Source organism: Oncorhynchus mykiss, chromosome 24 (assembly GCF_057628025.1).
Source record: "Oncorhynchus mykiss isolate SJ-2025 chromosome 24, ASM5762802v1, whole genome shotgun sequence".
In the NCBI taxonomy this organism is placed as follows: Eukaryota; Metazoa; Chordata; class Actinopteri; order Salmoniformes; family Salmonidae; genus Oncorhynchus; species Oncorhynchus mykiss.
The window spans coordinates 8,087,938-8,160,026 of record NC_143045.1 but is presented as its reverse complement, the minus strand read 5'-3'; the positions used below and the strand labels follow the sequence as shown (position 1 = coordinate 8,160,026).

Sequence of the window (72,089 nt, the reverse complement as noted above, 5' to 3'; positions counted from 1 at the left end):
TCAATGTAGTTTATGTCTGTATTCTCTTGTCTATATCCTGTCTTGAATCATTTAATATCAGCACACTCCATATTCGGTTGGCGGATGATGAACATTTTTCTTTCAAGACGTCTGAAACAGTTGGCAAAGAGTCTGAATAGTCACTCACTCTCCATTACTGAGGTATTTCCTGACACTTGAGCACAGTCACACAGTCTACTTAGCCGAGCACATACTGGTTTCTTTTTGTAATGAACACCACAATACCGATGTCCACAAACATAAACTGTCCGTCCCGTTTTCCTTCGCTCCTGGCTCTTTTACAAGGACCAGTCCAGAAACAAACAGCCTCAAGGAACAAAGGCTTTTTCCATGTCTTTTCCATGTCTTTTTCCATGTCTCTTTACAGAGGGATGGCCTGGTGAGAATGTTACTGCTACTGCTATTGAACCCACTTGTCTTAATAAGAAAATGATGGTGTTAAATATTTACCAGCCTCAACACAACCCTGAAAATAACTTTAAAATAGGAGAAGTTTCAGTTTTGTGGCATGAGGAAATTAATGAAAGAAGCCTTCAGTTCCCTACTGGTCATGTCTTTGTGATTTAAGGGGGGGGGGGGGGGGGGGGCTAACAACCACCAACAGTTTGTGCTGACAGCTGAGAGAACAATGCCAGAAAGCTCTGTGTTTTTCCCCTAACAAACACATTCAAATATACAAAAAAAAAGGCCTGTTCGCTGTGCGTCAGCTAGGGGGTTCACCCAAGAAATAACACACATGGTTGAAATGCAGTGGAGCACGCATCCCATTCCTCCTCCGTGGATCCCTCTTTCATCACTCTCTCCGTACGGCACTCATGCATGGATCCCCGGTGCGAGGTGTAATGGTGTAGAGCTTCGACGTGACAGCCTGTATGGCTGAACTCCTAAGGCGATAAGGCCATTCTGTCCCGCTTCACTAGTCTCAGATACGTCATGGGGCCCAGTGGTGCAGGTGAAATGGCATGAGCACGGAGAAGCAGCATCGACACAAAGCCTCCAAACGCGCGACGTGTCCTCTGGGTCTTAGCAATGGAGGCATGAAGTCAACAGCCTGTAAACAACACATCTCAGTGATATGTTGAGCGTGATAAGATGGTATTTGGACTGCTTGCTTACTGAAAGGCCAGGACAAAGAGTGGACATGTCTGATCCTGAGCTCTCAGCAGTTTCTGTGCTCTTCGTAAAGCTGGCTAACTGGCCCTCTGCATTCTTGATCATAAAAAAAAAAAAATGCGGGGCTGTTGCTGCCACCATAAGCTTTGTCTTTACTCCTCACACAGAGAGACAGGCACAACCTGCTGGTATTAAACATGAAAGCTGATCTCTAGCAGGGCTGACATAGGGGGGGGAACACCATTACTGAGTGCTCACACACTATCCCGACCATTAAGCTCTGGATTAAGTTGAGACTCGCGGAATCAAGTTCTGTGCTTTACAAATATTTAACAGACCTATCATCAGACAATGATTAGTGTACAATAATTATTCAATTAAACCCTTTTTTCTTCTTCTTCCAACATGGGATATTCTAAGCATAATGGAGTACCTTTTCAAGCAACCCCGTAGCGTGGTTTGTGGGCTAATTATACTCTTTCATACCGGAGATGCCATTTAATGAACAAAGGTGGGTAATGGAACAGCACATATTTAATGGCGAGGAAGGCCAGCGTAATAGTGAATAAGGTCCCAACAGCACCACAACACCACCCTACATCAAACATTTCTGTGGGAAATCCTTTTGGCTGGTCCTCCTGCATGGGGATGACCGCATCTCTCAGCCGTGGTCTAGTTGGACCTGGTCTCCTCTATCCCAGTGACATCTTTCTCCCATTGTTTCCAAAGTGTCCAAAAATAGCTCAGACATTGATAGCATCATCCCCGTGGTGAAAATAGTAACATACTGCAGGGATTATGGCGGGAATGATTGTTTACTGGAAGGCAGGCTGACACTGTTTCATCATAGACCTGTGACACATGGAACGCCCAGCTGAACTGAAGTAAACCTTGGCCATAACTATCAACTAACTTTGCGCATAGAGTGCGTCTCTGTCTGTTGTGGTTGACCTGAGTGGTTTTACTCATTGGTTAAAATGTGATTTAGTGATATATTCCAAGGCAAAATAACAGTTGAAATGTTTGGGTTATTATTAGCCACGATCTCCATTAATTTGACCAGTATCTTAACTCCTCAAATGTAATGGTGAGCTAGCATGACCTTACTGTTACCAATCAACAGTCATTGACAGTCATCATGTGACCCCCGTTGGAGTCCTTCGGAGTGGATCCCAGTGCACACTGGCTGACTCTTAGTAACCCAGTGCTCCACTGAGGGCTGTCCTTACCTGAGAGGGGCTCCCTTGGCTTCACCTCCTCCACCACTTCCTCCTCCACCACCTCCTCTTCATGAGATGAGTGGTCGGCCATGGACCCCCTATTCAGCTTGCCCAGGCCCACCATCTTCATGAAGGAGAGCCGTCGGCTGGAAGAGTCGCCCCCCTCGCTCTCTGAGCACAGCTCCCCGTTGGGCAGGCTTTCCTTGCGAAGGCTCTCCCTGCACTTCCCTGCAAATCTGTGCGGAGAAGAGGGGGAGTTAAGGGTTAATTTTTTATTTTATTTAACCTTTATTTATCTTAAGGGGGTTAGGTTATAGGAGACGTGGGCTGAGCTCAACATCCTCTACTAAACCACTCCTCAACAGCTTTCCTCTACACCTCTCGTACCTGAGTAAGCTTCCCTCTACACCTCTCGTACCTGAGTAAGCTTCCCTCTACACCTCTCGTACCTGAGTAAGCTTCCCTCTATACCTCTCGTACCTGAGTAAGCTTCCCTCTACACCTCTCGTACCTGAGTAAGCTTCCCTCTACACCTCTCGTACCTGAGTAAGCTTCCCTCTACACCTCTCGTACCTGAGTAAGCTTACCTCTACACCTCTCGTACCTGAGTAAGCTTTCCTCTACACCTCTCGTACCTGAGTAAGCTTCCCTCTATACCTCTCGTACCTGAGTAAGCTTCCCTCTATACCTCTCGTACCTGAGTAAGCTTCCCTCTGAGCTCCGTCGGCCCTTCTTCTTCTTCTCTGAGGTGGGGGTGCTTGCAACGGACCCCTGAGGGGAAGGGGTGGCAGTGCCCTTACTGCGTCCTGACATGCGGAGCCCCTTGCCCAGCTTGCCCAGAGTCTTTAGTGGGGAGGCGCCTCGGATCCGGTCCAGGGTGCCCTTGAACGAACTCCTCCCTGAGCCGCCACGTCTCTCCTCATTTGCCTCATTCTCATCCTCCTCGTCCTCGAAGGGGTTACGGTCTCGGGGTGTGCCCCCGTCCAGTAGTGAGTGTGCCTGAGCCCATTCCTCATTGTCACTGGGCACCTCAAAGGGGCTCAGCTTCAGGCTCATCTTGCGAAGGATCAGCTCGCCACGCGTGTTCTCCAACTCCCCGTTCACCCTGCTGCCTCCCTTCAGCCGCGCTGGGAGGTTCTTGAGGATGGGCATGCTTCCACTTGGGGGTTCAACTAAGGAACAGAGAGAGAGAGAGAGAGAGATGTAGAATGATTACAGGGGACCTTTTCCAAGAGATGCTTCCATAAAATTTGGCCTGAATGGAACTGATAAATGCAGTGTCACACATCTTTCTTTGTTCATTATACTAGGCTACCTGATAAGATTTCTTCTGACACAGCTAATAAAGACAGTTACTTAAGTAACTCAGATATACAGTTTAAGATAAGTCATCTGTTCACCCAATGTTACTGCTCCACCCTTGTGTCGGGTAACGGGAGAGTTCATATATTGGATGGTTAACAACAATCATTCTCTATAAAGAGTCTATCTGGTAAAACATTAACATGTAACCTTCCGCCTTACCACCCAAACAGGAATCACCATGGAAACTCTAACCCTGCTTCCATTTGGGTGGGAAGGCGGTTATGAATAGATGTGCTACGTTATTATGGTCATGTGGCTAAGATCCCGGATCTGGGGCTATTTTATTAGGTTTCAGATCATTGTTCTACTTGTTTATGCGCTATAGTCTTTGATGCCCTTTGACCCTTTTCAAGAAAACCTATTTGTTCCTCTCTATGGGCTTCCTGCCACACTGAGAGCCCTGTGGTATTTACGGCTGGTGACAAGAGGAAGGGACAACGCTGAATCACTTCCTCTGTGTGTGTGTTCAAAAGCTTTAGGATAATGATGGAGGCCGCTAGTTCCGTGCCCTTATTTGGGGGGAAATGAAAGTGGCATTTGAGAACATTTGAGTGGGAAGTCCTGAATTTATCAATTGAAAATCCTGAGACCTCCTTCGCTCACCAATTTACGATGCTCTCCTACCTACTCCTACCGATACTTGAGACAAACAAAAAAAGGATTGATTTTGTTCTAATCAATGGAAATTCCTTGATGAATTCTGGGTAAAGTAAAAACTAAGTCAAACATGATGAATGATTAGCTTGGATATAACATATTCTAAAACACGTTCCATGTCAGATTTGAAAAAATACTTGATTCATGATGTTTCACAATAACATGAATGGCTTTACACAAATTATTACGGTCAGGGTGTTTTAAATTCCTAAAGAGGACCTATTGTTTTCTGGCTTCCCTAAGTGTTTTAGAATGACAATGCGTCTGGATGCTTTTTCCATGTGGTGGCTAAGCGTTTAAGGTTTCCCTGTGCAATTAGAGAGCCAACCTCCAGGGGAACCACACTGAGAATATTGTGATACCATATAAGAGCGATATACACAGCTGTACTTGTTTAGACCAGGTCGCCAGCTTGGAAAAATACCCACCTGTCTAGGGAGGGGATGTTAACCATGGGGCAAAGGAAACTTCTACGACTGAGACAGACAACTGATGACCGGTTTGTGGAAAGGGATATTATGTAACAGTGAACCATTTAATTTGTCTTTACACAACATGGGCTATATAAGTGATGTGACAGAATAAGCCTGCATATGACTCTGGTTATAAATGTGTTATTACACACCCTTACTAATGAAGTTATATTTTACCCATTTGGTTCAAGGTCATGACATGCAGAAAATGCATATGAGCAAACATCAGGAAGCAAGCCCAACTAGTGGCATGACAACAAGGAAACTAAAAAGATACGGAATAGTTCTGCAAAGCAAATGATAGGCCTATCTTTGACTTCTGGTAGAAAACACAAAGTCTCATGAACAATGGCTTGCTAAATGCACAGATATTCACGGAGGGACGTCAACAGGAAGCATGATGTTGACAAACCGAGTTATGTGAGCATGTGGCACTGGCGACAGTTGGTGACACTAGTAACACAGATGTCTGATAAGCTTTTTTTGAGAGTGGATGTAACAAGTGGTCCCGTGGACAGCCCTCCTTGTTATCCATCCCGCTCTCCCACACCTCCTCATCTATTTAGCTACTAAAGCCACACTGTAATTCCTGCTCTAATTATAACCTAATCAGAGGAGCCATTATGAAAGCAGCAGTTAGATCACTGGGGGAGATACGGGGACCACTTTCCCAGACTAACTCTACTTCCTGTCTCGTCCAGGACCAAGTAGCAGACAAAAGGGACAGGTCCCCCTTGGTCCCCTCCCCTCCACCTCTGCAACGGGCCAACGGCACAACTCACCAGCCAGGCCAGGCATTTCTGTTTTGTTTATCACACACTATCGAGGGTCTCATCTCTCTTGACACAGATAAACTTCAAAAGCTTGTACACCATGTCCTTCTGGATTGGCTGGATATGTATGACGCCAATGTGTTGTTTGTTAGCCAAATCAACAAACAACCCTCTTTACTCTCATGTCTTGAATAGGCCGACACTCAGGCTTGACCTCCAGCTATTTAACATTTTAGAGACGGAGAAAAAGGCTTAGAATAAGTTTGAACTGTCGCACTGAACACGATAGTGTGTAATTAAAGACTTCACTGGGTCCAAAGTCCCCTCTCTGAAGACATCTTGTCTCTTCTCTGAAGGTCAGAAGGGAGAGAGCGGGCATCGAGCTACTGCAGAGAGGCCAGGCCTGCCGTCAAGATGTGTCAGATATGAGGGGCTCCTCTCCGTCTCCATCCTGGCCTAAGGCCACTCAACGAAGACAGTGGTTAGAGGAGAGGCCCAATAATGTTGGAAGGGCCCCAAAAACATACAGTTTTGTGTAACTTTCTTTGAGGACAGAAACTGTCCTGAGAGCGAGGGTGTTATGGAGACTGGCGACATGGGAATGTGAATCCAATAAAACATATTAGCAGCATAGGAAATACCTGTACGAGTAAGTATGATTACTTTGGAAAGGCTGTTTTTTTCCCCCTCAATTATTTCCTAATCTACGAGGAAAAATGAAACAACAGGTGATTTCGCCCTTCGGTGTCCTTGATGGGCCAGGTTTCATCTCAATCAAGGCTTCCAATCTCAGTGTTGGCTTTGAACAATGAGCTCTAATACCTTATCTGTCATCAGGATCATATTAAGGGATGAAGCAAAACAGCTCACTATCACATCAGCATTGCTCAGTAGTTGCAACAGCTAACACAACACTATAAGACTTCGGCAAAGATTGTGTTTTTTCCATGACAGGTCCCTTATTTCAACATATTTAGGACAGTAAATTGTTAACCGTTCTCTGGTAGACCCATGTCTAAATCCACAGTGCTGGCTGTGAGCAGATCTAAAAGAGGGGGGGGGGGGGGGGGGGGTCAAAGAAGTGGACTTTCTGGATTTTCTTCTGCAGGAAGAAAATATGTCACAGTCAGCTCATTTCGAGTTAAAATTCTCCCGAGAGTGCAGAGGAATACATCATGAATCTCTTGAAAATGCTTGAGTTCATAAAGAGAGTCAAGCTCAGCGTTCAGCATTAGAGACTTTTCTGATCAATAGTTATTCTACAAAGGTTGTTATTTATGAACTAATCAGATTAGTCTCTAATGCAGAACCCTGAGCTTGACTCTTTATAAACTCAATAAACTCAATAATTTCAAGAGATTCAGGAATCTCAAACTAGCTACAGATTGTAACACCAGATAATGTGATTTAACATTTGTTGGGGTTAAATTGTATAGTTTTACAAACTGTAGTTTGTCATAGTCTACTGCCACCAAAATATAACACAAAAACTGAAAATCGGAGATGATCTCTGCAAATATCTTTAAATTAAAATATAGCACTTTATGTTTCATCATACACAACACTGAAAAATAATGAATACAATTACAACGTGTAAATGTATCACATTTCCCTAGACACTACTGTTTGTAGGTTTATGCCATTTGTCAATGTCATCAGTGTCAGTCCATTAGTGACCAAATCATAATGAATATCCAATAACAGTCAGAGAAACACACAACAGATCAATCTACTTACATGATTCATGATTGCTCGCTTATTAAAAACATGCACCAAAAATACAACTAAAAGTGAAATCCAAGAACTAGTCACAAACCAAGATAACGTTGTCTCGTCAGGTGAGAGACTGCTGCGCTCAGTGCGCTGCTGAAAGTCCCGTAAAGCGTCCTCCCTTTATTTTCTGTGGGCTGGCTTCTGGACGAGGAGCCTATCGCCGTGACGCGGAGCAGCAACCCATGCATCGCGCAAAGGCATTGACAGCTGTGCGACTGAGGTCTCTAGAGTTGCTGTCAGAATCAAGTTAATAAGTTCTCTCTTACAGACGTGTAATGCCACGCTGTCTTGTCCGCACGTTTCCAGTAAAACAGCATACTTCTGCTAAATGGAAGGGAAAAAAACCAGACGGGATTCCCCTGGAATTTCCAGTCAGGTTTACAGTGCTACGGTAGGCTACCTCACCTGTTACATTATGACCCTGGATCAGCCAATGGCTTGAGCTTCTGGCAGTCATCCTGACTGATGATTTATTAGGAATGTAGACAGTTTAAACACAAAACATCGCATTATTGTGTTATTCGAGCCTACCTTTGTCCGTTCTGTGAGAGTGACACCCTCTGCAGTCTACATAAATAGGATGCTATCATTAATGAGCACTGATGGCAATATTGGGGTAGGTGGTGCTATAGAGTTAAAATTGAATCCTAACAGGCTCCCTACACATATTTTGCCAAAAGAAAATGTCCATTAAGATTGAACTCAAAAGTCCACCTTGTGCCTTGTGAACGAAGGGAGCACATCCCTCAAAAGGTCAATGTCCTGTCTCTGCCCTTCTCTCTGCCCTTCTCTCTGGCCTGTAAGTTGTCCAGAGCAAACCGGCCTCAGCACGCGCGCTGAAAGGAAGTCACTCAAATACATATCAGTTCACTCTCAAAAAAAGACAATAGGAGTTGTGTACGAGTGCGTCACGGCGGGGTACATTTCATTTTTGACAGCCAATAAGGACACCATTGTTTGGAGCCGTGTTGGACGAAGCACCCCAGACTACACAAACTCCCGTTTTCCTCTCAATTCCTCTCAATTCTGGCGCTCAGTAAAAACATTGAGAAATCCGTTTGAGCCTGGGAGGCTGAGAGTACAGTAAACAATTGGGAAAAGCTTAGCCGCGGATGTATTGATGCATAAACAAAGGATGGTCCCGAGAGTGCCCTTTCAGCCTGGCTGACCTCAAAAACCATCTTAAAAAGTTCTACAAGGTTAAGTCATGGGGACAAGTGAAAGAGTCTAATACACATGAATTATAAATATTTACGCTCCATAGTCGGTGGACACTTTAGAATAGCAATGGTTTCTCGTAAGTGTGTTTTATTATTATTTTTTTTGCACAGCACTCACACAGCACGCACAGCACTCACAACAAGCATCAAGCTTTTAGTGATTTTGACTTTGAAAATGGATGGTGATACTGATTAACCTGGGCTGCCGCTGGACACAGACTCTGAACCGGAAGAGCGAGTGGCCACCACCAGTCACCTTGGCTAACGCAGTTGGCCTGCAGTTCTTTAAGGGCAGTTGAGTACTCAGTTACCCCACCTCGCATAGTGCTAAGTCATGCTGGAATGCCAAAACTTATTTGTCAGAGACAACGAGTTGCATGAAGACACAGTACACCAGGGGTGTCAAACTTATTCAATGAAGCCATACACAACCAGGTGAGGGGAGTTCCTTACTAATTAGTGACCTTGATTCTTCAATCAGGTACAAGGGAGGAGCGGAAAAACCTGCAGCCACTCAGACCTCAGTGGAATGAGTTTGACACCTGTGCATTCGAGCAGGGATTTACCCTCGCTGAGATCATTTGAGAATGATTTGCAATCCATCACTAAATGGATACACACCATATACGGCAGGTAGCCTAGCAGTTAAGCGTGTTGGGCTAGTAACCGAAAGATTGCTGGTTCGAATCCCAGAGTCAACTAGGTGAAAAGTCTGCCGATGTGCCCTTGAGCAAGGCACTTAATCCTAATTGCTTAGGTAAGTCGCTCTGGGTAAGAGTGCCTGCTAACTGACTAAAATGTCAAGGTAATACAGTTCTGAATAGCCTACCCTGGCCAGAATCAGGGTGCTCTGTATGCTCCAGTGTCTGGGAGTAGAGACCAAGTACTGCATGGATATGAGAGTTGGAATTAACTTTGCCACCTTTCAGCATCCCGTTGAGTGAGTCCTCCAATGTCCTGTCCCAAACAAATGAATTACAGAGCAGTGATTGGATCTGTCTGAGTGGAAACACTTTGAGCACACCACTAGTTGGGTCTGTTCCTGTTGATTGGCATGTGGGTGATGAGAGGGACAGGAAACACAGCCTCTGGCAGCACATCTAAGGCATGCTGTGAATACAGAGTGGCTATTTGTGTGCCTTGGCTTTTATAAAGAGGAGCCACGCAATTGGAGTGTATTTCAGGCTTTAGGGAACAGGAAATAGCGCTGCATAAGATTGCCTTCTTCATTGTCAAGTACAACATTTTCTCTCTGTCTCTCTATCCTTTTCCCCAAGCTGTCACTACAGTTCATCTTGGCAGTGTTTCGGCGGTTTCGTAACGGCCCCCAAGTGTTATTTTGGTTTTAGACAGTGAGTTATCTTTAGGTCATCTTCATGACTGTGGAATGGATTCCATATCTCTATCATCTCAGCGTCTTTCACTCTAGGATTGAAAAGATAGGCAAAAGAATGAGGGTAGTTCTAGTAGCTCAATATTTCTTGAGGTAGAGGCTCTGCCACTGAGGTTCTGGAATTCCTGAACGAACAAGATTGTATGCTATTAGAAAAGGGTTCTGTCTTCTGCGATAACGTTCGCATTCTCAACCCATGCATATTGTGCAGTGGCATCTGCATTCACATGGGCAGGTGACATTTTTCTTCAGGATAAGCTAAAAGATACTAAAAACAAATCTTTATAGACCACTCTGTCCACACAACCCCTCTCTGTGTGTGTTTCTCCAAAACCACAGACCGCTGGTATGGCCCTGGAACCACTGCCAAACCACTCCAGGCTGGATGACACTAGGCGCAGACGTCAGTTCAATGTCTAGTTTTGATTTACATTTTTGTGAAGTTGTCAACTAACATGAATTTCATGTGAATTCAACAAAAATATTCACTGTGCCACCCTCTCTGGCCAATCAGGACATTTTCCTTGTTTGTCGTCATGGTTATGTAACCTTCCACAATGTAGCACCTGTGTGTGGGAACAGCGGGGGGCGCTCCAATCATAGCCTGCCTGCATCCTGCACTGATCGCCCCACACAGGCCACGGGAAGCCCCCTCGGAGCACCTCTACCAACCCACACTGAGTGAAGGGCCCCTATTGAATGCCCTCTCGGTTCATCAGTCTCAGTGCATCAATCTGTCTCCTGTCCCACTCAAACAAACGCAGCCAACCAGCACATGAGGAATTACGGTTATCCTTTATTCGCGCTGACTGCAGTAGGTAGCATCCGGGTGCCTTCACGATTCACCCATCTGGGGAGCGGATAGACGTCAAACTCGTTCCCTGACCTGAAGAGGTTCAGAGCGTTCTAATTCAATGCTAATTCAGGTGGACGGCAGAGGGATGCAGCTAGCTCATCACTCAGCAGGCGAGTCAATTGTAATGTAGACTGTAGGAAAAAGAGGATACAAAAAGGATCCCACAGAACCATTTTGGTTCTCAAAGGGTGTGTTGTAATGGCTTGGTGACAAATGTAATTATGTACAGTGTACTCCCACACATCCCATGTTTCTCTCTCGGTCTCTGTCTCTGTCTCTCTCTGCCTCAGCTTTTCCTTCCTGAGTTAAACTCTTTTGCAATCATGGCATTGGTACCACTGACCTTGGCAACATGACCACGATGTCCTCAGTTTGGCAGGCAGTTCTGTCCCTGATGTTGAGAATGAAGTTGCTCTTTTGTTTTGTCAAGTTTCGTATTGCTTGCGGTTGTTTACTGGATATATGACACTGTAAAAATAGAACGTCCCAAAACGCTATGATTGTGTAATGAAACCATGAAAAGTAGTGCACCTAAGCTGATATCTGGTGATTGGAGGGTGTTTGAATGTAAACCCAATGGAAGTGTTCTGATACACTGAATGGGTTTTTAAAAATGAATAGAAGCACTCTGAAACAGCCAAAGTGGTTCTTCAATCTGAATATTGGGGTTTTTAAGAGTGTTGTGAAAACCCTTTTTTGTTGTTTCCGTGCTATTTGAATTTTACACACTCAACCACACAGTAAAATATTATTCAGAGGCGAATGTTATTTTACCTAAACAACTAAGAATAAATCCAACTTAACCTGTTGCTCAAAATGTAAGTGTATTTTATGAGGATAACCAAAGATAGAGAAAATGGAACTATTGAACTCATTGGAAGTCTCTGGTTTAATCTCCTTGCACTTCCTATCTTGCAACGTGGCTCTGTTTTTAGAGGATTGTGGGTAATATTTTTTTTGACATTATCATATACACAATGTTGCATGCATGTTTGAAAAAATAAATATGTGTTTCTTTATTAGTATTAATAAGCAGCTTGTTGTGCCATGAGGTGTAATGAATCACGATGAATGGATATCAGAACTGTCAGGAAAGTTGACTTTCAATAATGAGAGAACCCATTCCCACATTTCCAACTTCAAATGGTGGTGGCAAATACAGTATCCTGCAATACTCGCTGTAAAAACTCTAGCCAGTGCTAGTGGTTTGAATACTGTACTTGACAACGCCTGCCAAAAAGGTATATAATGGCAAATTATCAAATATATAAAACAATATTAAACATGAAGACATTTCATATAAAAGTATCCAATTCTGCAATATACAGGATTCAAAACATCATCGGGATTATGGGTTTAAAAACTCCATCAAAGTTAAGGTTTCATCTCCTTCAAGTTGGTGGCAACTCAGTTGTCACTAGTTTTGTTGTTGCAAAGCACACCTTTTTTAACAGTGTACTTATCCACTTAACACACTTTATAGCCTGAAAACATTGTACTATCTCTCATAAGGTACTGTGACTGCTATGACTACTATAGTATGTTATATCACACCATGTAGCATCATTAAGGCCAGACAGAAACTCTTTACGTTATGCGTTTTGAAGTACAGGCCAGATCGTTCAACATTGAAATCCCTAGTGGGAACAGGTCTTGTTCCTTTGAACTGTCCAAACTTGAATTGCCTAGGTGTACCTGTGCCCACAGTTGTATATAGGAGTGAATAATGGGGGCCCTGGTTACATAGCGCCTCACTGTAAGACATCTCACAAGAAGGCTTATACTGGCCACTTGAAAAAGAGCCTCTGAGTCTCAATGGGCTTTTCCTGGTTAAATAAAGGTTAAATAAATACAAAAATAGGACTGAAGGATTATATTAAGCTACTGTTCATATGATTCATCTTTAGACTTTGTCATTGTTGCTCTAATGTTTCTAGAAAAAGTGACTTTGAATTTCCCGTGACCGTGCATGCGTCACAAACACGCAGGAACAAACAGTGCAGACGACAACAGAGATTCCCTGACGGACTCTCAGATAATCATCAATTAATCATCAGACGGCTGCTCCCTCAACACTGGACATGTGGTCAGCGGGTCAGTGTAGTTGAAATGCACTACACCGCAACAAACAAGGCATTCCTACCATTGAAACATTGGTTAAAACGGCACCAACGTTACAGCTTCACCCACGGAATTCAGTTGCGTTGTTTTGCGTAGCCAATGTACTCTTCACTTTTCACCCGGAGAAAACATGATCAAAACATCCAACAGATGAACAGCTGTGGCTAGTCCACTATGTGGGATGTTTCTAGAAGGACTCAAAATTAAGCAAATCTGCTCTTTGTGTATATTCATGTAGTTATCTATGCATGGCTTTTCCTGATCCACAAGGCTTTGGAGCCCTGTATGTATTATACAGTGCTGTGATACATGCTAACAAAATACTGATCTTGGAGGAAGTTATATTTAAATGATGTTATTCCATAGTCTATAGTACAGACACAACAACAGATGCATCAACATACCATACAGACTATACATGAAACAGCAGTGACATACTGAATGACTCTAAAGAAAAAAAAGAAAGCATCCACTGAATACCGCCGCTCACTGGTCTCTCATTGGTCTCCGCTCTGACCAATACGGAGCCCTGCTCTCTATGAGTGGGTGAGGACACTTGCCTCCGAGGAGAGCTCTGACTGGAGCCCAGCCGGACCAGGGGCACCTGGACAACATGAAACTGAGATGAAAAGTGTAATATGGCATCACCCGGGGGCCCAGAGTCCAGCTCTTACCTTGTTATGCTGTTAAGAAGAGGATCCCTGTGGTTCTCACAGCAGTGGCATCCCTGGGCCACACGGACAATGTAACTGGTCGAAGTGGGTGTGTGAGCTGCTGTGTCCTCGTAGGTCCGACAGCTCAGAAGCAATGCCTGCTCCTCTGTTCCAGAGGCTCGTCTGGACTCCAGGGCTGGCGTTGGCCATTTCCTGGCTATAGCGCAAGATGCTTTTTCCTGAGGAAGTGGGCCATCCCATTTTTGCCCCCCCACCCCCACCCCACACACACACCGCCTCCCCCTCCATAGCGAGCTACAGGCCCCTCAGGGAGAGAAGCTGATTATACTAATTGCCGTTTGGTTATTGTGGCTAGACTTTCATTTAGTATATTCATTTGTTTGTTTGTTTTAGACCCATATGCATGTTGAAACACCCCTTTCATAGAGCTGATCTATTTTCAGTCAATAACCTTAGGCCACCCCCTAAGCCCTATCCGCTGGCCATCAGGATGGAAGCGAGCCCACATGGAGCTGAAACGGATCTGTTTTGGAGTATTCTCCCGTTACCGCGTCGTCTTGCACTTTGTTTATGAACGTATTCTGCAATGAACACACCTACACACGGATGTGGTCATCGAGTTCATGTGTAAAAGCTCTTTGTTTGAGGCCCATGTTTGTTTATGTGCTTTGAGCATCTGTGCGACTTTGGGATGTATTGATGCTGTGGAACAATGCACTTGGAGTTCTAACCCTTTACTGTATACTGTTTGTCCAGCCTACATAACAGCCTCAGTCTGTAGGAGCATGAACCGTCAACCAATAACTCATTGATCCTTGGTTCATGATACAGTTGAAGTCGGAAGTTCCACAATTCCTGACATTTAATCCTAGTAAAAAAAATCCCTGTCTTGGGTCAGTTAGGATCACCACTTTATTTTAATAATGTGAAATGTCAGAATAATAGTAGAGAGAATGATTTATTTCAGCTTTTATTTCTTTCATCACATTCCCAGTGGGCCAGAGGTTTACATACACTCAATTAGTGTGTCACGACTTCTGCCGAAGTCGTTGCCTCTCCTTGTTCGGGCGGTGCTCGGCGGTCGACGTCACCGGTCTTCTAGCCATCATTGATCCATTTTTCATTTTCCATTGGTTTTGTCTTGTCTTCCCACACACCTGTTTTCAATCCAATTCATTACCTGTTGTGTATTTAACCCTCTGTTTCCCCTCATGTCTTTGTCAGAGATTGTTTATTGTCAGTGTTGTGTTTGTTGTATAGGTGCGTGACGGGTCCTCGTCATGTTTGTTTATATCTGTTCTTATTAGTGTTATGGAGCATGTTACGTGGACATTCATTAAAAGACTCCATTTTACACTCCGTTTGACTCCTGCGCCTGACTTCCCTGCCACCTATACACAGGACTCTGACATAGTATTTGGTAGCACTGCCTATAAATTGTTTAACTTCGGTCAAACGTTTCGGGCAGCCTTTCACAAGCTCCACAATAAGTTGGGTGAATTTTTTGGCTTTGTAGCTTTTTTTTTTAGTTCTGCCCACAACTTTTCTATAGTATTGAGATCAGGACTTTGTGATGGCCACTCGAATACCTTGACTTTGTTGTCCTTAAGCCATTTTGCCACAAATTTGGAAGTATGCTTGGGGTCATTGTCCATTTGGAAGACTAATTTGTGACCAAACTTTAACTTCCTGACTGATGTCTTGAGATGTTGCTTCAATATATCCACATAATTTTCCTGCCTCATGATGCCATCTATTTTGTGAAGTGTACCAGTCCCTCCCGCAGTAAAGCATCCCACAACATGATGCTGCCACCCCCGTGCTTCACAGTTTGGATGGTGTTCTTCGGCTTGCAAGCACCCCCCTTTTTTCCTCCAAACATAACCATGGTCATTATGGCCAAACGGTTCTGTTTTTGTTTAATCAGACCAGAGGACATTTCTCCAAAAAGTACAATCTTTGTCCCCACGTGCAGTTTCAAACCGTAGTCTGGCTTTTTTTATGGCGGTTTTGGAGCAGTGGCTTCTTCCTTGCTGAGCGGCCTTTCAGGTTATGTCGATATAGGACTCGTTTTACTGTGGATATAGATACTTTTGTACCTGTTTCCTACAGCATCTTCACAAGGTCCTTTGCTGTTGTTCTGGGATTGATTTGCACTTTTCGCACCAAAGTACGTTCATCTCTAGGAGACAGAACGTGTCTCCTTCCTGAGCGGTGTGACGCCTGGGTGGTCCCATGGTGTTTATACATACGTACTATTTTTGTACAGATGAACATGGTACCTTCAGGGGTCTGGAAATTTCTCCCAAGGATGAACCAGACTTGTGGAGGTCTACAATTTTTTTCTGAGGTCTTGACTGATTTCTTTTGATTTTCCCATGATGTCAAGCAAAGAGACACTGAGTTTGAAGGTAGACCTTGAAATACATCCACAGGTACAACTCCAATTGACTCAAATTATGTCAATTAGCCTATCAGAAGCTTCTAAAGCCATGACATCATTTTCTGGAATTTCCCAAGCTGTTTAAAGGCACAGTCAACTTTGTTGTAAACTTCTGACCCACTGGAATTGTGATACAGTGAGTTATAAGTGAAATAATCTGTCTGTAAACTATTGTTGGAAAAATTACTTGTCATGCACAAAGTAGATGTCCTAACCGACTTGCCAAAACTATAGTTTGTTAACAAGAAATGTGTGTAGTGTATGAAAAACGAGTTTTAATGACTCCAACATAAGTGTATGTAAACTTCCGACTTCAACTGTACAATGGTTTATCAGTTGTTCCACCAATTGGGTGCCTTTTGAGTAGTCACCTATTGTTAACATTCTGTCATAAAGAGCACAGACAAAATGTGTTTCCCCATTTCAAGAGGTAAAAAATGTTTAAAAAATGACTATATTAAGTGCCTATTAAGTAACAAGATTGATTATTTAATCTTAAAACAGATGTAAATTCCCTTGTGATGGGGGGAATGGAAGTTTGTTGTGTGCAACAGGACTGACATGTTATGTTACATTTATAGCCTGTCTAACTATGAGTAACAGGGCTGACATATTATGTTACATTTATAGCCTGTCTAACTATGGGTAACAGGGCTGACATATTATGTTACATTTATAGCCTGTCTAACTATAGGTAACAGGGCTGACATGTTATGTTACATTTATAGCCTGTCTAACTATGGGTAACAGGGCTGACATGTTATGTTACATTTATAGCCTGTCTAACTATGGGTAACAGGACTGACATGTTATGTTACATTTATACCCTGTCTAACTATGGGTAACAGGGCTGACATGTTATGTTACATGTATAGCCTGTCTAACTATGGGTAACAGGGCTGACATGTTATGTTACATTTATAGCCTGTCTAACTATGGGTAACAGGGCTGACATATTATGTTACATTTATAGCCTGTCTAACTATGGGTAACAGGGCTGACATGTTATGTTACATTTATACCCTGCCTAACTATGGGTAACAGGGCTGACATATTATGTTACATTTATAGCCTGTCTAACTATGGGTAACAGGGCTGACATATTATGTTACATTTATAGCCTGTCTAACTATGGGTAACAGGGCTGACATATTATGTTACATTTATAGCCTGTCTAACTATGGGTAACAGGGCTGACATATTATGTTACATTTATAGCCTGTCTAACTATGGGTAACAGGGCTGACATGTTATGTTACATTTATAGCCTGTCTAACTATGGGTAACAGGGCTGACATATTATGTTACATTTATAGCCTGTCTAACTATGGGTAACAGGGCTGACATATTATGTTACATTTATAGCCTGTCTAACTATGGGTAACAGGGCTGACATATTATGTTACATTTATAGCCTGTCTAACTATGCGTAACAGGGCTGACATGTTATGTTCGACCCGCTCATTTCCCCACCACAAAACACCAGAAAATGGCCAAAAAGAGTAGAACCAGCTCACCTGTTTTTACACTATGGTTTGACTATTAGATATCCAATGTTTATTTTGAAAAGATATTTGAAAAAGAATAGTTTCACTACATTAAAATTAGAGTTCAGTTCACCTAACAGGGTTGACTTTAAAATTAGAGTTCAGTTCACCTAACAGGGTTGACTTTAAAATTAGAGTTCAGTTCACCTAACAGGGTTGACTTTAAAATTAGAGTTCAGTTCACCTAACAGGGTTGACTTTAAAATTAGAGTTCAGTTCACCTAACAGGGTTGACTTTAAAATGAGGGACAGTCATAAATGAATCGCTAATCACATTAAATAAATAAGAATTTTCAGAATTGACTTTGTCAAAGCACCAAAATAACTAGGGTTTTACAAGGATGGTGAAAACATAAGAGAAATGTGGGGATTAAGCGGGTTCCTAGAAGTCACAGAGGGTGTCAAAATACTGAATTTTGGCACTTTAGTTAGTCTTTATTCGTATTTAAAATCAGATGTATTGAATTATCTATGTGGTCTATATTAAAGGGCACATTTATTCATATAACCGGCTTTTAAAATTCAATATTGCCGCACAATTTCTACTTAAAATAGCAAAGGGATGCAAAAGGCACTCATTTTGTGGAACAACACTTACACCAAACCATCATGGAATGTCAAGGGGGAAAGTACACTTCACAAGTTCATCTGATTCCATGATATGACACATGACGACATTTCTAAATATGCACCTTACAGACCAGAAGTCCTTAATTCCAGGTGGAATTTGTCATGTTTACACGACAAATATAGTCAAAGATGTGTTGACAGCACACACACACAACACAACTGTGAAGGTGACGAGGAGCCTGGTTGGTCTGTGACTGGTGGATCCGACAAGCTTCAGCAACAAACAGGCATATACATACACAGAGCGTTTTAGAGCAATGCAAAATTCCACCGTAAATTGTGAAATTGAGGCTAACGACGGTAGCATGATAAAAGGAGGTGTAGCATGATGTACTACAGTACCCATAATGCTCTCTAAGCATATCTGGTTTCATCTTACTAAAGACATTGCTGACGCTGACTCGATGGTGTCCCGTCTCCTCGTTAATACAATGAGAAAGGAACCGTTGACTTGTGTTCTCCTGCCATCTACAGGCTATTCCAATGAACCATGTCTGTCAGATTAGATAGTATTGGACTGGATTGAGTAAGAGTTCATACTGTAGGATTGCTGTGATAAAGTTATGGGTGCTTGAAATATCTGACCCGTCTCTGATATTACATGTATCATTGCACTGACACTTCACTTAGCATCATCTAGGCTACTATCTGTCACACCCTAGCAATCTATTTACAGTGATGGTAAATGGGTTGACCCCTATGGGATTAAATAAACACCCGGTTTCCAAAAGGTGTGCAGAGTAGACTGTCATGGTCAAATGTAATGTTGTTGTAAATTACTGCTCAGTACATTTAGCCAGGAGAGGGCGCTGTTTATCCATAAATCACATCTAAAAAATAAAACAATTCAATAAATAAACACATTGGCCAACACTACCTTGCGGTAATACGTAAATACAGTCTCTAATCTAGAAAACGCTATACTGTATGAATCCTAAAGATTTAAAGTTACTCTTGGAAAAGCTGAATTTAAAATCTATTCAAACCAAATATACAAGCAATTACAACCAGCCAGAGAACTACACATTTACAAACCGTGTTGAAAATGATGCAAAACGAAACATTGTGTACCTGATGGGCAACAGTGAAGCAGTTGGGGTACTATCCTTTAGCTGACTGAAAAATCCTCAGCATTCCATCTATAGATATACAAACACTTGGGTAAGAAATAAAGGACCTGGTATTGCTGACAGCTCTAAATGTTATCGTACATTTTCCTTAATAGCTAGCCTAAACGCACTTTGTGAGTGACAGTTGACAACCTGCCAAGCAATACTGCTTGGTCTTCATGAAAAATATCCTTTGTAGCTTTATGTATATGGTCATTAAACTCATTGGGAATATCACGAGAGAGAGAGAGAGAGAGAGAGAGAGAGAGAGAGAGATTTTTTCTTCCACTTGACCACATGAACTATTGTCTCATGTTGCTGGATACAGTTTGAAAATATGGTAGGCCTGCTTGTAGCTAGGTACAATCAACTAACCCATTGGGATATATGAAAGCCTAGTGGTCTTTCTTACCTTCAGACTGACACTGGTACCTACAGTATGTTACTGGACTCTGCCTATGGTTTATGAGCTAAACAGAATTAGAGGTGCATCTCACAACATAAGACACAGACCAACAGTTTTACACCTTCATGGGCTTTCCAATAAAAGCATTATGCAATGTACTGGAAAATAAGAGAGAACAGGAGAACAATTTGAGGAAACACAGAACACAAGTAGCAGTAGCGACCCAACAGAGAAGCAGCCTGTTTCACACAATACGGACACTTTATAAGTTGACAAAAATAAAACATAATTCATATGACATTGGAGAGGTCCAAATGTTGCAGGGACTGCCTGTGCATTGTAGTGTGTGTGTGTGTGTGTGTGTGAGGACAGAAGATAAGGTGTCTGCAATGTTTCTGATAAGTGGTCAGATCTGTGTATTTGACAGTGTGTAGCGCAAAGTGTATAGACCCGCAAGACTCAACGTTATGCATGTTTTTCAGGTGAGGTCCATGACATCGGGCTGGGGAATGGGGTGCTGGGTTTGAAGGGTAACATAACAGGGCCTTCAGATCACCTCTCGGTCTGCAGAATCTTGCCGGTTGGGGAAGATGTGTAGCTGGGGTTGTTCGATGCCATCGTTGTGGAGGTCCTCCTGTTTCTGCAGACCGTGAAGTTTCAACACCAGCTCCTTGATGAAAACCTGCGTGAGCAGGGAAGAAGGGCAATCGGTCATCACATGAAACGTGCTCAGAACGGATACAGTGAGAGGCCGTGATACACAGCGTTGGTAATGTTGAGCAATTCACAGCGAAACAACAAGTGAACATGTTTCAGAGATAGCACTTCATTCATTTTGTGTGTATGATACCAATATATGTGTGTGTGTGTGTGTGGGGGGGGGGGGGGGGGGGGGGGTCAACATGGTCTGTCAACCCATAATGGACAGGCTAAGTAATGCTGATCACAGAGGATACAGGGACAGTGTGAAAGAGGGACAAGACTAGCATTGTCGGCTACTATATCGGAGTTATCATTAGTTACTTATTTGCCTGAAAGAAAGAGCAAGGAGGTGACAGAGAGAGAGAGGGAGGAAGGCGGCGTTGTAGTACTGGAGTTTAGGACTTGGACTTGGCTCAAGTCACACTTTCATGACTTGATCAGTGGTGATTTTGTCCTTTTATAATGACATCATTATAACCCTGTTCTCTGACTGGTCCCTTCATCATAACATTGTCATAACCTGCCATCTGATTAGTCATTTTGCAACCTTAATAATGACATAGTCATAACCCTGTTCTCTTGATTGGTCCCATCACATTGACTAATCAGATAGCAGGTTATGAATTTGTAAACATTTTAAGGGACCAGTGTCACAAAGTTCCGGGAACTTTCAATAAATTCCCTGGTTTTCCCCGAAATCCCAGTTTGGAGGATTCCCGAAATCAGGAGGGAATAAGCAGGAAAAATCCAGAATCCTCCAACCAGGACTTCTGGAAAACCAGGGAATTTCTTGAAATGTTGATGCCTTAATAATGACATCATCATAAACCTGTTCTCTGATTGGTCCATTACAATGACATTGTAACCCTGTTCTCTGATTGGTCTCTTTGCCGTGACAGCAGTCTATATACTCAGTCTCGGGAACATTCATGGCATAAAATACTACCCAAAACAATCTTAAACATATTGTTTTGATATTACTATTATTTATAGACTTCCTCACTTACCTCTGTGTTATTGCAGGTGTGAAACATTTCCTGGAAAAAAATCCCCAGACCAAATAATGATTTTAGTTTTACTGGCCAACCTGCTGCTGAAACAATATATTTTCAATAGCAACAAAATCTACAGCTATTACTGCAAGTCCCACAATCAAAAAACAGTACAACTTGTTCACACAGTTTTTAGGTTGATCAAATGATAATGTCTTCAGATGATTTCGCTAGTGGGTAGTACAGTTCACCTGGAGCCTGTGAGTTCTCTCCTCGTCACTCTTCAGGTCTAACAGCTCGTCGATGTTCACCTCCTCCGGCATCTCCTCCTCCTGGGGACACAAGGTGACAGAGGGTCAGTCAAACTGTCCACCCATCCACCACTACATCCTGTAGCTGCATGTTAGGACTCTGCCCAGGGCATCCTCCATGAAACTCTGCCCAGGGCATCCTCCACGAAACTCTGCCCAGGGGCAGTATACTAACATACAGCTATCACATACCCCATTATATGTAAGGGACAGGCTCAGATACAAGCATATAATATATAGGTCACTCACTAAAAGGACAAAAATACAGGTCTTGCCTTGAGTTCTGAGTTGCGTGGGTCTTACAGACACAGAGGAAAAGCTGCGCGTGTTTTTAGAGCGCAACACCCAGAGATAGTCACAGACCCTGAAGCACTGCAGTGTGTGTGTGTGTCCGTCCATGTCGGCTGTTGAGTCATCATATGCATGAGGCAGAATGCTTGATGTGTGGGCTGGCAGTTAAGGGCTAAGGATGATTTGGGAAGAAAATATATATTATTTAGATGGCTGCGTCGCTGTTGGAGTCGGCCATCAAAGTGCCTCCATAAATTGTAGGATTTAGTTTCAGAAGGAACACTGCATGTGAGGATATGCCTTTGAGGAGAAGAGAGCAAGGGAGAGATAGAAGAGACAGAGAGAGTGGGGGAGGGAGAAGAGAGAGAGAGAACGAACCCCCACCCTGGCTACTACTAGTCTAGGTATGCTGTAAGGACGGAAGCTACCACCATCAAGGCCAGACATTCTCCATCACAGATAGAATCCATTAAGCTTTCTCACGGCCTCCTAAATCGGTCACACTCAAACAGTGTATTCAGGCCCCCCCCCCCCCCCCTAAAAGCCTCAGAGGAAAGCAGAGACTATTTGTATAACAGTCTATGCACTTACTTCATTTGGGACATTTTCGCAGATCATTAACTACACTGAACAAAAATATAAAAACCGCAAAATGCAACAATTTCAAAGACTTTACTGAGTTTACAGTTCATATAAAGGAAATCAGTAGATTGAAAATCAATTCATTTGGCCCTAATCTATGTATTTCACATGACTGGGAATACAGATATGCACCTGTTGGTAAAAGTTACCTTTAAAAATAAGAAAGGTGGATCAGAAAACCAGTCAGTATCTGGTGTGGAAGAACTGAGACATTTTCAGCTTCCAGGAATTGTGTACAGATCCTTGCAACATGGGGCCGTGCTGTAACTGAGCTAAACGACTTCCGTCATTATGAAGTGCTTTGAGAGACTAGTCAAGGACCATATCACCTCCACCCTACCTGACACCCTAGACCCACTCCAATTTGCTTACCGCCCAAATAGGTCCACAGACGATGCAATCTCAACCACACTGCACACTGCCCTAACCCATCTGGACAAGAGGAATACCTATGTGAGAATGCTGTTCATCGACTACACCTCCAAATTCGTCATCAAGCTCGAGACCCTGGGTCTCGACCCCGCCCTGTGCAACTGGGTACTGGACTTCCTGACGGGCCGCCCCCAGGTGGTGAGGGTAGGTAACAACATCTCCACCCCGCTGATCCTCAACACTGGGGCCCCACAAGGGTGCGTTCTGAGCCCTCTCCTGTACTCCCTGTTCACTCACGACTGCGTGGCCATGCACGCCTCCAACTCAATCATCAAGTTTGCGGACGACACAACAGTGGTAGGCTTGATTACCAACAATGACGAGACGGCCTACAGCGAGGAGGTGAGGGCCCTCGGAGTGTGGTGTCAGAAAAATAACCTCACACTCAACGTCAACAAAACTAAGGAGATGATTGTGGACTTCAGGAAACAGCAGAGGGAACACCCCCCTATCCACATCGATGGGACAGTAGTGGAGAGGGTAGTAAGTTTTAAGTTCCTCGGTGTACACATCACAGACAAACTGAATTGGTCCACCCACACAGACAGCATCGTGAAGAAGGCGCAGCAGCGCCTCTTCAACCTCTGGAGCCTGAAGAAATTTGGCTTGTCACCAAAAGCACTCACAAACTTCTACAGATGCACAATCGAGAGCATCCTGTCGGGCTGTATCACCGCCTGGTATGGCAACTGCTCCGCCCACAACCGTAAGGCTCTCCAGAGGGTAGTGAGGTCTGCACAACGTATCACCGGGGGCAAACTACCTGCCCTTCAGGACACCTACACCACCCGATGTCACAGGAAGGCCATAAAGATCATCAAGGACAACAACCACCCGAGCCACTGCCTGCTCACCCCGCTATCATCCAGAAGGCGAGGTCAGTACAGGTGCATCAAAGCTGGGACCGAGAGACTGAAAAACAGCTTCTATCTCAAGGCCATCAGACAGTTAAACAGCCACCACTAACATTGAGTGGCTGCTGCCAACACACTGACTCAACTCCAGCCACTTTAATAATGGGAATTGATGGGAATTGATGTAAAATATCACTAGCCACTTTAAACAATGCTACTTAATATAATGTTTACATACCCTACATTATTCATCTCATATGTATACGTATATACTGTACTCTATCATCTACTGCATCTTTGTAATACATGTATCACTAGCCACTTTAAACTATGCCACTTTGTTTACATACTCATCTCATATGTATATACTGTACTCGATACCATCTACTGCATCTTGCCTATGCCGCTCTGTACCATCACTCATTCATATATCTTTATGTACATATTCTTTATCCCTTTACACTTGTGTGTATAAGGTAGTAGTTTTGGAATTGTTAGTTAGATTACTCGTTGGTTATTACTGCATTGTCGGAACTAGAAGCACAAGCATTTCGCTACACTCGCATTAATATCTGCTAACCATGTGTATGTGACAAATACATTTGATTTGATTTATCTTGCTGAAACATGAGGTGATGGCAGCGGATGAATGGCACGACAATGGGCCTCACGATCTAGTCACGGTATCTCTGTGCATTCAAATTGCCATTGATAAAATGCAGTTGTGTTCATTGTCCGTAACTTATGCCTGCCCATACCATAACCCCACCGTCACCATGGGGCACTCTGTTCCCAACGTTGACATCAGCAAACCTCTCGCCCCCACACAACGCCATACAAGCCATCTGCCCGGTACAGTTGAAACCGTGATTCCTCCGTGAAGAGCACACTTCTCCAGCGTGTCATCGAAGGTGAGCATTTGCCAACTGAAGTTGATTACGACGCGGAACTGCAATCAGGTCAAGATCCTGGTGAGGACGAGGAGCTTGCAGATGATCTTTCCTGAGACGGTTTCTGACAGTTTCTGCCGAAATTCTTTGGTTGTGTAAACGCACAGTTACATAAGCTGTCTGGGTGGCTGGACTCAGAAAATCCTGCAGGTGAAGCTGGATGTCGAGGTCCTGGGCTAGCGTGGAAACATGTGGTCTGTGGTTGGACGTACTGGATTATGGACGTACTGCCAAATTCTCTAAAACGACGTTGGAGGCGGCTTATGGTAGAGAAATATACGTTAAATTCTCTGGCAACAGCTCTGGTGGACCTTACTGCAGTCAGCATGCCAATTGTGTTGTGTGAAAAACTGCACAATTTAGAGAGGCCTTTATTGTCCCCAGCACAAGGTGCACCTTTGTAATGATCATGCTGTTTAATCAGCTTCTGGATATGCCACATCTGTCAGGTGGATGGATTATTTTGGCGAATTAGAAATGCTCACTAACAGGGATGTAAACAGAATTGTGCACAACATTTTAGAAAAATAAGCTTGTTGTGTGTGTAGAACATTTCTGGGATCTTTCATTTAAGTTCATGAAACATGGGACCAACACTTTACATGTTGTTTGTATTTTTGTTCAGTATAAAATGCTGTCGTCACCAACACACTCCTTATCTAAACTACGTATCTCATGCTGAACAGCATTCCAAAGTGATTTCTAGCCAAACACTGACCAAGAGTCGCATGGTGAGATTCCATCTTATTTATTTTTCCCTTGGGGCAAGTCTGCTCATTGGCACAAACAGCACATTCAAAGGGCATTATTCATGATGTGCTGCTATCAACATACTGAGCCAAAAATGAACCCCGATCGGTTTTTATTGCCCTTTTTTGGAAAAGGCAGAGATTCTTTGAATAACAAAATATGGAAATTGATGAAGACGACTGCAAATATCACTGTAGACTAGATGGAAGGCTGTCTTCAGAACCTAATCCAAACACCAACCGCCGTACACAACAAAGACGGCATGGGTGTGGAGTGTGACGTGTTGACTAGTGACACTCACACAACAGGCCATAGAGAGTTCAGTCTGACCTGAATGCTCAGCAGTAAGGTTAACCTGCCCCATTGGGGTCTGTCTGTGGGTGTCGTGGGGGCGGACGACTTAGAGATTCTGATGCCGGTAGTGTAAAGGTCCGTCCAGGAAAGATCCAAGCAGCCCCTTCCTGCCCAGGCATCCCTAACCTTTCTTTCAACTTCAAATGCCAATGAAATACTGTCTCATATTGCCCACACACACACACACACACACACACACACAGACACAGAGAAACACAGCCACGTGAGCAAGTCCACAAACAGTCTCATACACGTACCACACAGACACAACAACGTGTGTAATACATGGCATTGTAATATACATGTAGTAAAACGACACATTGTGGACATCAGCAGATCTATTCTGTAAAAACATCTTCATTCGTACCATAACATCCAAAATAATTATTGTAATGCTCAATTATACATGCTGTATATTCACCAATTAAGCAAACGCATAGCTCATTTTCCGCCCCTCTCATCTCATCCTAGCTGTCAACCGCTAGAACGAGTACTAGTAATGCTGGGGTTAATGAGAGGCTCAAAAAATCACATTCCTGGAAGTGTTGAGTAAACACAGCCTCCATGTGGGACCAACATGATGTGTCAGGCCTGTCGGGATGAGTTAGTCACTGATGCAGTGCTTTTATTGGGATTCGACTGCTTTCATTGTCCCAAGTCTGGGTTGCACATTATCCTTAGGTCGCATTCAAATTTTCCGTGAGGGGATGTGTGATGTCAGGTGGGCTAATGTGTCCTATACTTGTCTTTTCTTGAGTCCTATCTTACTTGTGCAGGAGGCTAATAGTAAAGATGAGCAGGCAGGTGTACAGACAGAGCCCTCCTACGAAAATAATGCCCTTTTTAGTCTATTTTCTTTTGTAACTTTAAATGCAACGAAGTGCCCATCAAAGTAGATCATTTCTCATAAATGTGTGAATCTAGAGTCCCCTCCCTGCCCTCTCTTCCTTCATACATGAGTTTGAAATGAATACCGCCAGTAGTAGGTTGAGGACCTGCCTTACAACAGGCCTACAAGCCCTCAGTCCAGCCTCTCTCAGCCTATTGCGGACAGTCTGATGGAGGGATTGTGCGTTCCTGGTGTAACTCGGGCAGTTGTTGCCATCCTGTACCTGTCCAGCAGGTGTGATGTTTGGATGTACCGATCCTGTGCAGAGGTTTTTACACGTGGTCTGCCACTGTGAGGACGATCAGCTGTCCGTCCTGTCTCCCTGTAGCGCTGTCTTAGGTGTCTCACAGTACGGACATTGCAATTTATTGCCCTGGCCACATTTGCAGTCCTCATGCCTCCTTGCAGCATGCCTAAGGCACGTTCACGCAGATGAGCAGGGACCCTGGGCATCTTTCTTTTGGTGTTTTTCAGAGTCAGTAGATAGGCCTATTTTAAAAAGTATTTTTTTAACCTTTATTTATTTAGGCAAGTCAGTTAAGAAGACATTCTTATTTTCAATATCGGTCTAGGAACAGTGCCTTGTTCAGGGGCAGAACAACAGATTTGTACCTTGTCAGCTCAGGGATTCGATCTGGCAACATTTCAGTTACTAGTCCAACGCTATAACCACTAGGCTACCCTGCAGCCCCTTTAGTGTCCTAAGTTTTCATAACTGTGATGTTAATTACCTACCGTCTGTAAGCTGCTAGTGTCTTAACGACCTTTCCACAGGTGCATGTTCATTAGTTGTTTATGGTTCATTGAACAAGCATGGAAACAGTGTTTAACCCCTTTACAATGAAGATCTGTCAAGTTATTCGGATTTTTACGAATATTCTTTGAAAGACAGGGTCCTGAAAAAGGGACGTTTCTTTTTTTTCTGAATTTAGTTAGCTAGGCTATGCTGTCAAAACAAGCAAAGTAGCTAGCTGATTCATGTAGCCTACATTCGTGATGATCAGATGATATAGCACACCCCAGTATTTCTAGCAATGATACTTTTAACAAACTCCCTTTCATCAGTTCTAGTTTAGCCTGCAGTGTGTTTTAACAGACACACACACAGAGAGAGAGACAGAGAGAGAGACACACACAAAGAGAAAGAGAGAGAGAGAGAGAGAGAGAGAGACATTCCACCCAGTTCAGCATCAGTAGAGGGCTCCAAGGCAGAAATTTAGTCCACATCACTTCCAGGCCAGTGGGTTGAGGGTAATGTTTTTTTTGTTTGCTTGGGTACTCTGGGTGGTAATGTAGTCCACTGGTCCCTGTGTCCAGCTGTGCACCTGTGTTCATTTCTGTGTAATGTTTTCCATAGCCAACACCCTGATACAGTAAGTGGCCTGTCCCACACTGGTGCAAAATAAATCTGGGTCAAAATACCATGTCAGGTTTATCTGAAGACTGACGGCAAGTAAACGCATTTACAAGTGAAGCGACCACACTTTAAATGTACACGTTTACAAAATTGCCATAACCCATTGAGGTGGAAGGACTTAAACAATAAAAATAACTGAAACCAATCAATACATACATGAACCATTCAGCCTCAAGACAGTACACTTCACCGATAATGAGCACGAGGGTCAGTTTGTGTACATTGTGTTATAACCCTCAGCTGTTGGGTTTACTTCAGAGCAGTACTGACAGACGCTTATCTGGTTTCACCCCCCCTTCCTGGTCCCCCCCCCCCCCCCCCCCTTCCATTGCATATCCCGCAACAGGCAAACTTCTAAACGCAGAAACACTACAGTCTCTATCTACTCCTGATATCCTTCATTAACATGTACATTTCCAGAGTCGTGCTCCGTCAAATCGCTCGTCTGTCCCACTCACTTCTCTCCCACTCTCTAACATTCCCATCCTCTTTATTGCCTGTATGACATTCTAGTACACATCTCTCCTCTCTCTCTCTCTCTCTCTCTCTCTTTTTTATCAGGGCAGACGGCCATCCCCTGCTGTCACTTTCTAACAAGTCATTACTATTCAAAACATCGTGACTAGTTTTCACCCGATGCATCCCCACAGTTACTCGGTGCTACAGCACATAAACATCATATCAATCCGGAACAGGGGAGTCGTTTTTGTTTTTTTTCCTTTCAATTAAGACCTAGACAACTCGGTGACAGGAGTTCCTTACTAATTAGTGACCTTAAATTCACCAATCAAGTACAAGGGAGGAGCGAAAACCCGGCAGGCACCCGGGCCTCTGTGGAATGAGTTTGACACGTTATCTACTATTAATTACAACATTATTAGCACACTACCAAAATGTCTCATTGTCAAGAATGTAAGAGAAAAATATGGGTTTAGTGCTGTCAGTGAAATCGTGGTTATTGATTGTGTGGTTATTGACTTCATATCAAATGATTGCGATATGATCGGGCACAGCGAGATTTCCAATAGAGGTTCTCTCTACACCAGGAAATGGGGCTGGTCATCAGTTGATTGATGGCTGTTTATCTCATCTACATATGCATGCAAATTAAACGCATTCCCATTAGGTTATTCATTCGTCAACTAAATTGCGGGCAGGTGCTTTGGTTCAAGATAAACGCAATTATGTCATGTTATTTGAGTCTTATGAAATTCATTTCCACGTCGTCGACAAATTGCATTCGTCGGGGAACCAGCTGTTATAGATCATTTGCCATAGATATTTCACATCCATTAGATATTGATTTTTGCTACAAAAATAAACAATTGCACTCTAAAATCCTTAGTTCTCTGATGTTTTTCTCTCCCAGTTTGCAGTGGTAAATTGCATAACAACTGGCTGTCACATCTGTGTGGTTTAGTGGGCCGTGACGACTCAATAGAACGGTAATAATGACTGGGTGTAGTAGTGGGACGGGATTAAAAAGTGAAAAGACTCCGAGCCTGGGAGACAATCACGCAGATAGCAGAACACTGCGGGGGTCTTAATCTGGGCCTCCGATTGAGCGTTGATACAAGACTAATGGCCCTTGATAATGGGCCAAGCGATGCGCAACATTCAATGCTTCAACAACAGGCTCAGTGATGGGGGGGGGGGGGGGGGGGGGGGGTTCTCTTTGTGCTCTTTGGTGACATATGGGACCTTCACTTCCCCTAAACCACCATCCCCCCATTCATAAGAATCATCCCAGAAAACAAAGATGTCATCAATCAATAACTGGGATAGTTAGCGTCCGTTCAGGCCTGGTCAGGGGGTTTTCACGTTGCAGGGCCAGCCAGGGTGGGCTTTGGTGTAGCAGGAAATGAGTATGGGGGAGATCTGATTACACCGTAATTACACATGCTTGCTCCACTATCAGTAAAGCAATTAACTAATTAACATAGATATAAAGCTGTGGCCATGTGTGTGTTTATGAGAAAGCAAGACATTGAGTGTGTTTACTGTATCCATCCACGAGAAACAGAATGGTACAGAACATCAAACTGTCATGATCAAATGCAATATTTCTATGTTCTCTATTCTTTAAGTATGTGGAGAGACACTATAATATATATATATATATATATATATATATACGTATATGATGGCTCACTGATGCAGTTTTTACTGTCATTGTGGTTGTATAATGGTCACTACAGAGACATCCCCCTGTGAGAGAATTGCTTTATCTCCTGCCATTGGGTAGCATCTGTCAGGTGGTGGCCTTTGCAGTAGACACTTTGAGTTTTTACTACCATGTTTTATTACTGTGTTATGAATTGGATGTAGAAAATAGATGCTGAACAACAGACTGCTAATTGCTCTGCAGAAATAAAAAGAGACCCACCCAGAAGGCTTTAGACTCAAATAGGTCAACACAGGGCGTCCAGTTTCTATAGCATTCTAGTTAAATACCTTCTGAGCAGGAGATGGTTGTGTCCGATGGAGAGATTATTGGTATGGAATAACCCTTAACATCTGCACCATAGCACCGACCCCATCCTTACATCAACCATCATCTCCAACCCCGCCTACTCGCACAGCCACCACCATGCAGTGCCATGGCCCACCAACATCCTCTGGTGCCCCTGCCCTCGTTTATGATGCCACACACCACACCAGGTCCCCCAGGGTACTCCTGTTTTGTCAGCCAGAAGCCCATAAACCCTCAAGGCTGTCCATGTAAAGCAGCAAAGACTAAGCGACCTGGCCAGCCTGCCACAGACCTGTTATATTTCTGGGAGCACTTTCAATTGGACCTCTGATCTTTCCCATGTCACCCCTGGCAGCGAGACAGCCTTCCCCCCTCACCGGGAGTATAATGTCCTCCAATGACCATCCATCCCCTTACATACAACCCTCACATACAACAGGAAGAGAACAACATGAAGGGAATCTACCATATCTACTTGTGTATTTTGCATTGGATGTCCGAGTCTATTTTTAGGGCTATGAAGTGTGATAATATTTCGTTCAGCTAATAAAATTCATCAGACAATACCCACAGTTCCTTAATGAATACAGAGAAGGAAATTGACATGGGCTAAAAAGGGTGTAAACTGAAAACAAAGCTGGACATGGTTAACCTTGTTGTCCTGTGCATGTGCTCCATGGCCTTGCTAATGGCTTTGTCGTTTATTCTAATCCCATCTTCTTCTGGTGACTCAGACATGTTTGCTTGAGGTATTAGCTAAACGGACAAGTGCCCAGTTAATAGTGTCTGATAAGAAAACACATGCACAATACTATTCATCTGATTCGATGAGACCACGAATTTACCATTATGGCAGGCAGTGTTTTAACTCGACAGTCATTCGGCACTATGCCTAGAAGGCATCTATCTACACATCCTTGATTCATCGAATGTCAAGCAGACAAGGCGCAGGGAGACAAGGCAGGCAACCCCCCACGTAAAATGGATTAACGTCGTAGCCACATCCCAGAACGCAAGGGACACTAGGCAGTACAATCTCTGAAAAACCGACTCCAGACACATTTTGTGAATAGTTTTACTTACATATCTTGAGGAGACTGAAAATACGCAATCGCTGCGTAACCGCTGTACCCAAATACGCCAAAACCCGATATATTCATTATAGTGATTTAAGTCCAACTGAAGAGTGATGTGCAGCGCTACAGTGGATTGCGTACCCGTACCAAAGTCGCTTTATTTCATGCAGTGGACACTGATGCTAAACTGAATACTTGTTATTGCGTAAAACCCTTTTTGTATTCTTACAATAAGTCAAATAAATGTTTCCCATTGTCTAGGTATGTGACTGTATGCGTAGCCTATCAATAGAAATCCGTTTAATTTCAAATAGATGGGACTCACCCTGCCCACATAGAGCTCGTCCAGACTACAGTCAATCCACTTCTCCACATCCAAGCGTCTTTGGAGCTCCTTTCTGTTGTACTTTACCGTGACCCGTGCTTGCCTCTTCTGCAAGCTAAGCCCCGGGTCCCTACCTGGACCCCTACTCGGGGAATGGACCTTGTTGTTACATCTCCTCCCGACCCGGTTCGCAGCCATATCCACTTTGGATGACAGACACGTGCAGACTATGAACCAAGGGAGTTATTAAAGAAGTGCACGATCGTTGGCAATAGTAGCGCACTGGTGAAGAAATCGGCTATGGGTCCTAGCGCCACACCTTACAGACCCGGGTAACTGTTGTGCGCCGAGAGCAATGTGATGACTGTTTATTTGATTGAGATTAGCTCTAAAGAAGTTCTACACTTTCTGAATTGTGTGACAAGAATTCGCCAGAATGTGAGTGACGGAGTATTCTGGGGAAATTACAATGACTCACCACTATTTATATTTATTTAGCCTACAAATAGGAAAGTCGAAAAGTTCAAGGCCTTTTACCATGGGCAGCAACATTGAGGGCTTTCACCGTTGTAATGTAGTCAACTGGGTCGGACTTCCAACTTCATTGGCTGATGAAGGTGATCAGCCAATTAAAGAAAGAAGAAAATGAACTACTTCATATTGGAGATGCCTCAATGGCGCTGCCCATGCTGTCACAGACGCTAATGATGGCACAGATACAAAGATGAATCCTCTATGTATCTCAATGAGGCCTAGTGGCATGGGCTATTTAAATCACACCCTATGAGGTCCGGAGCCTGCTGGTTTTCTGTTCTACCTGATCATTAATTGCAATTAATTGCATCATCAGTCCCTGATCAGAGGGGAATAATGGGGGAGGGGGGGGGGGGGGAGCAGTGGAACTGTTAACATGGTCTAGATTGGATTTCGAGGGGCCTAGTGCTACACTCTGGATTTACCTACAGGACCTTAGCGCTCCAGAAACAAGGTTGGAAAACCCTGAACTAGATGGTTGCAGATTCAACACCAATGTCCCGAAGGGAATAAATAATATTTGGTCCAGCAACAGGAGGGTTACTGGCATCAGTCCTAAATGCCATCCCCTACCGTTGTGCCCTTGAGCAAGGCACTTAAAACTCCAACCTTTGAGTGTTTCTGTCTTCTTTTCTGTCGACTAAGGCAAATGGATCAATCAAGTTGTCTTCTTCCTCTACTACATCCATCCCCCTGTGCTCAAAAGCCCTGCCTTCGTTATAAACACAGCTGCCTGTAGTAGATATGATAATAAGGACTATTTACTGATGTACTAAGCCATTTGGTTTTAGGTTATACCCAGGGCTGCACCATGCAATAAACCCTGTTTGCAGCCTATTGCCTTATTTACTCATGTCTGTTAGTTTGTCCTTGCTGTAAGCCCTGGACTTTGACTCATATCTGCACACCCCTATTCACACACTCCTAAACAGCATATTTTTTTTAAACATAACTAATACGACATTGAACCTACTACTAGAGGACGCTTGCAGCTGGTATTGTCCGCTCACCTTTCCAATCACCAAACACTGGAAAGCATGAACAATGTTATTTCACAACCTTTTATAGTAGACTTGTGACAGGCTTTTATCCTAAATAAGAATTTAAATCAACTTGCCCAGTCTGGTATTTCTCGTACTTTTTTGTTGCTCTTGTCTGCGCTCTAATGGGTTGACTTACCATGTACACTGGATATCTTTATGGCAGAAGGGTAATGGTGCCATCTTGTGGTATCAAAATAAAATTGATTCACTTTTCTGAGAAGGTAATGAAGGCAACCTGTGTACTCAGGTACAGCGTCTGTGTTAGTCTACGACAACAGCATAACTAAATGAGTGATTAGACTGAACGAATCCGAAGGCCTAACAAAGTAAATATCTGACACATCTGAATGTCATGAAAAAGAACACAGAAGATGGAACTTTTGAAAAAGTTGAACCTAACTTCACGCCCAAAAGGCCGCTTGGTGCGCCTCAGCCGGACGGAACGGGTTGGAACGTTCAGATATACATATGATATGTAGAACACATTGGCTATTTTCGTGACATTTCTCTATCTGCAAAGTTCGAAAACGTTTGTCAATTATTGAACATGGCCTCGCCTTATTCCGTGGGCGGGGTAAAGAGCACCTGTCTCTAACTACGGTATATTCAAGACAACAAAAGGAGGTCGTTTCAACAGGGAAGTAGTTTCGCCTACAGCATCTAATAATCTAAGGCGAATTGCTACTTCGATCGAGAAAATATTATTTGGAAGACTGTTATTTACTTTGACGAAGGCTTTCGCGGAAGAAAAACAACAACAATGAAACAGGTGTGGAGTAGTGGTGTATTGTTCGCACTGCTCGCGGTACTGGTCCGCGGTCAGTTGGGCGAAGAGAAACAAGGATGCGCTTGGGATGTAGACGCCGACACCGACCAAGGTCTTGACCCAAAATCTCTTGACGCTGGAGCCAGCTATTTGGCTCACCTGCCGGAGATATCAGACAGCATGGGGTGTCAGGAAGCTTGCTGCGGCTACCAGGACTGCCAGCTCGCTTTGGTTGGAGCCTCAGCGGATGGACCATCGGAGTGTTTTCTCGTCAACTGCATGAAAGATGGGAAGGACGTCTGCGTCTTACAGTCCGATACACAGTTCAATGTCTACCGCAAAAAGACGCATCCAAAGACTACAATAATCGAAGTGGAAGATATTAGTGAAGCTGGTGTGCCCAGGGAAGTCAACTCGACAGGTAGGCATATTGGTCTTTAGGACAATGACAATTCAGGGGCGTCATTGGCACTAATAGGGACTGTTTTAGCTAAGTAGGCTAGGCTATATCAGCACTTTGTCAATTAATATGGCCTATTTGTTTTTTTTTTTGGGGGGGGGGGGATTACCATGACAGATTACCATTCCCCAGCTCTGTCCTTGTTTTGCAATTTATTTTTATTGAGCTAAGGAGTTATAGTGCAAGTTAAGCACTCTAGACATTCGATTTGATCTGGACTGTAAACTGCCTGAAAGGCCAGAGTGAGAACATGTCTTATGGACCACCACTCAAGTTTATACAGTATTGTCTCTCTTTGTTTCTTCCTATACACATTATCTCAGTGGCGACCAGTACTTATTATTCTGGATTTTATTCACGTTATCTCTAGAGCGATCAATGGTGCTGTCTTTGCATCTCACACATGCCGTCCACTGCTTTGCACATTGTCAGACATTCGTAACCAAGTCAGGTGCGGTTTATGAAGTGGAAAAATTAGGAAAGTGGTTTACCTGTGCCAGGGGTATTGACTCCTATTCTGGAGTACACAGGATGTTTCTTGTTTGTCAACATCACCCAAGTTATTCCAGTGGTGTAAAGTACTCAAGTAAAACTACTTGAAAGTACTTCGTAAGTAATGTTTTGGAGTATCTGTACTTTACTTACTTATTTATATTTGACTACTTTTACATCCCTACATTCCTATAGAAAATGATGTACTTCTTACTCGATACATTTTCCCTGACACCCAAAAGTACTCGTTACATTTTGAATGCTTAACAGGACAGGGAAATGGTCCAATTCACACACTTTTATCAAGAGGTCATCCCTACTGCCTCTGATCTGGCAGACTAAACACAAATGCTTCATTTGTAAACTGTCTGAGTGTTGGTGAGAAAATTGTGCTGTTTGGATTGCCTAATAGAAGTGATTTATACTTGATAGTTAAGTATATTTTGGCAATTACATTTACTTTTGATACTTAAGTATATTTGAAACTGAGTACTTTTGCTCAAGTATTGTGACATCAGTGATCTTCAGGTTGGAAAGTCAGAGTTCGAGAAAGTGGCCCCGACTTAGACTTCGGAGGGAAAAAAATTCTCCCCAGTTGACCCTAGTTTTTTCCGAGTTCCCAGTTGTCTTGAACGCACTGAAGTTGGAAGTCCGAGATGTCCGACTTCGCATTTCCCAGTTGTTTTGAATGCGGCAAGAGACTGGGCCAACAAGTCAGCCCAGTTTGCATGTGCAAGATAAGATTGATTGGTGTAATAGGTGTGGTGGAGAAACTCCGGTCTCTGCTCTTTTGTCATGTTTTGTTTACGCATTCCAGCTCTCATGGTTTCACTCAGTATGTAAATCATTGGGAAATAAAGGCCGGAGAGAGCTACAGTAGGACTTCTAACTCTCCTCCTAGAAAGGTGCTTTTCTTTGACAACTAGGCCCTCATCATACATTTATTTACACTTATACTATTTTGTATTGGTGTCAATCATATTTTCATCTTGACTGATGTAGTTCCCGATTGCTACGGAGTATAAAAATGGCCCCTTTTTTTTTTTTTAAGCATGTAATTTACCCGACAACGAATGGGTTTCCTTGTGAATTGAGCTTATCGTGACCCGCTTCAGTGTGAACCTCTCGTCTGCCCTTTCCTCTTCCCACAGATAAGTGCCGCATGCCCATGGTAGTGGGTTCCTGCCGCGCTGCCTTCCCCAAATACTACTATGACGTCACCAACCAGACCTGCAAGCTGTTCATCTATGGCGGCTGCAACGGCAACGCCAACAACTTTCACAGTCAGGAGGAATGTGAGGGGGCTTGTAGTGGGGTGACAGGTAAGATATTGTTCTACCCAGTTAATTTTCTATTTTTGGGGTGAATACTTGTGGATCTGTGCTTTCTCTGTTGGCCCAGCCATGGCGTCACTGCCGAAGTGTTGTCAGTGGAATTCGGCTGTGTCCTTAAGTCAACACAGGCAGCCTGGGGGGGGTGGGACAGAGCCAGCTGTAACAGAAGGACGTGACCTTGTGTAAACTAAGTAACAGCGGGAGGGAAGTCTCACGTTACTAACAACCTTCAGCAGGGACTGCTGGGGGGCAATTCCATGGTGATAGAATTACGCAAATACTTTTTTTAACTTTTAAAATGTATACATTTTACAAAAGCATATTGACAGGATGAACTGTGCAGATACTAAGTTTGTTAACAGAAAAAAACAAGGGAGATTTTACTGTAATTCTTTGCATCTGCAATTCTTCCAGTGAATATAGATATATAATCTATCTCTCAGCAAAAAAAGAAACGTCCCTTTTTCAGGACCCTGCATTTCAAAAATAATTCGTACAAATTTAAATAGCTTCACAGATCTTCATTGTAAAGGGTTAAACACGGTTTTCCATGCTTGTTCAATGAACCATAAACAATTAATGAACATGCACCTGTGGAACAGTCGTTAAGACACTAACAGCTTACAGACAGTAGGCAATTAAGATCACAGTTATGAAAGCTTAGGACACTAAAGAGGCCTTACTACTGACTCTGAAAAACACCAAAAGAAAGATTCCCAGCGTCTCTGCTCATCTGCGTGAATGTGCCCTAGGCATGCTGCAAGGAGGCATGAGGACTGCAGATGTGACCATGGCAATAAATTGCAATGTCCGTACTGTGAGACACCTAAGACAGCGCCACAGGGAGACAGGACGGACAGCTGATCGTCCTCACAGTGGCAGACCACGTGTAAAAACCTCTGCACAGGATCGGTACATCCAAACATCACACCTGCTGGACAGGTACAGGATGGCAACAACTGCCCGAGTTACACCAGGAACGCACAATCCCTCCATCAGTGCTCAGACTGTCCGCAATAGGCTGAGAGAGGCTGGACTTTGGGCTTGAAGGCCTGTTGTAAGGCAGGTCCTCAGCAGACATCACTGGCAACAACGTCACCCATGGGCACAATCTCACTGTCGCTGGACTAGACAAAACTGTCAGTGCTCTTCACTGACGATTCACGGTTTTGTCTCACCAGGGCTGATGGTCGGATTCGTGTTTATTTGTGTTTATTGTCGAAGGAATGAGCGTTACACCGAGGCCTGTACTCTGGAGCGGGATCGGTTTGGAGGGTCCGTCTGGGGCGGTGTGTCACAGCATCATCGGACTGCGCTTGTTGTCTTAGCAGGCAATCTCAACGCTGTGCGTTACAGGGAAGACATCTTCCTCCCTCATGTGGTACCCTTCCTGCAGGCTCATCCTGACATGACCCTCCAGCATGACAATGCCACCAGCCATACTGCTTGTTCTGTGGGTGATTTCCTGCAAGACAGGAATGTCAGTGTTCTGCCATGGCCAGCTACGAGCCCGGATCCCATTGAGCATGTCTGTGGACTTGTTGGCTCGGAGGGTGAGGGTGAGGGCTTGCCCCCCCCCCCATAAATGTCCGGGAACTTGCAGGTGCCTTGGTGGAAGAGTGGGTTAACATCTCACAGCATGAACTTGCACATCTGGTGCAGTCCATGAGGAGGAGATGCTCTACAGTACTTAATGCAGCTGGTGGCCACACTAGATACTACCCCCCCCCCCCCCCCCCCCTCTTTGTTCAGGAACATGTTATGCCATTACTGTTAGTCACATGTCTGTGGAACTTGTTCAGTTTGTCTCAGTTGTAGAATCTTGTTATGTTCATACAAATATTTACACATGTGAAGTTTGCTGAAAATAAACACAGTTGACAGTGAGGACTTTGCTTCTCTTTTTTTTGCTGAGTTTATATACACTGTAAATTAGTCATGGTGCGTAGTTGTATGGTTTTTATATCAACGGTTTGAGATTTGAAAGTGAACAGTCTGAGTCTTCAGCGTAATTCTGTTACTGTGGAAATGCCCTGGGTTAAAAGTCTTTTTTTTCTCGATAAGTAGGACTACCTATTTCTATTTTTTTTCTCAACGTCTCACATTTCCCCCCCCCAGCCCGGCTTGTGTGTTTGATTATTTAATGTGCGTTTTATTCATCTCCTGAAGTCATAACTCCTAAACTGGATTAGGCAGTCAGCGTTTTGTCTTGACTAAAACTGACAAAACACAGAACGATTTGTGTCAACGCCTTTTTCAGCAGGTTTAACTAACTCTCTTGTGTGCGTCTTGGTCCACACCCCATTGTTATTTAGGTTTTTCATAGCAATCTGTACCGGTTCTATTGTTTCTGTGCAGTAGGGATGGGCAACTTTGATGGGGGTGGGGGCCACAAAAAACCCAAACTCATGGGCTAAATGAGTCACTGACACAACTATAGAAACACTGATGCACAACCTAACTTCGACATGGCGCCTTGTGTATTCTACACTGAACAAAAAATGTAAAGTGTTGGTTACATGAGCTGACATAATATCCCAGAACTGTTCCATATGCACAAGTGTTTCTCTCATTTTGTGCACTATTTTAATTTATTTTACATCCCTGTTAGTGAGCATTTCTACCATGCCAAGATAATCCATCCACCTGACATGTGACATAACAAGAAGCTGATCATTACACAGATGCACCTGGTGCTGTGGATAATAAAAAAATCCACTTTTAAAATGTGCAGTTGTCACACAACACAATGCCACAGATGTCTCAAGTTACAGGAGCTTGTAATTGGCATGTTGACTGCAGGAATGTCCACCAGTCCTATTGCCAGAGAATTGAATGTTAATTTCTCCACCATAACCGCCTCAAGTCTTTTTAGAGAATTTGGCAGTACGTCCAACTGGCCTCCACACCTGGCTTCTTCACCTGAGAGATCGTTTGAGACCAGCTACTCGGGTAGCTGATGAAACTGTAGGTTTGCGCAAACAAAGGATTTCTGCACAAACTGTCAGAAACCGTCTCGGAACTTTATCTGTGGGCTCGTTGTCCTCACCAGGGTCTTGTCCTGACAGCAGTTCGTGTCGTATCCGATGTCAGTGGGCAAATGGTCACTGGCACACTGTAGGATTGTTGTTCACATATAAATCCCAGTTTTAACTGTACTGGGCAGATGGCAGTTGAGACCCCGACTGAGTATAAAAAAAAATATATATAAATATTTTGATTACTTGATCTGCAGGTGTGCCGCCAGTTGCCCATCCCTGCTGTAGAGTAATTACACTGAGACTCTTGAGTTCTCACTTAAAATATATGCCAAACAAAAAAACATTTGATTTCAAAGTGTAGCAAACCATACAACTCTATGCAAAATGAATACATTTACAAGAGAAAGTGAAATTGTGCAGATGCAATGTTTGGTAACAGAATTACGGTTAAAATCGCCCGCTGTTTTATCCTATTACAAACTGTCTGCACAGTTTTTCTCCTCGACGTGTGCTTTTGTAAATTTTTCTGTGGAGATTAAGTGGTCCTTGTGCATAGCGTAGCATGGTTTGTAAAATGTAGAAAATCAATGGTATGTTGGGTATGCATTTTAAACTGAAATCTAATTCTTGTCCTTTTTTAAAAATGTATTTTTAAATAGTCAAAGTATCTCCTTTTTAGGTCACACACCTCGTCAGAGGTCATACACAGAGCATTAAGCCTCTTGACATGGCAATCTACTGTTTAACAAAGTGGCCCCCTCTAACCACAGTAACCTCCACCACAGTGCTCCCCATGGGGAGACGGGCAAAAATGAATCTGTGGCTTGTGTTCAGGCACACACTCCCTACACTAGGATCCTGGCAGCATCCTTAAGTCTGGCATATCAGTCCAACAGGCTACTAGTCCAACTACTGTCTCTGTTTCCTACTATGCTACAGAAAATATATGATTATACCTAACAAAGTAAATTTAACTCAAACGGGTCATTTAAAGGCTGTTGGAACTGTAAAAACAGAACCATGACCATTTTAATGTGAGTCTCTACTGCTAAGCTAGTTAGTTTTACATCATCCCTTTGAGGTGTAGGGTGTTTGTTATGGGTGTGTCGTGTGCATAGATAGTGTTATGATTGTTTCAGCTTACCCAATGCCAAACCGGTTAAGTGACCTCCGTACGATGAGGTTTGGCCTGAGCCGTGCACCACAGTCTAGCATCCATTCCATAATAAACTGTTCATGGTCAGGCTCTTGCAATTGGAGCAAACATATACAGTACCAGTCAAATGTTTGAACACCTACTCATTCTAGGGTTTTTCTTTTGATGTATTCTATATTGTAGAATAATAGTGAAGACCACTATAAATAACACATGTAGTAAGCAATATAGTGTAAAACCAAAATGTATTTTTGGTCCTTCAAAGTAGCCACCCTTTGCCAAGAGTGTGCAAAGCTGTCATCAAGGCATTCTCTCAACCAGCTTCACCTGGAATGCTTTTTCAACAGTATTGAAGGAGTTCACACACATGCTGTGCACTTGTTGGCTGTTTATCCTTCACTCTTAGGTCCAACTCATCCCAAACCATTTGATTTGGGTTGAGGTAGGAATTGTGGCGGACAGGTCATCTGATGCAGAACACCATCTCTCCTTGGTCAAATAGCCCTTACATAGCCTTGAGGTGTGTTTTGGGTAATTGTCCTGTTGAACAAATTGTAGTCCCACTAAGCGCAAACCAGATGAGATTATTTTTTTTTTAAATGTTTTTTTTTTAGATATACAGTGGGGCAAAAAAGTATTTAGTCAGCCACCAATTGTGCAAGTTCTTCCATTAAAAAGATGAGGCTTTTCATCATAGATACACTTCAACTATGACAGACAAAATTAGAGAAAAAAAATCCAGAAAATCATGTTAATTTTAATGAATTTATTTCCAAATTATGGTGGAAAATAAGTATTTGGTCACCTACAAACAAGCAAGATTTCTGTCTCTCACAGACCTGTAACTTCTTCTTTAAGAGGCTCCTCTGTCCTCCACTCGTCACATGTATTAATGGCACCTGTTTGAACTTGTTATCAGTATAAAAGACACCAGTCCACACCCTCAAACAGTCACACTCCAAACTCCACTATGGCCAAGACCAAAGAGCTGTCAAAGGACACCAGAAACACAATTGTAGACCTGCACCAGGCTGGGAAGACTGAATCTGCAATAGGTAAGCAGCTTGGTTTGAAGAAATCAACTGTGGGAGCAATTATTAGGAAATGGAAGACATACAAGACCACTGATAATCTCTCTCGATTTGGGTCTCCACGCAAGATCTCACCCCGTGGGGTCAAACTGATCACAAGAACGGTGAGCAAAAATCCCAGAACCACACAGGGGGACCTAGTGAATGACCTGCAGAGAGCTGGGACCAAAGTAACAAAGCCTACCATCAGTAACGCACTACGCCGCCAGGGACTCAAATCCTGCAGTGCCAGACGTGTTCCCCTGCTTAAGCCAGTACATGTCCAGGCCTGTCTGAAGTTTGCTAGAGAGCATTTGGATGATCCAGAAGAAGATTGGGAGAATGTCATATGGTCAGATGAAACCAAAAATAGAACTTTTTAGTAAACTCAACTCGTCGTGTTTGGAGGACAAAGAATGCTGAGTTGCATCCAAAGAACACCATACCTACTGTGAAGCATGGGGGTGGAAACATCATGCTTGTGAGCTGTTTTTCTGCAAAGGGACCAGAACGACTGATCCATGTAAAGGAAAGAATGAATGGGGCCACGTATCGTGAGATTTTGAGTGAAATCCTCCTTCCATCAGCAAGGGCATTGAAGATGAAACGTGGCTGGGTCTTTCAGCATGACGATGATCCCAAACACACCGCCCGGGCAACGAAGGAGTGGCTTTGTAAGAAGCATTTCAAGGTCCAGGAGTGGCCTAGCCAGTCTCCAAATCTCAACCCCATAGAAAATCTTTGGAGGGAGTTGAAAGTCTGTGTTGCCCAGCAACAGCCCCAAAACATCACTGCTCTAGAGAAGCTCTGCATGGAGGAATGGGCCAAAATACCAGCAACAGTGTGTGAAAACCTTGTGAAGACTTACAGAAAACGTTTGCCCTCTGTCTTTGCCAACAAAGGGTATATAACAAAGTATTGAGATAAACTTTTGTTATTGACCAAATACTTTATTTTCCACCATAATTTGCAAATATATTCATAAAAAATCCTACAATGTGATTTTCAGGATTTTTCTTCTTCTCATTTTGTCTGTCATAGTTGAAGTGATGAAAATTACAGTCCTCATCTTTTTAAGTGGGAGAACTTGCACTGGCTGACTAAATACTTTTTTTTTTTTAGCCAAATACATTTAAACTCAGTTTATCACAATTCCTGACATTTAATCCTAGTAAAAATTCACTGTTTTAGGTCAGTTTGAATTTTACCTCTTTTTTTTTTTTTTTTCTCCCCAATTTCGTGGGATCCAATTGTTGTAGTAGCTACTATCTTGTCTCATCGCTACAACTCCCGTACGGGCTTGGGAGAGACGAAGGTTGAAAGTCATGCGTCCTCCGATACACAACCCAACCAAGCCGCACTGCTTCTTAACACAGCTCGCATCCAACCCGGAAGCCAGCCGCACCAATGCGCCGGAGGAAACACAGTGCACCTGGCCACCTTGGTTAGCGCCCACTGGAGTCGCTGGTGCGCGATGAGACAAGGACACCCCTTCCGACCAAGCCCTCCCTAACCCGGGCGACGCTAGGCCAATTGTGCATCGCCCCACGGACCTCCCGGTCGCGGCCGGTTACGACAGAGCCTGGGCGCGAACCCAGGGACTCTGCTGGCGCTGCAGTACAGCGCCCTTAACCGCTGCGCCACCCAGGAGGCCCACCAGTGTATTTTAAGAATGTGAAATGTAATAATAATAGTGATTTTTTTTATTTCAGTTTTGATTTCTTTCATCACATACCCAGTGGGTCAGAAGTTTAACTTGGGTCAAATGTTTCAGGTAGCTTCCCACAATAAGTTGGGTGTTTTGGCCCATTCCTCCTGACAGAGCTGGTGTAACTGAGTCGGGTTTGTAGGCCTCCTTGCTCGCACATGCTTTTCCGTTCTGCCCACAAATTTTCTATAGGGTTGAGGTCAGGGCTTTCTGGTGGCCATTCCAATACCTTAACTTTCTTGTCCTTAAGCCACTGCCACAACTTTGGAAGTATGCTTGGGGTCATTGTCCATTTGGAAGACCCATTTGCGACCAAGCTTTAACTTCCTGACTGTCTTGTGATGTTGCTTTGATATATCCAAACAATTTTCTTGCCTCATGATGCCATCTATTTTGTGAACTGCAGCAAAGCACCCCCACAACATGATGCTGCCACCCCTGTGCTTCACGGTTGGGATGGTGTTCTTCAGCTTGCAATCATCCCCCTTTTTTCCTCCAAACAGAACAATGGTCCTTATTGCCAAACGGGTCTGTTTTTGTTTCATCAGACCAGAGGACATTATTCCAAAAAGTACAATCTTTGTCCCCATGTTCAGTTGCAAACCATAGTCTGGCTTTTTATGGCGGTTTTGGAGCAGTAACTTCCTTGCTGAGCGGCCTTTCAGGTTATGTCGATATAGGACTCGTTTTACTGTGGATATAGATACTTTTGTACCTGTTTCTACCAGCATCTTCACAAGGTCCTTTGCTGCTGTTCTGGGATTGGGATTTATTGGCACTTTTCGCACCAGTACGTTCATCTCTAGGAGACAGAACGCGTCTCCTTCCTGAGCAGTATGACTGCTACGTGGTCCCATGGTGTTTATACTTGCGTACTATTGTTTGTACAGATGAACATGGTACCTTCAGGCGTTTGAAAATTGCTCCCAAGGATGAACCATACTTGTGGAGGTCTACAATTAGTTTTTTTCCTGAGGTCTTGGCTGATTTTCTTCTGATTTTCCCATGATGTCAAGCAAAGAGGCACTGAGTTTGAAGGTAGGCCTTGAAATACATCCACAGGTACACCTCCAATGGACTCCAATTATGTCAATTAGCCCATCAGAAGCTTCTAAAGCCATGACATCATTTTCTGGAATTTTCCAAGATGTTTAAAGGCACAGTCTACTTAATGTATTTAAACTTCTAGCCCACTGGAATTGTGATACAGTGAAATAATCTGTCTGTAAACAATTGTTGGAAAAATTACTTGTCATGCACAAAGTAGACGTCCTAACCGACTTGCCAAAATTATAGTTTGTTAACAATATATTTGATGAGGTTGAAAAACAGTTTCAACTTCTCTGGGATATGTGGGACGGTAGCGTCCCACCTCGCCAACAGCCAGTGAAATTGCAGGGCGCCAAATTCAAAACATCAGAAATCCCATAATTAACATTCCTCAAACATACAAGTATTTTACACAATTTTATAGAAACTTCTTATAAATCCAGCCACAATGTCCGATTTCAAATAGGCTTTACGGCGAAAGCACACCAAACAATTGTTAGTTCTGCACCTAGTCACAGAAATATCCAGCCACCTCCAAGTAGAGGTAGCTTTAGAAATATTCACTTACATTTGATCTTCATCAGAATGCACTCCCAGGAATCCCAGTTCCATAATAAATGTTTGTTTTGTTTGATTAAGTCCATCATATGTCCAAATACCTCCTTTTTTTGTTCTTGCGTTTAGCCCAGTAATCCAAATGCATAATGCGCCATCACTTGTCAAAAACGTTATTACAGTTCATAGAAACATGTCAAACGATGTATAGAATCAATCTTTGGGATGTTTTTAACAAATCTTCAATAATGTTCCAACCGGAGAATTCCTTTGTCTATAGAAATGCAATGGAACGAAGCTACCTCTCACGGGAGCGTGTGATCAGCTCATGCCACTCTGCCAGACCTCTTAGTCAAACAGCTCTCTTTCTCTCCCCCTTCACAGTGGAAGCCTCAAACAAGGTTCTAAAGACGGTTGACATCTAGTGGAAGCCTTAGGAAGTGCAATATGACCCCATAGACACTGTATATTGGAATGGCAAACTTGAAAACCAACAAACCTCAGATTTCCCACTTCCGGGTTGGATTTTTTTCTCAGGTTTTCGCCTGCCATATGAGTTCTGTTATACTCACAGACATCATTCAAACAGTTTTAGAAACTTCAAAGTGTTTTCTATCAAAATCTACTAATTATATGCATATTCTAGCTTTTGGGCCCGAGTAGCAGGCAGTTTACTCTGGGCACCTTTTTATCCAAGCTACTCAATACTGCCCCCCAGTCCCAAAGGAGTTAATCACTCCAACCTAAGTGTATGTAGACTTCGTGTGTGTGTGTGTGTATATATATATATATATATATATATATATATACACACACACACACACACACACACACACTTGGCTTTGATTTGACATGCTCCTATAAACTTCACATGTTGGTTCTCATGGGTCCTTTTACATGAAGTGCCTAACAAGAGAGTCCACATTCTTCCATGTAGAGTCAGTAAGTCTGCATTCTTGCTGGCTGCTTGTTTAGATGGGAAATGGCTGTAATTCAGGATATTTTTAAAGAATACAAATTGCACTCTATTCCACTATTGCTTTTTTTTTTTTTCTGGGTTGTAATATGTTTCATGAACAGCTGTTTGTTGCTAATATTAACAGGAAGAAACCACAGCTGTCGAAAGGAAACCTTGCGTTTCCCATGTATTAGTCACTTATCAATCGATACACCGTTTTACAGTAAGGCTAAACCGTGGGCCAATGTGCTTTTCAGTTAATGTCTTTCACGGACCATCACTTTCTCAACAGGTACTGTGCTGCTGTCCAAGGACTCGCCCATGCAGAGAAGAATGGCTATGACTGTCGATGATCAAGGTAACACATGCGTAGTACTATTTACCATCAGCACCTATTTTTAAACGCTTTCTTTAGCTGTAGTAAAACCGGTAAAATCATACAACATCTCTTGGCTGCTCTTTGCTTTTAAAAGGCAAAATGTCATGATCCTCAACATTTAAAACACAACTTGACTGTGTACAATGTCGGCTACTCTAGAGACCTGAGGGGGTTCTAGATAAATCCGCTAACAGTTCCACATTCCTCAGTCCTTCCGTAATGTACAGCTCTGCTTATCTGTTTGTCTAACACACTTCAAGTCATGTTAGGAATCCTCATACACTTGACTTTTTCCACATTTTGTTACATTACAGCCTTATTCTAAAATGCATAAATAAACTTTTCCTCATCAAGCTACCCTCTACCCCCATAATGACAAAGTGAACAAAAGGTTAAAACAAACAGATATACCTTATTTACATAAGTATTCAGACCCTTTGCTATGAGACTTGAAATTGCGCTCCGGTGCATCCTGTTTCCATTGATCATCTTGGAGATGTTTCTACAACTTGATTGGAGTCCACCTCTGTGGTAAATCCAATTGACTGGACGTGATTTGGAAAGGCACACACGGCTGTCTAAGGTCCCAGAGTTGGCAGTGCATGTCAGAGCAAAAACCAAGCCATGAGGTCCAAGGAATTGTCTGTGGAGGGAGGGAGGGGGCTCCTCTGTGGAGATGGTTGTTCTCCCATCTTTGCAGCACTCCACCAATCAGGACTTTATGGTAGCGTGGCCAGACTGAAGCCACTCCTCAGTAAAAGGCACCTGACAGCCTGCTTGGAGTTTGCAAGGCACTTGAAGGACTAAAAAAAAACACCAGAACATGCATAATGCACACTCACTACTTAGAGCAGGCGTTAATAGAAAATGAACACCGGTCTCATAAACTCTCAAGCAAAAGCCCATGTGATAGTGAGTAGCCAGCTAATCTTTAGATTTAAATATTTGCTAGCTACCAAGGCTACAGTTGAATTATGAACACACCCTTCTGTCTGTCTCCAACTGTTTAAACAGCATGCTAGCCTATCCACTTTGTTCAGATGTTGAAATCAAGTGGCCTATCTTATTGTGTTAAATGCTTATTGCACGTTTTATTAAACAAACGTGACCCCTAGTTTAACAGTCTATGTATGGACCAATTTCATTGCCAACAGATTATATTTTAATCCCATGTTTTATTTTCTAATGCACACATTTAATCATTTGAATTCCTAAATTGTATTTTGTAATTTAAAACTTGGGTGAATATTGCCTTCAGTTTAAATTCAATTTCCATTTTATTTATATATAATATTACACACAGTCCCACCTACTGATTCCCACTCGCTCACCTCCTCCCATTGTTAACTGACACTTCTCACCTTCAACAAACCCCAACAGGCCTCCCCACACAGCAACACCTCTCTTACATTTACTTGTCTTTCCAGTGGCTGTCATCGCTGGCTCTAAGGGAAGGAAAGGATCTGATGCTGACAAACCTACAGATCACAAGAGCATTGAATATAAAGGTAACTGGATCGACTTTTCGGTTCTATGTAAACAATTCTCCCTGCATGGTGTAGTTAGCTGTTCTGGGATCGGTCTCAAACGTCCTTCCAAATGTGACAGCCTTTTTCACAAGTTGAGGCCTATAGGTTTGAGATCAGTTTTATTTTAAAGTATTTCCTTTTGCACTTTAGCACACACAAATAACAAACCAATGAAGTATTGCTTAAGCAAGACATGGGACAAGAATGGAGCAACAATGACTTACAACAACTAAGCGTTCCTAGTCAGTATTCACAGTCAGACTGACACCACGTCTCGAAATCTGCTGGAGTTAGTCCTGGGGTAAAAACACATATTTTCCAAGTTAATGGTGTTAAGCATTTCTGCTAGTCATCTACAGAGCTGGGTTGGAGGGAGTTGAAAGTCTGTGTTGCCCCAAAACATCACTGCTCTAGAGGAGATCTGCATGGAGGAATGGGCCAAAATACCAGCAACAGTGTGTGAAAACCTTGTGAAGACTTACAGAAAACGTTTGACCTCTGTCTTTGCCAACAAAGGGTATATAACAAAGTATTGAGAAACTTTTATTGACCAAATACTTATTTTCCACCATAATTTGCAAATATATTAATAAAAAATCCTACAATGCAATTTTTCTTCTCATTTTGTCTGTCATAGTTGAAGTGTGCCTATGATAAATTACAGGCCTCATCTTTTGAAGTGGGAGAACTTGCACAATTGGTGGCTGACTAAATACTTTTTTTGCCCCACTGTATCGTGCATCCCTAACCGAGATGGAACAAAATAATGATTTGCAGCCCAGTAGTAATGCTTAAAGATGAGTAGGCCTAAACTTCCTCTTTCCTTGGGCATTTGCAAGTTGGCTTTACAAATATGGTGGGTTTTGTAACCCCAGACAAATGACAAGATTTTGTCGAGTCCGAAGGCTTAAATTAATAGGTAAGAGAAATTGGAAGATTCTGGCGAAGATAAAGGCACGTTAGAAGAGAAACCCTTTTTATGGCATTAATGCGCCCCATCATAGGAAGAGGCAAGTATCCAGCTCTTTTGTTGTAGCTGTGCAACCAGCTCATTGTTAAGCTTGAAGATGAGCTTTGGGATTCTAGGTATTTTTAGTCTACGGTAAGTGAAGTTGTCATACCACTTTAAATGGTATCCTCGAGACCACTTGCTGTAATATTATCTGAGATCACCTTTTCTCCCATTTTAATGAATAGCCAGACAGTTAGCCAAATTAATTGAATTAAGTCTCGTCGGTTAGGGACAGAGGCTGTGTCATCGTCTGCATATAAAGAAATGTGGTCTTTTGTTTCCTACTTGAAGACCTTGGATATTAGGATGATTCCTTATTTGTATAGCTAGGGGTTCAAGGTCGACAGCAGACCGCTAAGTGGGGAAACCCTGGTGGACAGCTCTATGTAGTTCAAAGGGCCTGGGTTTGTCGCTGTTGGGCAGGCAGAGCATTTTGACCCAGGCGATAAAGGAGTCGCCAAATCCAAACCTAGTGAGCGCTTCGAGCATGTGTGGCCATTCTATTTGGTCGAACGCTTTTTGAGCATCTAGCGATATAATAGCCGTCTTGGCGCTTTTCCCATGATTTGCGTATAGAATGTTAAGCAGCCTGCGCACATTAGAACAATAACCTGCCGGGGATAAAACCCTGTCTGATCTGGATGAATAATGGTTGCATGTTTGTGTAACCTATTACAAGTACTTTGTTAATTTTTTTTAAACGTATCATCTAAATTAAGCAATGCTATCGGTCTAAAATTTGCGGGATCTGTTACCTCTGCCTTTTTAACAAGGCAAATATGGGCTTCTTACAATGACTTCGGCAAAATGTAATTTTCTGTTGAATCAGTAAACATCCTGAGTAAGGGGAGCGAGGGCTTCACTGAATGTTTTATAAAATTCACAGCCGAAACCATCAGGGTCTGCAGCCTTTCCAGGTGGGAGAGCTGTTATTGCCTCAATTATTTATTCTATTGTGAAATTTGAGTAAAAACATTTTTTTGCCGCTAGTTTTGGCAGGCTGACTGCGTCACAGAAGGCTGACTGCGTCACAGAAGGCTGACTGCGTCACAGAAGGCTGACTGCGTCCACAGAAGGCTGACTGCGTCCACAGAAGGCTGACTGCGTCCACAGAAGGCTGACTGCGTCCACAGAAGGCTGACTGCGTCCACAGAAGGCTGACTGCGTCCACAGAAGGCTGACTGCGTCCACAGAAGGCTGACTGCGTCCACAGAAGGCTGACTGCGTCCACAGAAGGCTGACTGCAGTCACAGAAGGCTGACTGCAGTCACAGAAGGCTGACTGCAGTCACAGAAGGCTGACTGCAGTCACAGAAGGCTGACTGCAGTCACAGAAGGCTGACGCATCGGATCTGGAAAAAATATAACTGAGAAATGATTTGAAGCAGTTTATCTCTTTGTCGGCAAGGTGCCCGCCTTAGACCTTATTTTTACGGATTGCTCGATTTGCCTGTGTGTCCTTTAGTAGTCTAGCGAGCTACCTTTCCGGTTTGTCCCCTAGTTCATTTTGTTTTTGTTTCAGCTTTACTGACCTGAGAACCAATAATAGAACTGTGTTCATATTTTAATATCAAAATATTGTTGTCTACCTGAAGTTCTGGTTGTCGCCAAAGCTGGGAGTTATTTTTCTATCTCGTGATTCCCTGTTTCTGTCACTCATATGAAATAATGACCTCATAACCGTTTAACGTTTCCCATAGTGTAGAATCAGATGCCACTCCCGTGTCATTAGTCTGAGGAACTCATTCAACTTAACTGTCATGCAGTCAATGAATGCTTGGTCTGTGAGCAAGGAGTGGGTAAAACGCCAACTGTAATTCTGTTTTGGTAAAGAGAGGGACAATGTAATTGGACTGTGGTCACTTAAGACTCTATGGCATTTTGAATTGAGCACTTTGGGTATCAAGTTGGAGTCGATTCTAGAAAAAGAGAGTAGAATGAGCAGTCTGTCTGTGGGATGTTGCAGTCTCTTCAGATGTCCACTAGATTCCTGGATTTGTTTTAGATTATTTAGTATCTGGACATGGGTGAAATTTTGTGGAGTGTGTAGACAGTCTGTCGCGATATGGATCAAGGTAACAATTTAAAATCGCCTCCGATTAGTGGGAGTAAGGTCTGGGAGTAAATCAAAAACAATATTAGGAGAGAAATGTGGGTCGTCAATGTTTGTGCCATTAGAAATTCAATAGGGTGCCCGGGAAAGAGTTAATGTTGTACCTACTGTCTGTGGACAAGAGTTAAAAATAGCTGTTTTTACCAAAGAGAATAGCAACACCTCTTGCCTTGGAAGATAAGGGTGATTGATAAACTTGAGAAATTCAGTTGGATCTGATGCCGCTGTCTGGCAGCAGAAAACAACTAAACACAGTAACGGACGCCAGAGAAACCCACCCTCCCCACTACTTCTCCAAATGAAGCATTGTTCTCCCCATCTCACATAAAACGAGCACTGCTGTGCATGATGGCTAGAACAGACCAATACTACGCTAGCAACAGTCGGACTTAACAGCCCTCTCCGCGGTTGTTGGACATTTTTATTTGTATACATTGCCTCTTTTATGAATAAACATAAAATCCACTGTTTGCTCAGTCAACATTCCAGACATTTGTGGCCAGGGGATTTGCTGTAGTTTTGACACATAGCTTGCAACATCTTCGAGCTTGGTGAAGGCTCCTGTCATGGCGTTGTGATTTAAAATGCAGGCTTGTATTTCACCTCTGCCTCTCATGGTCTGCATCACAGCAGGGAGTCAAGTAGCAGAATGCGTGCCGTTGCTCAATCACCTCCATGGTGTAGTTGGGGAAGATGAGACACTTTTGACCTTTTTGTATTCCATTGCTCCCTGTTGTATAATGAGCTCCTTTTCCTGAAAGTGATTTACCCTTGTAATTATGGTGTGTGGCTTGGCACCTGATGAGCAGTGTTGTAAAAAATAGTTTAAAGTACTACTTAAGTAGTTTTTTTAGGGGAATCTGTACTTTATATTTACTCCACTACATTACTGAAGAAAATATTGTACTTTTGACTCTATTTTCCCTGACACACAAAAGTACTCGTTACATTTTTGAATGCTTAGCAGGACAGGAAATGGTCTAATTCGTGGATTTTAAAGAATCCCTGGTCATACCTACTGCATCTGATCTGGCGGACTCACTAAACACATGCTTTGCTTGTAAAATATGTTTGAGTATTGTGCCCCAGGCGATCTGTAAATAAATAAATAAATAAATAGTGTCAGGATCTTGTTGCTGGGTATCTGGAGCGTTGTCGTCAGTACTCAATGGCGCTAGCTTCTGCTTGCTGGGCCTTTGTCAACTTTGCGTTAGCTGGTCTGTTGGGTTTTCGTTGCCATATTTCACTGCTAGTTGTGCCTCGGGAATATACTAAACAATGTGTATTTTTTTTGAGGGGTGAACTTGTGAAACGGTAAATTTAAGATTTCAAAATTTGTCAGAGATATGAACGCTTCTACTTCATGCGCGCCAGCGCCCCACTTCTGAGATCAGTTCTGATTTGTCCTCTGGTCTTCCTGTTTTCCACAGATGCTTGCATGGTGCCCTCGGACTCGGGCCCTTGCCGCGCTGCCTTCAATCTGTTCTACTTTGACCCCAGCACTAGCTCCTGCCAGTCTTTCATCTACGGTGGCTGCCAGGGAAACGGCAACCGCTACGGCACACTGGACGAATGCATGGCCCGGTGCACTGGAGAGCACGGTAAGAATTGTTTTCCATTTTGTTGCGTTAGTGGGATTAAAATGGATTTAGTTTGTCATTGATCAACACAATGCTCCATAGGTCAGTGAAAAGACAATTATGCAAATATAAACAAAGTAGTTGCAATAATATATGTATTAAAAGGGCAAGCCTAAAATAAGGGTTAAATATGGCTTAGCAAATCACAAGTTACATGGACTCTGTGTGAAATAATGGGGGTTGACACTTTTTTTTGTTTGGGACAAATCCAACACAGTAACTGACACCTTCTTTTGAGGCATGACAGGGAAAATCTGCTTTACACCAGACACTGGGAGAGTAATTCACATTTCAGCAGGACAATAATCTACAACACAAGACCAAATCTACACTGGAGGTGTTTACCAAGAAGACAGTGAATGTTCCCAAGTGGCAAAGTTTTTTTTTTTTTTTTATTTAAAAAAAAAATTTTAATTTAAAATTCTGCTTTAAAAAAAATCTAACACTACTTGAATTGCTGTCTAGCCATCATCCCAAACACCTTGACAGAGCTTGAAGGATTTGGAAAATAATAATTGGCAAGTATTTGCCAATCCAGGTGTGCAAAGCTCTTCGACTTACCCAAGAAGACTCACCGCTGTAATCGTTGCTGCCAAAGGTGTTTCTAATGTGTTGAATTGTTCATTTGATTTTTTTTGTGGTGGCTGTAGTGATTTTCTCTTTTCTGATTCCATAATTTTCACAGGTGAGCAAGGGCAACACAATGGCCATAACCGCGTGACACCAGGTAAGCTAACCTTCCTTAGGTTCTAGGCTAGCGGTGAGGTTTAAAGGGTTGTGTACCAGTGGGTGTGATATGGCAAAACTTAACAGGTCTGAATACAGCTTCAGGAGAGGTTTTGATCTAAAGTTTGTTTTGGGTGGCATATGAACTTGGCTTGTGCGAGCCGGAATGGCTTGCACAAGGAGCCAGAGGCAGCTTGAGGTACAAGTACACCCCCTGGACAGAAGGTTAGTTTATCACAGGGCATTACTGCCAATCCATCTCCTTAATCCTGAGTGCCAAGCAGAGACGGATCAGGTGCCATTTTTAGTCTTTGGTGTGACTCGTCCGGGGATCAAACTCCTAACATTCAAATCTGAGTGCACAAGCCACTGCATTGATCTCATTGATAAATGAGACTGTTATAGGTAACGTGATGTGAAACCAAATTCATCACGAACAACTGAAAGATACACTGAGTGTACAAAACATTTGGAACACGAACACTTTCCTAATTGAGTTGCTCCCCCCCTTTGCCCTCAGAACAGCCTCAATTTGCCAGGGCATGGACTCTACAAGGTGTCGAAAGCGTTCCACAGGGATGCTGGCCCATGTTTACTCCAATTCTTCCCACAGTTGTATCAAGTTGGCTGGATGTCCTTTGGGTGGTGAACCATTCTTGATACACACGAGAAACTGTTGCGTGTGAAACCCAGCAGCGTTGCAGTTCTTGACACAAACTGGTGCGCCTGGCACCTACAACCATACCCTGTTCAAAGGCACTTGAATATTTTCTTGCACATTCAGTCTCTGAATGGCGCACACACATACACAATCCATGTCTCAAGGCTTAAAGATCCATATTTAACATATCACCTCCCCTTTAATCTACACTGATTGTTTTAAGTGGATTTAACGTCAAGGTATCATGGCTTTTACCTGGATTCACCTGGTCAGTTTGTCCTGGAAAGAGCAGTTTGAGCAGTACTCCAGCATTTTGGATTTGAGATCCAATGTTTCAGTGACAGTACAGTCAGAACGTCACCATTTCATGAGGAAGATTTACTGTTTAGAAATGAAAGCACTATGTATTTTGGCCCCCCCCCCCCATTTTGAAGGTGTCGTAAGTATTTTGACAAATTCACTTGTATTGAAGTAGTCAAGTGTAGTATTTGGTCCCATTTATTCCTAGCATTCAATGACTACATAAAGCTTGTTACTCGTCTGCATTTGGACAACTCCAAGGTAAGAGTGATGCTAAGACTCCCATTTCACTTTAAAATGTATGTCAATCAAAAACCAATGATTGCAAAGTTAAACTAACTACACACTTCTATGCACATGGACTAGTTTGAACCATTTCCACTGAGAATGTTAAACAAATTTACTTGAACAGTGCAGATGCTAAGTTTTGTACCGGTCTGCACGTTTTTAAAGTTAGAAATGCAATCCAGTCTTAAACGCTGGAAGACTGGTTACGACCGGAATTTTTTCCATTCAAGTCTATGGCCATTGAGATGCATTGGGATTTATGCAAATATGGTTGTAGTGTGCAAATTAATAGTGGTATCAAAATGATTGTCAAGCTACCTGACCAGTGGCAGTCAGGACATTGTTTTGGTGTTTAGCTTTTACGGTTTTGTGCTACAGCAGAATACAACAAGTGTATAATTATCAACAGTTTCTTAAGTTGTGCTTTGCTTTCAAAAAGCACACCTATGTATGTTTCTGAACACTAACGTTATTGTGTATGCTACCATGATTACGGCTAATTTATGAATGAATCGTGAATAATGATGGGAAACTTACAAGGCACAAAGACCATACCCTTTACCTTTCACCATTACCAATAACAGGGCAGGTTAGCACTTTTGGGGCTTTGATCTTTGTGCCTTTTTTATAAGTTTCTCATTGTTCAGAATTATCCGTAGTTTTTGTAGCATCCACATAAATGTAGCAGTGTTTAGTAACAGATTTTCTGACTAACAGTAAGTAACTCATCTCTAACACAACCCCAAAAAACTACAAGTTTGTAGAGTCAAGCTGGGACCAAATACTACACTTTTGATTACTTTAATACACATGTAATTCAATTTGTCCAAATACTTATAGCACCTTCAAATTGGGGGGATGAGATGATAGTTATTTCTAAACAGTACAACATATTTATGAAAATACCCTCAAATACAAGTAATGTACTATTGCCTCCATATGAAAAATGTTGCTCTCAAGGAGTATAGAGCCAAATTTAAACTTTCCTGTCCAAATAAATGCATAGGGGAGTGTACTTAAAGTAAATGCATCTGTCCTTCCCCTCCAGGCGTCTTCCTGGTGGCCACGCTGGCTGTGAGTTCAGCTCTGATCCTGATGGGTCTGATCCTTATCACCATCTGGCGCTCCAAGCTGCAACGTGGCCACCGTCGCCTCGGTGACAAGGAGGACCTGCTGCCCTACGAGCAGCTGTTTGAGGAGCAGCTGCCCGAGGAAGCGCTCCCAAAAGTGGTCACCGCACCATGAGGGAGCCTGCTCCTGTGTGGCTCCATGGCGCCACAGTCGCCTTACTCCACTGTCACTTTCCATTCCACAAAGATCACTGACCCGGAATGCCTGCATCTGTTGGTTGTCAAGGGATGTACTCAGATATGATGGGAAGTTGTTTAATTGTGTCTTTTTGTCCAAATAGCCACTGTACTAATGACATAGATACAGTGATACGTGCATTGCTAATACAGGCACACCTAAGAGGTGTTTTAGGTTTGGGGTTTAGTGAGTGATTTAGACCTATGCTTGACATTTTCAGATCATAGTGAATTTCTGCTGCTGTCATTTCCTTGTTTGTTTCATTTAAAAGGCTGAAACTTTGACGTGCCGTCTCCCGGAGACAGATTAAGCCTAATCATGGAGTAAAACAAACTCAATTGAGAATCTCCATTTTTAAAATGCTTTTTAGTCCAGGGTTAGGCACATCAATGGGTCTGGGGGAAGTCTCGCCTGAATGCGTTTAAAAAATAAATAAACTTTTGTAAACGTGAGTTAATGAACGGCGCTGCTACACTATGTTTACTGTGTTATTTTGTACACCCTATATTCAGTGGCAAGATTGCCTTTTTAAAAAAAGTCAATTTAATGAACAAATAACATATTTCGTTAACATTTTACTTACAATTTAAGAGGTGCACATAATTTAAATCTTAAACATGACAACAACTGTTATTTTCATGACTTACACTAATACCAAACACTTATCTACTCCCTATAGAATGTAAATGTAGCTTATTGTGGGATTTCCTGTTCTGCCTGTAACTCTGCAGCAGTGAGCCGGATGATGTCAACACTGCGTCCTCTGTATTAACTACTAACTGTTTAATAAAGGACTGGTACTTTACTGATTGCTGAATATCTCTATTTTCTATAGCACATTTTGTACAGTGCAAAGTGCGTTGCATAATTTAAAGGAAAATTAATGTGTTTATAAATAAGAAGTAAATGGATACGTTTTAGGATGGTAAAACAGGGGATTGAAACTGAAAGCATCCTAGGTAAAAAAGCAGTGAAGTATGTTCATCTTTTTCTTAATGTCCAGTTTGTCAACTCACTCCCATCTGTGTTTGTATTGCTACAGATTGGAGAGGACAAGGCTGGACGGTTTGTTTTTCTTACCTCTAGAGGGCAGAAGTGACCATGATGCATACTAAGTCTCTTCCTGGTGAAGAGACTGATTTGAGGGCACTCCTTAAACTGATCTTTATTAGTACAGTTTATGCATAGCGTAGGACTCTAACGTTTTCTTCACTAGTTGTGGAAGTTCAGTAAGTGAAGTTTTAATCTGCATCGACACATCCTATTCAACATGATCACCGTAATGTAGGTTCTCATGCAATTTGTTTCACTGTCAATGTATTGCTTTGCACATTTCATCGGCATGCAAAAAAAGAATCAAGAGTTTCTTATCTTGATGTGGTGGGTCGTTTTTGTAATAAAACAGGAATTAGCTAAACATTTTCATCCTGCACCAATTCTAAAATGACCTAGCTAATTGAGCAAACTTAATTCCCTATTAATTGGTTCCAGGTCTGGGAAATGGTTAGTGATAAAGTAGGTAGCAAGCCGTCTACAGAGGCCGTGGAGTGGGTATGGTCATGCAGGGTTCTGTGTTGTGTTCTTGACTCTTTCTCAATTCATTTTTTTCTCGATTCCTTGCACCCTCTCATCACCAAATCCATTGGAGAGTAAGGTACAAGGGGTGTGACTTTGGACCTTCTCGAATACAGTTGAAAAGGAGGCGAGGCGATAGGACAAGTGGAGCCACAAAGACAAATTGAGAGAGCCCCAGTGTAACGTTCACCTTCCTCTCCCGTTCTTTTCTGCTGAAGAGACTCAATACGAAGCAGCTGGCCTCCTTGACGTTGTGTCCTTGGGTACTAAAGTGCTCTGCTTTCGCTGCGCTCTAAAATGAGGCCCTAAAGACCAAATGATTAGCTCATTTCCCAACCATGTAAATCCTCCCACCCACGCACACACACATACACACTCATTATTAGTCAATGGGATTCAAACTAATTTCCATAAAGAGTCAAACATAATGATCATTCTAGTGCCCTGGCTCTGACACAAAACGTTGAGGTAGCTGATGGCCAAAGAGGATGGTAGGAATGAGAGGAATGGGATGGATGGAGAAAGTACAGGGGAGGGTTCGCGATAAGACTGTTGGGTGGACCAGAGAGACTTCAAGACCAGAACTCCAACAGCGCAGCATGGGGGGGATAATGTTTATAGAGAGCCTGTAACCCTCACTCACTGTCTGAAAGCAGATACACTGCCCACCCCTATAACTCTCACTGACTGTCCAAGGTAAATCCATAGGACAGTACAGTCGAATCCTTCTCTTCTCTCCACAGCTCCCAGGCCCAAAACCCGTAACTCTCCTCCTGCAGTTCCAGTGGTGTGCACTATGTGGGGCTTTGTTTGGCCCGATGTGTACCCTGTCCTTGGTAACCTATTTCTGTGTTGTTGTCAGTGCCTGTGGTCATCTGTTTTCAATCCGGTGTTGGTGTAATTGTGCTTGTTTAGCATGACCCCCCCCCCCCCCCCCCACCTCCTGCTGTACACCTCCACCCCTCACCAGCTGCCTGACAGATTTGAGGGATGCTCTGCATTCCTGGGGGCATGAGTGGGAGTGTGATCCCTCCCTTTTCCCCTTCTCCAACACACATTGAGAAGTGTGTGTCGAGGTTTGTGTGTCAGGAAGTTATAGATGGTGGGTTTGAATGTGTGAAGGAAGGTGTTTGTCTGTTTGCTATTATGTCAAGTAGAAGTGAGTCCGTTTGTGTGTCTGTGTGTAAGCTCGTCATGCCCAGGGACACCTCAGTCTGTCAGGTACTTCCCCTCACTTCCAGCCCTCTCCCACCCATCACCAGGCCTTTAGCAGGCTGATAACAGAGCCCTAAAATTCCACAGAGCCAACCACAAGAACTGACCCCAAATCAGCCATGCCAGAGAGGAGGAACAGAGGAGAGAAAGAGTGAGGGACAAAAAGGGAGGAAAGACAGAGGGAACGAGAGGAAAAGCAAGAGAAAGAAAGTAGTGGGGTGAAGGCTAGGAAAGAATACTTCTCCACTAAGTATGATGTCATGACTTTGGCTCTCTAGAGTGTGGAGGGAAGGTCCTAAAGGGGAGTTGATATCTTGGCAGTAAAGGGGACTGAAATCCGAGTGACCCCGACTAAAATTGAAAGCAGTTGCGAATCCTCTGGAGGGCCGACGTTTTTGCGATCCAGACTCTGCTCCCAGTTCCCACGACACCAACCGACCTCCACTTCTCTTTTTTTTATCCACTTCCCCTCTATTTTCTCTTTCTTTCTCTCATTCTTTCTTTGGTCCCCGTGCCTATAAATGGGAAGTCTGGGGATATTTTGGACCGCCGGCCATGACCAGTCACACTTAAAAAGGTAAAATTAAGAGGGGGAGGGTTTCACTGGGTTGGAGTAGAAGATGCTTATAAAAAGCATCCTTGAGAATGCTTAAATGGCCATGAAATGGAAAAATACTTTTGGCGGATGATTTAGGAGATGGTGAGGTGGCTAGACAACACCATGTCCTTTGACCCCTGTTTTCTTCCAAACACTTCCTGGTATGTGGCTCTATTTCCCTGATGATTTTGTTTTTGTGAAAGTGTGAGAGAGAAACCGAGAGCAGTATGATGACGAAGGGAATGTGTGGACGAGGGAAAGTGTTGTCAAAGAAAAATGTCGGGCAAAGTGTTGATGGGCCTATACGTCTTTATGAATCGCTATTCAGTCGTTCACCCCTCTGAGGCCATGAGGACCTCTCAAGCATAAAACAAGATATATAAGATATGTCATGTCAATATAATAATAACAATACATGCCATTTAAAGAAGCTTTTATCCAACCCGACTCGGTCGTGCATGCATACATTTTACGGAAGGGCACCGTGGGATCGAACCCACAATCCTGGCGTTGCAAGTGCCATGCTCTACCGAGTCCATGACGGTAAAGTGTTGCGAATGGCTATTCAGTGTATTTAACAGTATCCAATGAAATATGTGGCTATGCCTACACGAAGACGTACAGTACGTACTTGTGTGTTCTCCCAACCTCTTCATTTGGCGCGCCCATTCTACGATAGAGTGCCATAACAACATTTTGATCTGTCTTTTAATGCAGACTGAATGCTAAATGCCTCCAGACTCCGTGTTACATCAGGGATAAGTTTATAACCCATTGTTACCTTGAGATGAAGGCCAAATGGTCCTTGATGGCTGTACATCTCACTTGCCAGGACAACAGACCAATCAGGGCCTTGTATCTACTGCGAGTTGAAGCCAGGTGAAATCTGTGTGGTATTCCTCGTGGTAGCCAAGTCGATGTGTGTGGTAAACTTTACAGGCAATTAACTGTATTTATGAGAATAGAGGAATGGGGGAGAGGTGTTCTCTCAAGCGAGCAGCTATTCACCTCTGAGGAAGGACTCTTCAGTTTGATGTCAAACCTGAGGGAAGTTGAGCTGTTTTAAGGTCATTTCAGTTGTGGTGAAACTGAACAACTTGGACTTTTGGCAGAAAGACCCTGTGTGTTATTGCGAGATACAATCATCAGTGTAGAGGAATGTTTTGGTGGCGATTCAAATATGTAACTAACCGTTAGGTAAACAGCGTTGTGCGTAGAGACTCAGAAAAAAGTTGAAGACATGCACATTTTTACAACAGTCAGTATTTCATTCTTATGGTTTCACCGGTAATGTGGAAACTGTGGTAATACTTTTCATGTAACGACATGATGAGGTGAAATTAGGCCTATGAAACGCTGGCACCCTCTACCCATAATGCTTCTCCTCCTCCTCCTCTCTTGACATCTTCTCCCAAACACATGTCAGTTGCACCACTTCGACGTAAACAAGGAAACACTGGAGCGAGGCATGAGAGGGGTAGACACTTTGTCATTTGCCAGCTATGATTACAAGCCACGTCGAGCTATTGAGCTATTTCGTTTGAGCCAATGAAAACAGAGATACTTGGGAGCTTACCTGGGAGGCGTGAGAAGCAACTCTACTCTCTCATTGCCATCCGAGAAATGTCCATGGTGATCCTGCCTCAGGGAACAGATGCGTAATAGATAATGGTGCAGACATAATGGATGATTCACATAATGGACGATTCACATAATGGATGATTCGTTGCAGGCAAGACAACAAAGTTGACACTGTGGCGCGGTCATGAGGCTACATACATTGCGCAACTCGAATATGTTTTTTTTTGTCTGCCTCATATGAATCATCAATGTTTACTGTTCAAAGGTAGTGCCTCTGGTTTGAACGTGACTATCGCTCTGTATGGAATTGACAATGTTAGGTAACTGAAGTCGTCTAAGGGCTGGCTTTTATTTCCCTACACCTGGAGGGATGAAGCTTCGTCTGACACTTTTATTTGGCTGAATCATTTTGTGGTTTGAGCTGTCAGGGCACACTGAAACCAGATGAGTCTCTCCAGGCCAGAGGCTCGGAGTGGGTCATTCACCATGGCTGTGGAGGTAGAGAGAGGATCCAACAGCAGGGAGAAAGACGAGAGGCCTTTAAAGGTGTGCTGACAAAGATATTGTGAACAGAGAGACAATGAGGACGTGTATTGTAACAAACTATTCTCTCTCTGTCTCTTTCTGTCTCCCTCTCGGTCCGTCCGTCTGTCTGTCTGTCTGTCTGTCTCTCTCGCTCTCTCAGACACTCATGAAGTACACACATTCCAGACTAATGACACAACCTAGTAGACTACAGAGATATTACAGAAATAGCTTCCCAGACACATAATCATAAACAGTATTATAAACAGCCACTCAGACACACACACATCCTAACCAACTCGTACCCTACTATATCCACAGTGACAACAGGAGCTGTGCTTATGCAGCAAATGCCACTTGACTTGTTCCAGACACACACACAGACAGAGAGACAGAAACACACACACATAGAGAGACATAGCCGCGGGAAGTAGAGGTGCTGTAGCTTCCCCTGAAAAATCGGGGGTAAAATTTTACAAAATTATAAGAGAGAAACACAGACACACATAGTATGTGCCAGGACAGAGGGTGACAAACAGTTAGGGAATGTCTGCCACGTAGGGGGGGCTTAAATCGAGGGCCCACCTCCCGTTAGGTTGAGCCTGCTGTATTCAATTAGTGTGTATTCACCACATCATGAACATAAATGTCCCTTTTCCTGACCTCCTCTCGGTCTCCTAGCCCCATCTCTATCATGAAGTAGTTCGTCACACATGTTGTCCTCTGTGGTAGAGCATGGCGCTTACAATGCCACGATCGTGGGTTTGATCCCCGCTGTGGGCCACCCAACCGAATAATGTTTGCATGCATGCAACTTTGGATAGAAGTGTCTGCTACATGGTATATTATATAAAACTTCTCCTTTAGGGGCTCTCCTATTGTCTGATGGGTTATTGCTGTCTCAGCGATTAGCAACCACGACAGCAGACCGTCTTGATCTCCCGGACTCCAACATCTGTCACGAGTTTCTGTCTCTCTGTCGGTCTCCCTTTCTCTCTCTCTCTGTTTCTTCATCCCAATGCTCCCATATCTGGTGAGATGGAGACAGGATCCCTGCATAGTGAGAGTAGTAATCAGAGCATTGGTTTCTTATTCGTCCTCATATGACATCAGAGGGTGATGTCATCTGCCGAATTAGACACACAGTTCAAATTGTCTACCACAGCCCTCTCTTGTCCCCAAAGAGACCCTATAAAGTACACCGCTTAATGTTCATTTTAAGCATATAGTGTGTGTGTGCCATCGGCAGGAAGGTGTGTGTGGGCGTCAGAAGTTGCATGTACTGTATAACTAATGATTCAGTACTTCTGATGTACTTTCCTATAGAGTTTCTATACGTTGGAACTGAGAGACAAAGGACAGAGATGATGTGCAAACTAGTTTGGAGACACAGTTAAGCCATCTTGATAAACTATTCTGCCTGTCGCTATCTTTCCATCTCCCCATCTTTTGCTTATTCTCTCAATCTTTCTCCCCCCTCTCTCAAATCTGTTCACTCCTTCTCAATCGCTCTCCCCCAATTCCTTCCCTTCTTCCCTCTTTCCCTTCCTCTCTACAGTCTCACGCTAGAGAGGACGTGACAGTGTGAGAGGGGTGGAGGCTGTTTATCTCTTCCCCCTAACCTTGCCCAGATTCATCCTTTCCTTTTGCTGACTGCAGCAGACCACTGTCCCCCCCCCAGTGTGTCAGTGTAGTGTGTCGAGGCCCCATTGCTAATGTGTAGATTTATCCTCCATGAGGTTTGGATCATCCCATGCGGGATGATCCCCTATGGCTCACCTCGACTCCAACATTTTCAGACACCGTTTAAGAGTGTGAGGGTCTTGAGGTTGTGGAGAGAGGGGGGTTTAAGGATAGGGGGGATGCAAACAATGTAACCGCCACCAGCTGTGGCAATAGAACATAATTGGCAAAGCATTTCCTATACCCCTGTTGTCATAGCAATGGGTGAAAGGGAGGGCAAAGGGGTGATTTTGCTGACCTTGGGGGTCCTTGGCAACACACTGCTGGACGGTAAGCGTCGTCTTCTAGTCGCAAGATGCACGGGGCAGGAAGTTGGGGGACTGTTTTCTAGGCCAAAGGCTACAACCATTTCCTGTTGTTGGTCTGGTCACTGCCTTCTCAGGCCTGGGGTCGATGGGCCCTGTGTTGGTTACCCTGCTCACTGTCAAAATACAATGTTATCACTCCAGTATGAGCCACACAAAAGCTGAAACTGTTTGGGAAAGCCCGTGTGTACATTACACTCTTAGAAATAAATGTGCAAGTTGGGACCAAATACGATTCTTGAGAGCGATGCCATAGGGAACCATTTTAGGGTCTCTGAAGAACCATACATGTGATGGTTCTTTGAAGAACTGTTACGTATACTCCCTCCCCGGCGCTCTAGGTCACTAGGCTGCTCATGATGGCGCACACCTGTCACCATCGTTACGCGCACCTGCGCGTCATCAGACTCCCCTGGACTCCATCAGCTCCTTGATTACCTTCCCTATGTATGTCACTCCCTTTGGTTCCTTCCCCAGGCGTTGCTGTTTCTGTGTCAGTTTCATGTCGTTGCGCTGTTCGTGTTTCTTGTCTGGTTCATGTTTGTTTATTTATTCAATGCATTCACTCCCTGAACTAGCTTCCCAACTCTCAGCGTAGATCATTACAAAAAGCCCGACAAAAATCCAGAACGAGAAACGTTTATGCTCATCAGGACCAGAATTGAATAGGTGGTTTTTAACCTCATTTGCATACATCCCAGGGTGCATTTCGAGTGAATTTTCGAGTTAACAGTTCCAACTACGACTGTGTTTGCTAGTGACTGTCACGATCGTCTAAGGTGGAAACAGGGGACCAAAGCGCAGCGTGGTGAGCGTACATACTTCTTTATCATAAGATGTCGCCCTCAAAACAACAAACATCAAACCCGACACGTGACGCCGACGTAGTGCTCACAGGCAACTATACATGGACAACTACCCACAAATACAGGTGGGGAAAAGGGCTACCTAAGTATGGTTCTCAATCAGAGACAACGATAGACAGCTGCCTCTGATTGAGAACCACACCCGGCTACACACACAGCAATACAAATCATAGAAAAAGGGACATAGAATGCCCACCCAAATCACACCCTGACCAAACCAAAATAGAGACATAATAAAGCTCTCTGCGGTCAGGGCGTGACAGTGACAGAGACATGGTTGTTGCATTCATTAATTTTCAGTCCTGTGGCTTTCATCAAGTGAGATCCTAAGTGAATGAGGGTGTCATCAAAATGTAATTATTAAGACAATACAATACAATACACACTACAGGACAATACAATACATACTTCAAAAGGCCTTTTTTTGAGTGCCTGGTTTTAGCCTAACACAGTGGACTGAAACTCATAGTTTACAGGCCACACCAGGCCTGCAAGACACATTATGTTGGCTCGCAAAGTGATGTGTAATTCCTATTCAGCCAAAGTGGGGACAGCCAGCATTTTGAAATTTTATTCCACAGCAACCTGCATTCAGAATGACTGCCAGGGTCGGGAAGACTAAGATATGAGACTGCCTTAAACATCTTAACTGGAACAACCATTTCTGTAACGGGTGCAAAAAGTCCAAGTAACAGATTGCAATAGTTTAGAAAAATGTATAAGATTAATTAGTCCATCAATGTAAAACATATATCTTGAAACAAACAATTGTAAAAATCAACCTGCAATAGCACGTGTTGGGAAATATGATAATGATGGGCAAGGTTTTGGTTCAACTCTGGTTATTAACGCCGACACTGAGCTTCTTTTACACCACTGCATTTTGAATCATCAGGATGATGTGGCAGTTGACACTTTGCTTCTTGAAAGTCCAACATCTTGAAAACTTGACTACTGGCATGCAAGACATTTTGGGACTGTATTAACAGTGAAATACCAACGTGTTTGTTTTTGAAAGGAGTTTTCCTTATGAAGGAACCTTATGAGCTGAGGAAGAACCATTTACGAATGTTTCTTTTTTTCTGTGTAGGGAAAGGGGATGGTAATGGTAAAAAGGCTTCCAAGACCCAGAGTTCTCTCTGAATGAGATCACTACTGATTGTTCTTATCTGCTCTCGAGATTCTAATGTAAAACACGACACTAATCATTTTATGTGCTTGGAAAGCTAGTTTTTGAAGGAACGTTGTCCTAGATATTTTTTCTCCAGCATCTTCTAATGCAATGAATGCTATCAGCTTTTCAACTTCCATCTTGAGGAAGAAGTTGCTCATAGGGAAAGGAATTTGGACACCAGTGATGTTAAGTAACAAGAACAGCTACAGCTGGATTGTTGCGTCACTTGTTCTTGAAATGGCAAACGGCAGAGTACCAAATTACATAGCCGCTTCTACTGACACTGTTCCCCCATACTTCTGCCTAACTACAGCCTCTGTCAGAGGCCTGTAATATTCTCAGCTGAAACAGGCCTAGAACTAGTGACTAGCAGCTGTGTGTGTTCCCTAGCATGTGCTCTGACTCATCCAGTGACTCACTGGATCACGTGACTCATCCAGGTGACCTACGCAATCCTGCTCCCTCCTCAGGGATGTTCAGCTGCCATTTTAAAATCCAAAAACCCTTCCAGCAGCTCACTCACTCACCTTATTAGTCCAGCCAATCTGTCACAGCTCGGCTGTTGCTACAAGTCTGGTGTGACGACTGGTTGCCCACGGCAGGTGTCTGACAGGGTGATTAGTCAAAGGGCCAATCCCTGGCTTCCCAGGGTGAGAGGTGACCTGTACTGGGATGCAGGTGTGTCTGTGTAAATCACTGGGTACAGTAGTCACCTGAGGGCTGTCACTCATCATAGTGGGGATGGAGCTCTGGGCAGTTAAACAGCTATGGGCCAATGCCAATGGCCAGACAAAGGTAATTAAGAGTAACATGAGCCTGCGTTCCTCGTCCATTTGCGGTCTCCTCTCCTCTGAGCCGGACAGTGCTAGCTGCTAGCAGTAACGAGGCTCATAGGTCCAGGCAGGGGCCAGAAATCACCTCAGCGTATATGTAGGTCACCGGCATGCGTGTGGCTTTGGCTGGGATCCGGCCTAATCTAAGGGCTTTTGCTCCAGTCAACCACTTTCATCTGTGGTGGAGATGGAGCGTGTGTTTGTAGCCCTCCACTCTGCGGCTGGTGGTTTAGGTTTAGCAAGGCTGGCTGGCTGCAGAGACGCTGGCTGTAGTCCTGTGATATTTCAACATAGTGGAATGAATGATATTCTAACTCCGGGGGCCAGAGATTCCTCTCTTTAATCACCATTCCTGCTGTTCCTTTAGATCCCGCTCTGTACTTTGAGGTGCATATTAAAAAGCTATATCTAAGACCATATGGACCTGTTAGAGTAGTATTGTTGCATGGTGAAATATCTAGCCTTTCCTCTCCTTCAACGCCTGTCCTGTACAATTCTCCTACCCTCTTTCCTCCTTGATTAACGATTCAGCAGCTTCAGCGCGAGCAGGCCAGTCGTTGAAACAATGAAAAACCATCTTAATGACTTCTGTTTGGCTTCCCTCCCCTGGCCTAGAATGGGACGCAGGATTCTCTGGAAAGTTTGACTGTTGGGTTTGAAAGGCTCTGCATGGCTAAAACGCCAGTCGCCCATCAAGACATCTGCAGACCCCCTCTGGCTCAGCTTCCTGCTATCTTTCTGTTTCGGCCCAAGATGCACTGGAGTGGAGCATCATGGGATGGCATTTTGTTCAGCTGTATCTGAACTCCAGAATGTTCTGTAGAATCACTTAGAGTTTTTAGCTGTCTGCTGCAAATTCCGTCTGGTCGTCAGAGTCAGACTGGGTCGGATGCGTCAATGTGACCTGCTGGGCCTTCAACAGTAATGATATGGGAAACGGTTCCACATGGCTGAAGTGTGTGATTATTATCAATGGAAAAAGTAGATGATTCTTGATATTGCAATAGTAAATCAAAGACAGGATTTGATGACATAACAGATCAAGGAGCATAGAATATGGCCATCATGTGGAGCTAATGTAGTCAGACAAAGCACGGTGACCCTTTGACATTCCATGACCCCCAGCATGGGTATCCACTCCACTGTGTTTGCTGGCTCCTGGTTTGAAGAGAAAATGTGACTCAAGAATTTCTCACTGTGGCACCAAAGACTCACGTGAACGGAGCAAACAGGACATTTCTGTTTATCTTCCCAGAACAAACCTTGTGCCCACGCAGACAGGAAAACACCTGGTCAGTCTGCTCCTTTTGAAAGCAGGGATGGTGTTTGTTTGTGTCAGGGTCAGATGTGCCTTTGGAATGTCTCATGCTTCCCCTCTTCTGCCCTTTCTCCCCACACTCTCGTTATGCGCTTGGTGGGTCTCTGGGCATTGCATGTGTTTGTGTTCAGTTGGGAGTGACTGAATGTGCACGTTGGGCTTGAGCGTCTAAGCACATACAGTGTTCACTACGACAAGAGTGTGGACTTTTGTTTGACAACAGCCTACTAAAGTGCAAATATGGACCTAAAAAATGTGGGTCTTTAGTGTCGTAGTGTTTCAATGAGCGTGGAGTTCTGTGCATGTGCAGACACAACAACAGTGGCTTGGCACCTGGATATCAAACAACTTATGTCTCAGAATGCGTGGTTTCTGTTACCCTGTTATCCTTCATCAGCACTGCTAGAGCAGACCCCAGGTGTGGGAATGAATATTTGTAATACAATACAAATGTGGGTTGTGCTGCTAAACTGCACGATATTGATTGGAATAAATCATGGCAATTTGGGAATATGAGGCAATTTAGTCTATGGGGCAATTTCAGAGGTGTTCAAACTCTCATGTAGAATGAAAAACTCATATGATAAACAATTAATTTTTATCAGAATTTGTTTGTTTTTTACACAGCTGTTTATTGGTACCTTATTATATAGGAGTAAAGACAAGTACAGTAAAATGACAGAGTACTGTAAGTCAATACAAAACAGTGACTGCTGTTAGTACTGTGCAAGTACTGTGCAAGTACGGGTAGGCTATAAGAACAACTTAATGTTAAGTGTTCCTATAATGACAGTAGTCAAATGAATTCAAAGGAAGAAATGATACTGTTTTTATAGGCCAAGCCATCACTATACTTTTTTATTGTATCCATATCATGTTTACTAGGTGAACCCCCACATGGTTTCCTGACGTGTCCAAGACAACCTTCTGTGTTGTTGGTAATTAAATACCTGTGCAGATGCCGGAGTACATGAGTTGACTGTGGGAGCTCCAGGCTATGAGTGAGGACTCACATCGTTTCACCTAGTTTATGTTGCTATGTCTGAACCGTGACTGACTCACATCATATTAGGAGGATTTCGCAACTATAGGCTTTTTGTGTTTCAGGGGAAGATTAAAATATATATATATATATATATATATATATATATATATATTTACATACTGTATATTAAGTAGACACTTAAATAATCTTAAACATAATCTTTCAGTTTAAAATTTTGATTTAGTGTTTATTTTGTAAAGCATATGGATTTCACTCTTTTAAAATGTTTTTGCCTTGTCTCACAACTAGACTTTTAATATTCTGTTATATATTACATTTAGAAAAATTCTGATAATTTGTAAATATGTAATGCACCTGTTTACAAAAATACCATATAAATATTTGATGTGCATAAGCCCGTTTGTTACTTTATTTTAAAAAAATACTGTCGTCTCACAGTATTGCGTCATGACCGTCACTCTGAACAAAATTATTCATTCACACACAAACTGGTAAGTGACTGAGGAGAACAAGGACATAACAAGGAGAGTGTATTATATTTCCACGTATCAAATGACAGCGGATCATATTAACCAAGTAAACCTTACTACCTGGCAGTCAAATCCCAAAATGGTGCAAATTGTCATTACAAACACTCATTACTAAAACAAAATGTCTCTGTAATGACGATTTCCAGGTTATTGCCATCAGAAAGTAGCAACTTTTTGTATAACTTTTGTATTAAATGGGTATACCCCTGCTCAACACTGCGTATCAAATTATACAGTATTTTACTGTCTTTATAGCAATCAGTGATATTGTAGATATCCATTTCCACCCACTAATGCAATTTAACATTACCCTGTTATTACTGCCACACAGTCATTACCACCCAGGGCCGCCAGGGGGCCCCCAACCCCAAAAATGTAATAAAATACACTGCATTTTAATAACAAATGGGCCTCACAATGGGCCTCCGGATATCGTCATGGTATTTCTGTGCATTCAAATTGCCATCGATAAAATGTAAAAGTGTGCCTGCCCATACCGTAACCCCACCGCCACCATGGGGCAGTCTGTTCACAACGTTGACATCAGCAAACCGCTCGCCCACACGATAACGTATACATGGTCTGTGGTTGTGAGGCCGAGTTGGACGTACTACCAAATTCTCTAAAACTGCTTACGGTAGAGAAATTAACATTCAATTATCTGGTAAAAGCTCTGGTGGACATTCCTGCAGTCAGCATGCCAATTGCACGCTCCCTCAAACCTTGAGACATCTGTGACATCTGTGGCACTGCACATTTGAGAGTGGTATTTTATTGTCCCAAGCACAAGGTGCACCTGTGTAATGATCATGCTGTTAAATCAACTTCTTGATATGCCACACCTGTCAGGTGGATGGATTATCTTGGCAAAGCAGAAATCCTCACTAAAAGGGATGTAAACAAATTTGAGCACAAAATTTGAGAGAAAAGCTTTTTATGGAACATTTCTGGGATCTTTTATTTCAGCTCATGAAACATGGGACCAACACTTTACATGTTGCATTTATATGGTTGTGTATCTGTGACCAACACATGCATGCCTGTATTTCCAGTCATGTGAAATCTATAGATTAGGGCCTAATTTATTTGTTTCAATTGACTGATTTCCTCATATGAACTGTAACTCAGTAATATATATATATATATATATACAGTTTATAAAAAGAAATTTAACTAAGTCGGGGTCTCAATTTACTATTGAGAGTAGAAATAGTACAATAAACCATGTGCAATTTCAAAATTTGGTTGTGCATCAGCAGTTTTTCTCTGGTTATGTCAGAAGTGTTGGTGCAAATGCTAGCTTGCCACAGGCCGGCGGCACTGCTGATTTCTGCAACGTGAATAGATAGACATCGTCAGTGTTGGGGAGTAGTGAACTACATGTAGTTCAGCTAGTAATTTAACTACATTTTGCAGCACCTTGGTGGTAGTTGAACTCAATTCAAATTTTGGTAGTGTTTTCAGTAGTTAAGTTCTTTTGTTTTGCTATGTAGCAGTGGTAGTTAACTACTGGAACTTATTCAAGCCCATTCCCGCCACCCCGATCATTTTTAAATGTCAATACTATCTCAACATTTTGGACACTATCTCTGAATTTTTAGATACTAAGTCAACATTTAGAGATACTAACTTGACATTTTGAGATACAAACTTGAAATTTCCCAAGTAATTTTGAGATGGTAGAACGTACAGGATATGTTTCTTCATTTGTTGTAGCTTTATGTGTCGATTTTCATCTAGCCACGTTGCAGAGATACGCACAGCAGGTAACGTGTGGTGAACTGCCATTTGCCTCAATACTTTTGATCAGAGGGCAGTTGATTACACTGAAGCACAGATTAATTGTGCACAAGTTCCAAATCAGCCTAAACAACAGTACTTTGTCCCTATTTTCAATGATTTTGCATCAATATTTTGTATTAAACCTAATTAAAAGTGTTGGGGCATATGGGGGCATATGCCAGCTCGCCAGCCCCCACATAATGCCACAAATGAAGAAACATATCCTATAAATATATGTTCTAATATCTCCACATTTCAAGTTAGTATCTAATAATGTCGAGTTAGTATCGCAACATTTTTTGTTAGCATCTCGAAATGTTGAGTTGGTATCTAGAAAAAATGTAGATAGCATCTCCAGATTTTTAGTTAGTATCTCAGAATTTTTAGATACTACCTTGACATTTTGAGATAGTATCGATTTTTTGTGTATTCGTGAGCGGAATGGGCTTCCATAACCAGGGGTTTTTCCCAGGACCCGATTTTAAAAAATGACCTGATTAGAAAACCACTGTCTATCAGTGTATCAGTGTTTTGTTGCTTGTCATGTGTTTTTTTTATGGAACCCAGGAAGAGTAGCTGCTGCAAAAGCTAATGAGAATCCAGTTAAACAAATAAACATATTATATTATAAGTAGTCTATTATATTAAAACACAACATTATAAAAACGTTTTACAGCTGATTTTTTACTATGTCATACCCTTCAACTAGGGCCCAGAGTTTTAC

General features: G+C 43.0%; 3 protein-coding genes across 8 annotated transcripts in view; 1 reads left to right on the top strand and 2 right to left on the bottom strand.

The window, feature by feature from the left end:
- Positions 1-13,859, bottom strand: part of LOC110503629 (exocyst complex component 3-like protein 2) — a 34,010-nt gene extending 20,151 nt beyond the window's left edge. For 2 of the 6 annotated variants that reach the window (XM_090218188.1, XM_036961519.2), the window contains exons 1-3: positions 13,660-13,859; positions 3,052-3,526; positions 2,364-2,590 (exon numbers count right to left, since the gene is read on the bottom strand). In XM_090218188.1, the coding sequence (XP_090074314.1) occupies positions 2,364-2,590; positions 3,052-3,506 (682 nt within the window). In that variant the 5' untranslated portion in view covers positions 3,507-3,526; positions 13,660-13,859. Of the gene's footprint in view, positions 1-2,363; positions 2,591-3,051; positions 3,527-7,359; positions 8,470-13,659 lie in introns of those variants that run through there. The other 4 variants (XM_036961520.2, XM_036961517.2, XM_090218187.1 and 1 more) reach the window with 2 other exon arrangements.
- Positions 13,860-18,062: 4,203 nt separating this feature from the next.
- Positions 18,063-32,723, bottom strand: LOC110503628 (protein phosphatase 1 regulatory subunit 14A). Its single transcript, XM_036961339.2, has 4 exons — positions 32,253-32,723; positions 21,740-21,820; positions 21,504-21,533; positions 18,063-20,476 (listed from the first exon to the last, which is right to left on the bottom strand). The coding sequence occupies exons 1-4, from the start codon at positions 32,448-32,450 to the stop codon at positions 20,342-20,344; spliced, it is 444 nt and encodes a 147-aa protein (XP_036817234.1). The 5' UTR covers positions 32,451-32,723; the 3' UTR covers positions 18,063-20,341.
- A 1,011-nt stretch (positions 32,724-33,734) lies between these two features.
- Positions 33,735-57,119, top strand: spint2 (serine peptidase inhibitor, Kunitz type, 2). Its single transcript, XM_021582059.3, has 7 exons — positions 33,735-35,016; positions 36,699-36,869; positions 46,652-46,717; positions 48,166-48,246; positions 52,822-52,992; positions 53,717-53,758; positions 56,055-57,119. Exons 1-7 carry the CDS (start codon positions 34,590-34,592, stop codon positions 56,249-56,251), a joined length of 1,155 nt encoding a protein of 384 aa, XP_021437734.3. The 5' UTR covers positions 33,735-34,589; the 3' UTR covers positions 56,252-57,119.
- The last annotated feature ends 14,970 nt before the right edge of the window (positions 57,120-72,089 follow it).

Excerpts from the sequence above, each read along its gene's own strand:
- LOC110503628 (XM_036961339.2), bottom strand. The coding sequence starts at position 32,450 with ATGGCTGCGAACCGGGTCGGGAGGAGATGTAACAACAAGGTCCATTCC. Across the intron at positions 21,534-21,739 it reads AGAGAACTCACAGGCTCCAG|GAAATGTTTCACACCTGCAA; the intron begins GTGAACTGTACT and ends ATTTTTTTCCAG. Across the intron at positions 20,477-21,503 it reads ACACCTGCAATAACACAGAG|GTTTTCATCAAGGAGCTGGT; the intron begins GTAAGTGAGGAA and ends CTGCTCACGCAG.
- spint2 (XM_021582059.3), top strand. The coding sequence starts at position 34,590 with ATGAAACAGGTGTGGAGTAGTGGTGTATTGTTCGCACTGCTCGCGGTA. Across the intron at positions 46,718-48,165 it reads TATGACTGTCGATGATCAAG|TGGCTGTCATCGCTGGCTCT; the intron begins GTAACACATGCG and ends TTGTCTTTCCAG. Across the intron at positions 48,247-52,821 it reads CAAGAGCATTGAATATAAAG|ATGCTTGCATGGTGCCCTCG; the intron begins GTAACTGGATCG and ends TGTTTTCCACAG.